The following is a 72,089-nucleotide window of genomic DNA, read 5'->3' as shown; positions in this document are numbered from 1 at the left end:
TATATGAGAGACTAAGAATTGCAAATGAAACTTCTGAGAGATTCCTTTTATAGTCCTACTTGGGTGGGGTATCATCTCATTTTAGAATGTATTCTTAGGAGAAATTCCACTTGAACTCTTTAAAAAATATTATTTTTTCAATTACTTATACCAAAGATGGCCATTTATTCTGAATACATTATGGATGCATGTCTTGATCAATGTTACCTCTTTCAACATTCTCACCCATCCCTCCCCTCCCTACCTCTTGTCCTATCTGAGTGGAGGCAAGTTATGGTGGAGTCTACCACCATGGAATCAATGTAGGGGACCCCAAAGGGAGTCATGGGAAGGAAGGGCATTCATATTTAGAATGTAAATCAGAAAATCAAATGTATAGAACAAAGAGCTATTTTTAACCTTCCAAATAATTTTCCAAAATCTTCTTGATATCGGCTGGTGATTTGAACAGCAAAGCAAAATTTATTAGCCAACAGTGATTTCCAAGTTCAGCCAGGTTCAAACTCCACATACTTTTCTCTTTAACAGAGAAATTCTATTTTATGAATTCCTGATTGTCTTCATGTTGTGTAGTGGGGGCCTCCAGTGACTCATTGGCAGAGACAAGGAATATTTTACTGTGGCCTTCAGTAGGAACTGTTGGTACTTTACAAAGAGTAATATTGCCTTTTGGTCCCATTGTTGGCCAACATCTGCTCTTTCTTGGTAATGGCCATTCTAATTGGAGTGAGATGGAATTTCACTGTTGTTTTGATTTGCATTTCTTTTATGGCCAGATATGTTGAACATTTTTTCACGTGTCTATTGGCCATTCTTAATTCTTCTTCGGCAAAGTCTCTCTTTAAATCTTTAGTTCATTTACTAATTGGTTTGTTGTTTCTTTGAGGGACTTTTTTGGGGGAGGTGGTGGTGGTTTATGAGGCCCTTGCCCAATACATAGTAAAAATCTCCCATTGTGTGGGATTTCTATTTATCTTGCTGGCTATGTCTTTGCCATACAGAAACTCTTCAGTTTGATGCAATCCCATTTATCCAGTCTTTCTTTGATTTGTTGTGATTATAGATCTTTACTTAGGAAGTTTTGACCCATGCCTAGGAGCCCTAGTGTTTCCCCTACCCTTTCCTGTAATATTTTCTTGGTATCTGTATAGAAAGTTCTGTCAGGACCATTTGTTGAAGAGGCTGTCCTTCCATTCTGTGTTTTTGGCTCACTTATCAAGTATTAGGTGGCTATAGGTCTGTGGGTTCATATCTGGGTCTTCTATTCTATTCAATTGGTCCTTAGGCCTATTCTTATGCCAGTATCAAGCTGGTTTTATTACTATGGCTTTGTGATAGAGTTTAAAGTTTGGTATTGATGCAACACTGTTCTTCCTGCTAAAGATTGTTTTTGCTATTCGGGTCTTTTATTATTCCACATGAATTGAAGAATGTTGGAATTTTGATGGATATTGCATTGAATTTGTAGATAGCTTTGGACAGGATTGCCATTTTCACAATGCTGGAAAATATGTTTTGTATAGTAATTCCAGACCTTTATGAACACCAATGAGACACTTACATAAAATGATCCTTCAGTTTAGTCTTTAACAATCTAGTGTCTGTTAAGTAAGTTTGGGAAACATCTACAAGCAACTAAGTCTTACGATTTGAAAGTGTATGGTATCTATTGGTAAGTTATCTATTGGGATTAGCATGATAGTCATATCTTACCCTTTCTGTTTTCTCTGTATTTTATTTTGATAATTTACCAAATATTAAGCCAACAACAACAAAACAGATAGAAAAAAAGAATTAAATCAATGCTTCTAATCCCTAATTTTTAAAGTCCATTTGGAGTTTCAAGTTATTATTAAAGATACTTATTTCATAGTATACTTCTATCATCAATATGTAATCTCTCAGGATGAATACTCGGGTGAGGGTCTTGGCTCTTTTTTGATCTTTCTAGATTATATTTACCATATACAATAGTATATCTTACATTTCTTCTTTACCTGTAGTATGGCCTGGAAAAACCTGACTATATATGTGCATCTTTTCTTTTTCTTTTTTTGTTGGCTTTAGTTTGTGTTATTATGCAGTTGTAGGAAGAGATTAGTTATATTTCCATGTCAGATTATGAGTACAATATATCTTGATCTATGCCAACCCTTCTATCGTTTTCTGCATTATTTCCTCTCCTATCCCTGCCCTCAAGTTGCATAGTTCAGTCTTTACAATGTACATTGATTATAATGACTGCACTTGTGTCTTTTCCTATGGATATGAAAAGAGAAAGAAGGGAGTGTGGAAGCTAATTCTACTCAATGTTGGCATACAGGATTTATCATGTGGCGCCCCCCCCAACAAATATTTCAACAACTATTTATTCTGGAATTCTGTTAGTGGCTGAGTCTATATAGTTAATTGCATTCTGCTCCCTCCAGGTGCTTACATTGGAGTAGAATCCATTCTGCTTTGTATATGGAACATAGGGTTAGAAAATTATTCACTTCTATACACATTTACACAAACAATGAAATAATCCTTGTTTAAATGTTATTTTTTTAGAACTTTCAATTGGAAGGACTTTTTCCATTCAACATTCCTATATGTAGAGATCTTAGTTTTATGAGGAATGAGAATGTTTCTTATGCAGATTTTCTTTATAAAGTTGGACTCACTGATGAAGTGGCAAGTTTGGGGGGAATTAGTTAGTGGTGAGAAGATATACACAACATCTCTGGAAGTGGCCAAAATCAATATGAACAAGATGTTCACTGTCACAGCTTTTAAATTTTGGATCTATAAAAGTACTGTGGTTATGTCTAAGACCAAAAGCAATGATTTTTTTTATTTCATTATAATATTGTGGATTTGGCCATTGGCAGCAGAACTTATCATACCATTGTTTTGGCAAGATAAAATCAAGTCTGGTTCTACTTCACTCTGCTATTGGCTCGTCTATGGATCTGGTGTAGATTAACAGAATTGGTGAGAGGTCTAGGGCCAATGAGTCTTATTTACAGCTGTGCTTTGCTTATTAGCTAGACACAAATCACTTTCACACAAACGTAAAGAAGACTCCCCTTCACCAATGGATGCCTCATAGATGGGCAACCATAGTTAATCTATGAAGGCATCAGAAGTTATAGGGAGGAAGTGGTGTGAGAATGTTTGGCTTTTCCAACTACCTCTTCCAAAGTGATGTCAATGCACTTTATGCAGTGACTGTATAATTTCCAAAGAAGTAAACCTTGAAAATATGGTAGAACAATTCTGCCCAAATCCTCATTCAACCTATCTAGTTGCCACATAGCAATGTTTTGCTTAAAACAGCTTCATCGAGATACAATCTGCATATAACACAAGTCACTCATTAAAAGTGCACAGTCTAAATCTTAGTTTGATCATAGAGTTGTACAACCAATATCACACTCAATTTTCAAATATTTTTGTCATCTAAAAAGGAAACTTTATAATCATAGTAAATCATTCCTTATTTTCTTTCCTCTCACCTATTTTCTTCCCTCTCCTCTTTATTTCCACCTGTGGACCCAGGTAATTGATTACCTATTTTCAGGCTCTTTATAGCTGTCCATTGAAGTGAACTTTTATCAGTGGAAGTGAACCAGTCTTGCCCCAGGAGCTCTTTACTTAGTTTGTTATGAAGTATCTGGTCTTCACACTGCCAAAATAGGTTGAATCATCATCAGGATATGATATTAACTTGTGTTTGATTCTTCTGGCCTGGATATACTGTAAACTGAACCCTTTTATTTGGAAGAGGGAAGGAACTTCTTCTCAGGAAGTAGACTGCTAGATCCTACTTCCCCAAACATCACCCAAAGTTGTAGTTATGCCCTCAGGCAGGTTAATTTATTTTTTTTTTTTGGGTCCGTTCATGGGCCCTGAACTCTGGGCCTGGGCACTGTTCCTCAGCTCTTCAGCTCAAGGCTAGTGCTCTACCACTTGAGCCACAGTGCCACTTCCGGCTTTTTCCTTTTTGCTTATGTGGTGCTGAGGAATCGAACCCAGGGCCTCAAGCATGCAAGGCAAGCGCTCTACCACTGAGCCACCTTCCCAAGGCAGGTTAATTTTTTAAACTTCGAAATTTTTGCAACGTTCTAGGTAGAGGAAGTGACATTCCTTTGTCCTAACCAGCTTCTTGCCAAATTACCTCATAAAATGCACAATAAAGTTGCCTTGAAAAGATGAACATGTTTATTGGTTTTTTTGTGTTGGTGGAATAATTACTGAAGGTCTGAATTTTTCCCCTAGGAAAGATCGAAAATGAAAAGATGATGCTCTGATGGCAACACTGAATTGAGATGGGGAGAACTAATGATACAGATATTAGAAATCCACACAAAAAATGTCAGGCACTGGTTGGCTCTGCAGATGAGGGTGTAGGAGATTCTTGAGATGTGGATGTTCTTCTTGAATGCAATTATGGTTGGGAGCCTCTTGGGAGAGGAAATGTCTTGAGGATAAATCACAGCAACGGAACGTCACCCATTGACTTAGTATGCACAGGTCTGTATAGGGTTTATATAGAGGATGAGGGCTCCTTTTAGCCATGCTTAACTAGAATGATCACAAACACACATGTATGTGTGTGCATGCACACATGTGTACACACAGAGTTTTCTACAGAAAACTCATATCCTTTCCACTAAAGATAAAGACCCCTGGCTCAGTACAAATTACTTCGTTAGCATTCCTTTGGAAGTGATTATTCATTTTTACCATCTGCCAAAACCCAGCAATCATATCTATATCTGTCCTTTTGAGATTAGGCTGTATCTAAGGATAACTAACCTCTTTTATGTCTCCCAGCTTGGGGCCTGGTCTACTTCCAGAGAGGATTTTTTTTTTTAAAGAATTGCATTTGTCCCATGAAAGTTCCCTCATTAATAGGTGTTTCCATTACCCAAATCTCAGTACAGCAGGTATGAAATGACTGCGGGAGACGCCTCGGCCACTGGGATATGGTATTCCAGAAGAAGCAGTGGCCATTAAGGTTTTGTTTTTTTCCCCCATGGGTTGGAGCGGGGACAGGATCTTGTAAAGGCTTTAGTCATATGAGGAAGGGAAGGGAAGGCTCTGAATATGAAAGAGTCATGGTCTTTCAAGCAAGCCTAACTTGTCTTTGGGGGCTATTCTCATGGGCAATTGTTTTTACATGGGTACCACTAGGCAATTTACTTCTTCAGAATGACCCTCAGCAGGAAGCCCTCAAGAGACAGGAAATCCCGGATAAAGATGAGAAGCAAGGGGATGCATCCTTTAAGGGTTCTCTCTAAGGACGGTGGGAAAGGTAAGGTCATGTTAGTAACAGGAGGTCTGGGCTTCTTTTACATCATGATCCTTTGTTAACCCAGTGAACATTAGTCCACTTCAAACAACACAGGCCTGCCACTTTACTCTTTGGCTCTTCTCTTCACCTCCTGCAATCTTCTTGGGCACGTTTTCTAGGAAGACTGAGTAGAGTGAAGTGGAGAATCCATCTTGCGTCAGTCAGTTCTTGATAGAGTCCTCTCCATATCTCAGGGGCAAGCTTTTATAGAGCAATGGACCCACTCTTAACTGTTCTTCTCCTTTGAGCAGAGAAGGCCTGGAAGACACTCCAGGTTCTGGAAAGTAATTTCAGACAGTTTCTGATCTGTACAAAGCGCCAGCGTTTGCTGTCTTTGGAAGTGGAGCCCAGTGCTGACAGGGTGCCACGCAGCTCAGCTCAGCCAGGTCCAAAGGAGATCCTTAAGATGGAGGATATCTGGAAACCAAAAACCCAGCTCATGGCAATCTCATGACATACATATGGGATGCTTTGGAACTGATTTTCCAAATAGATGAGCCCCTCTCCTTATCTGACCCAAACAGCTCTTCCTCTCCTCAGAATATGACATTAGGGTGTAGAAATCTCTGCCTCTGCACAATTGACATTTTCAATGTTGTGTTGTGTGTGAAGTATTCATGTTTCTGTATGCACCAGCCTGGAGATTTACTTCATGGACCTGCATTTATTAAACACCTACAGCGTGCAGGGAAGCACATATATCATCACGGGGCCTGTCCTCAAGTAGATCAGAGGGACAAGCGGAATGCTGCAAGTTCTCCTTTCATCTTGGCCAATAGAAGGGATGGATCACCAGAGACAGCAATTATTGGGGGAAGAGTTCAGGAGAGGTGTTGTTTAAGACACAACACAGGAAACAAAGGCCTTGGTGATGGGAAATGGTGGGTTTGAGATGCTCACCTGGATTGTACATCTGGATTCATGTGGATGAGTGCTCATCCGGAGGCCCCTCACTTACAGTGATGGCTTCTGATAGTCCTCAGGCCCTCCCTGCTGCTGCGGGCCTGGGGGAGACTCAGGCCGCCTCCTCCGCTGCTCACCTTGAACTGTCACTTTTGATCTCTCCAGGGCTTTCCTGGACCATTCCCGTGACAAAAGAGGGTGGGAGGATCTTTTTAGAATGTAAGGATATTAAAGGACAGAGGGAGAGAGAGAGAGAGGGAGAGAGAGGAAGAGAGAGAGAGGGAGGGAGGTAGGGAGGGAGGGAGAGAGAGAGAGAGAGAGAGAGGACAACTACTGCAAGATTTTGAAATTTGACAGAAACAGACAACATTCTCCATCCCCATCATGAAACTTTGCTCTCTTTCTCAAGTCTTTGAATACCACAGATAAGCTTCAGTTTCTGGCCGGCGGGGAAGGGGCTCACACGGGCCTGTGGAGACTCAAAGTGACACCTATGCGGAGGCTGCCAGGGACCATGGTGTTTCCAGCCCAGACTCCCTTTCCCTCTAATTAGGCAGAGGCTAGCCCACTACTGGAGGATTTGGCTCCAGAAAACTTAGTTATAAATGTTAGCCTCACTCATCTCACTTGCTGGGCAACCAGATGCATGTGAATTTGTCTCTCTGAGGCTATGTTCCTTGATTTAAAAAGTTGGGATTAAATATGATTTATATAGTGTTGTATTTACATTAAATTCTAAATTATAATTGTACATGATATAAATTATAATGATAAAGTGTAATTATCATATATAATGAATATAACATATCACTATAATCTATATCATGTATGATTATATAATTTATACAATTATAATTTATAATGATAAATTATGATATTGTGATGTATATAATATTATGCATTATCTTTATATAATTTTAAGTCCTGTAGGCTTTTTGAGTCTCACAGTTGACCAGGAACTCAGTTGATGAAGTTCTGAGATTTATGACTTGTGACTCAGTCTGCTTCCAGATCAACAAAACCTACCACCAGGCTGGCACTCGGAGCTGGAACTATTGGAATAGTAGCTAACACTCATTGGGAATTAGTTATGCACAAGTCATTGTTTTAAGAGACTTCAGGGCTCCACAGCTTCTGTCAATGATTCCCAGAGCGATTTCACGTTCTGAAGATCCTCTGAAGCATAGCTCCATAAACTTCCGTGTACTTCATGAACAGAGAGGACCACACTGGTGAGCACAGGTGACAGAGTATTTTCTGTGCTCCCCCAGTATGACCTCTCATTGCATGCCTTCAGAGCTTTCAAATGCTCTATGCAGGCTTTTCTCCAGCCCCTGAACTGAGTAACGTAATTTAGTAGATGCATTGCAAATCTGATGAGCCAATTCAAAATGTGCTGATTTGATGGCACTAGTAAAGATTTCTCAATGGTCTTGGGCTAACGAGAATCTTTCTGGGACATTTCAGGAAGAATTTTATTGAGCTGTTAACATGTGTAAAAGCATGATAATTATGGGGGACGTATTTCCTATATGATATTGATAGAAAGGTTGAAAAATACAGTACTCTGTTTCCTTTTTATGGGAGAGAAACAGAAATCCAGCAATGGATGCTAATGGACTGCAGGTTAGACACTCTGGGGTATGACCCTGGCTCTGCTTCTGACTAAATACGACTTTAGTGTTGTCCTTTTCTCTCATGTAGGAGGTAGGCTTTGTTTCCTGAATCTCTTATTAGCTCTGAAATTCTGTAGTTTATTAAGATCAAAGAAAGTTGATTGCTAACTGATGTGTTTTATTGATGACACAGCTCAAAAATGGATTTGAGGTGCTTTAGAGGACTAAAATATACCTAAATCAAGAGTTAAGAATAATTTAAAAAATGGAAGAGATATTTTGGGTACCAAGTTTGGGTAATCATTGATGTGAGGACCATGCTTAGAATCATAAAATCCCCAGAATTCATAGCTAAAACTGACCTGAGGAGTTTGAGACCACTCACATGTGTTGTATAGCTTCTTAAGTCTCCCCTCTGGAACTTTCTGCTAGTTAAACCATGTGGTTTCCAAAGGAAAGAGCCTTGGACATAACTCTCTGAGCACGGGATTGGTGAGCACAGAGAATCCTGGCTGTTAGGACAGTCAGAGATTTGGCAGCTCAGCCTGGCGTGGAGCTCTGTGTGTCCTGACTTTCTAGCTGGGTCTTTTCCTCCTAGCACATCACCTCCACCTATGACAGTCACTCTACGTCTCCTCACTCAGGGGTTAAGACAAAGGTTTGTCTTAACCTGACATTTCCATAAGTATGATCTCACCTAATCCCCTAATGGAGAGGTAAGACAGTGCTCTTTTACTTCATGGTGTCAGGAGTCTCAGCCCACAGTCATTTGTCTGTTATTTCTGGGCCTGTATTAGGCTGTATATTATAACAACAGGGCATAGTGGTAGCCCAAAAAGGAAGTAGGAAGGAAATGATGGAGAGAGGATAAAGAGAGAGAAGATGATGAGAGGAGGAGGAAATGGAGGAGAAGGAGGAGGGAAGGGAAGGGAAGGAAAAAGAAGGAAAGGAAAGGAAAAGAAAGGAAAGGAAAGGAAGGAAAGGGTGAAATATGGTATCCAAAAGCATGCCTTAAAAATCCCACACTCTCTAGCTATGCCCTTCCAAGTTTCTATAATTGCTTGCTAGTCCAATCAACTCTCTTTCAATGGATTAATCCATTCATTGTTGAAGTCCGAGCCTCCCTAATCCCATCACCTCCCGAAGGCCCTCTGAACACAGCAGCAGTGGCCACCAAGCCTCCCACACCTGAAGCTTTGCAGAACATTTCAGATCCAAACCGTAACAACCCAGTTTGTTGACTGTAGAGCATGGAACACTTGGCTTGTGCTGTCATGGTGCCCAGGGATTCTGAGTTTCATGTATTCTACTGTTAATGTGCCAATGGCCAACTTACCAAGAGATGAGGTCACACAAGATAGCTCAATGAGTATGTAGCCCCAAGAGCTGCTAGAAAACTTCTGGAAGTAGAGTCTGGTGAATGCACCAGGATGTCATTCTTTTCCTGGACAGGAAGGCTTGGGTTAAACTCTGCTACCTCAGACATTTTATTTTTGAGCTCTGCTTCATGTGTGAAGATTCACCTTATGTGAATTGCATAGGTTGGGAGACGGAGACCGAGACTGATGATTTTGTCAGAGAACTGGAGTTTTGGAGCAGTCTGAGCCTCTCGGAGCCCAGCAGGGGCCTTTCATCAAGTTCAGCTGTGGGAAACGCTTCCATTGCTACTGGAAATGTCATCAATCAGTCAACGGGCATTTTCTGAGACAGTAATGTGAGAATCTAGTGAGGTCATTGGAGCAGCAGTGTTAGGGAAGGCAGCATGGTACAAAAGAAGCAAAGCGTGAACTTCAAGACATTCAGAAGTAGATTTGAAGATGGATGGTCTTATTTATGAGCTATGTCATTTTGGCCAAATTGCCTAAAATTCACTAAGCCTCTGTTCATCCAGCTGTAAAATTGGAAAATCAGCTACCTTACCAAGATTTTGGGAAAACACTACTAATTTCCTATCCCTTGTCCAACATTTAAATAATTCTAAAGTGATAAATCATTGATGGTTGTCAGTGAGTCACTCTTAGGTACTTGACATCGCACAAAGCAATAGTAGAGTCAGGGAAGAGAGAGTCATGACTCTTACCTTACAGAGGAAAGACAAGTTACCAAGGAAGGCCAGGTAAAGGGAAGGGAAATTATTGAAGGTTTCTGAATGAACGAAAATGGAAAATCTCTTCTATTACCATCTTTGTGTGTGTGTGTGCATTCACATGTGTATGTGTGTGTGTTTGTGTGATGATCCTAGGGCTTGAACTCAGGGCTTGGGTGTTGTCCTTGAGCTTTCTTTATTCAAGGATAACACTCTAACTCTTGTGCCACAGCTCCACTTCTGGCTTTTTTTGATAGTTAACTGGAAATAAAAGTCCCACAGACTTTCTTGCCCTGGCTGACTTTGAAGTGAGATACACAATCTCAGCCGCCTGAGTAGAAAGGATTAAAAGAATGGGCTACCAGCGCCTGGCTTTATACCTATCATTAACATTTTAGCGAATATTTTCTCAGACTTGATTCTTCAAACTCCAATTGTGTCAAAAATGTTGAAGTTTGGGGGTGGTAAGGTGGCTCAGTGGTAGCGCGCTTGCCTTGCATGCATGAAGCCGTGGGTTCGATTCCTCAGCACCACATAAGCAAAAAAGAAAAAAGCCGGAAGTGGCGCTGTGGCTCAAGTGGTAGAGCACTAGCCTTGAGCTGAAGAGCTGAGGGACAGGACCCAGGCCCAGAGTTCAGGCCCCATGACCAGACCTCAAAAAAAAAATGTTGAAGTTTAATAATAATGGAAGCTGAAAATTATCTTCAGAAGAGGTTTTAACAGTTAAAGAATTATGATATTAGAAAATATGCTTTTTTCCCCCTAACATTGGTTTTGCATTTTGGAGTTTACCAATTTTTATTATTATTATTATTTTTTGGGTCCGGTCGTGGGGCCTGAACTCTGGGCCTGGGTGCTGTCCCTCAGCTCTTCAGCACAAGGCTAGCGCTCTACCACTTGAGCCACAGCGCCACTTCCGGCTTTTTTCTCTTTGCTTATGTGGTGCTGAGGAATCGAACCCAGGGCCTCTGGCATGCAAGGCATGCGCTCTACACTGAGCCACCTTCCCAGCCTGAGTTTACCAATTTTTGAAACCTTTGCCAATCTTACAGGTGAAAAATGCTATTATACTCTGCTTTAATTAGACTAGATGGTTATTTATTTATGGTTTTTGTTCATTTACCTTTCATCTGGGAATAGCCTGTTCTTACATTTCATCTTTTCAAATCGATTTTTTTCTTAGTTATTGGTTGAAAATTATTTGTTATATTTGTTTTTTGTTTTTGTTTTTGTTTTTGCCAGTCATGGGGCCTGAGCTCTGGGCCTAGGCGCTGTCCCTCAGCTCTTCAGCTCAAGGCTAGCGCTCTACCACTTGAGCCACAGCACCACTTCTGGCTTTTTCTGCTTATGTGGTGCTGAGGAATCAAACCCAGGGCCTCATGCATGCAAGGCAAGCACTCTACCACTGAGCCACCTTCCCAGCCCTTGTTATATTTGTTATATATAATATTTGTCACATTTGTTTTATGACGCCATTCCGCCATTAGGCATTCAAATTAATATGTTTGACGCAGTACAGTGCGGCTATGTCCATAGTACAGTGGAACTGTGCACATCTCAATGTACATAGGTACCCCTCAGAGGCATGGAGAATTTTTACAGTGGCTCAGAGAACAGGGTTGGGAATCCACATTTCTAACAATATCAAAAATTTCCAGTGTCAATGGTCCCTACACCATACTTTGGGTTCATTAATTTTTGTCAGTATTCCACCAGGCTGAAGAGCAATGTATCATAGGTTTCTCTTTTAAATAAAAGCACTAAGAAAATGATCAATGAATGTGATCTGGGGGAAATCAGGAACTAACAGTTGTAGAGATAGCCAAAGTCATAGTGTTTCTTGAAAACCGATGTGATGCTGTGATGGTAGGATAATGACTTGGGTTGTGAGTTCACATTTCATCTCTGCTTACTTCTAAGCCCTTGCAGAGAAAAAATATGATAGTAATATTGCTCTGATTGTTATCTGGGGTTATTTTTATTTTGTTTATATTTTGGTGCTTGGGATTAAAAGCAGGGCCTTTTGTATACTAGGTAATTATCATTGAGCCCACAGAGTGGTTTTTGGAGATCAAAAGAAGGTGATTGATATGTTCTATAAGCTCTAACAAATGAAACTCATGATCATTGCTCCTCTCCCTGAAAAGCCTTTGGTTCTGAATAGTATAAAATATGGGGTTGTGTACCTGGCCAATGCACACATGGAAGGAAAAGTGGTTAGCAAACTTTTGTATCACTCCTCAAAGTCTTACTTACGCAAGCTACCTGCCTCAGAATTTAGTTCATTCATCTTGAACTTGAGTTTTACAGTAAGAAACAAATTAAAAAATTATCTTCTTAGGATATCTTAACATTTATCCCTGGCAAGTGTTCCATGTTGAATCCTGCATGACTCTGAAGCTAGACCATCATGGCCCAGTTATCTGGATAACACACACACGCGTACATACATGTACACACATATACATATACTCACATGCTTCTGGAGCCAAACTACGATTATTCAATGAGCATGGTGATTCTAACACAAGTAGAATTTAAAATGTGAATTATTTTCCCATTGGCTGGCTGTGGCAGACAAAGGCAAACCTTTTACAACATGTCTTTCTACTTCATCCAAAAACACACAACCAGACAATGTCTCCCAATCTCCTTTGCAGTTGGGCAATTAAGTTCTACCCACTGCACTATGGGTGAACGTTATATGCCTCTTTCTGCACTGAGGTTTAAAAAGCATGTTTTCCTTTGCCCCACTTTTATCATCTGTCCCTGGCTGAATGCAGAGGACTTCCTAGTGCTGCAGAGAACTAAACACATAAAAGGGCCACATTTCTTTCCTCCTTACCAATGTCTACCATTTATTTGAATTTCAGTAGGTGTGTTAATATCCGTGAGAATTGTGTTTATTGCATGTTTGGAGCTCATTCCCTATGGTAGTTAAGAGTTCCCTTAAACTAATGCATTTTCTAATTTGTATAGATCATTAGGACTCTGATGGGTAGCATACATATTTTAGTCTCTGAGTAATCTACTAAATGCTAATATGGGACAGCTGAGTAAAAGAGCAAAGGTAAGAGGGCTTGATGAGGACATGGTTTGTAAGTCTTAGTTTCAGAAACAGAGCATTTGACTTATGGAAAACTTCTAGTTAATTTTCTGCTGACAATTATTACGAAACTTAGAAATCAGTGAGAAATAGTTAAAAATGGTTCATGTGGTTTCTCTCTACCCGATCTCTCTCTAATTCCTCTCTTTCTGCTCAGGCCTGGAACAAGATGGCTATTCTTTGGAGAGTAAAAACTGAGTGAAAGTCATGTAATGTTTCTATTTGATGTTTTTGGCAGGGCTGATGAAAATTCTAGACTGAAATGACATTGTATGAAGTCTGGACCAATTGCTGTGTTAAAGTAGAGTGGATTTCCTCTCTTTGCGCTGTCTGGATCAATTCTTGGAGGAGTTACAGAATTTGGTCTCTCAGTTGAAGCCACATATTGTATTGATAACATACGAGAGTGTAGTCTGATTTGACGCATCAGGCTTTCCCAAGTTACTGCTAATGGGAGCATTAGGAGGGCTTTTGAAAAATAAATAGGACTTGCTGAATTTTGTTAAGAAAGGTTCCAGATTCCATTGAGCAAAAGTGAAATGTTTAATACCACACTGTAAAAGTAAAATAAAATAAAAATCAAAAACCTTCTTGGAATTCTGAGTCCCACCTGTTAAATTATTTGTCCTTCTAATAGAAGCAGGAATGAAAGGCGTATGTTCAACATCATTTTGGACCCATTTTGGGTGGCGGGAAACCAAGGTAAACACATTTTTCCTGATGTAATTGTTGATATTAGTTCAGCTCATGTGATGCAGGCGGAGCTGTGTGAACCATTTCATTTGGACCTGTCCACAGCTGGAGTTGGATATAATAGCGGGAAAGCCCAAAGCCAGTGAAACTCAGCAGTCAGGGGGCCTAGTGTATTTTAAGGAGCTCTGAAAAGGTATCCTTCAGTTCCCTGGCCTTCATTCTTGTTTCTTCCTATTTCTATTCAGGAGCATTCATCTCATTTGCTTACTTGCATGATCATTTCTCATTTTTCCTGTGTAAGAGCATTACCAGTCTCTTTTCTACTTTTATATAGATACACACTATGGTTGTTTGTACATGCTACATTTTTTCCCCTTTAACTTTTCTCTTGTCTAGCTTTCTTTTTTCCTCTGGGCTTCCTTCGAATATGCTAATGAAGTAGTATGTTTTCTTTTCCAGTTATCTCTCTGCTTGCATACTTCTATACACATATACTCATATATATTTTTGCTTTTCCCATGCCAATTTAAAACCCTTTCTTTGTGTGTATAGTTTAACAATAGTTCTCAGGGTAGCGTATGGGTTTTGTTCTCATGTTTAGTCTCCTTGAACACATTGAGCCCATAATATGGTTTGTTCTTTTATTTGTTTAATTCCACATTTTTGGACAATTTTGTGCCCTGGCTACAAATAGAAACTAGATACAATCCTTGATGTCTGAGAGTTAGTGCACTTAGCGCAATGAGAAAGGGCTCATGGGAGAGGCCAGCCTGCAGGACTCAGAGCCTGCTGACTGCCACAAAGCCCATTATTGCTTCAATGGAAGCACACGCTGTAAGTCCCAGCCTCAGGCTGATTATGGGCAGGGATATGGCATGACCAGGAAGAGTGGGATCAGGGGAATGACACTCCCCTTTCAGAGGTGGGACCATAGTGGGGGCACTGCCAATGGCCCCTTGACAACTGTGGTAGGGAATGAGGTCAGATGGAAAATGGTTGTCGTGTATGGCATAGCTTTGAGAGAAATGCCTACATTTGCACAGTATTCATCGTTCACAAATCATTTTCCAGAACCCCATGAGATCTTCGCAGTGAACCTGTGGATGCAGACATCTTTATTATCATTTGAGCTTTGGGTGATCACAACTTTTTCTGAAGTTAAGGCTTCTAATGCTCCAAGATATCAGAGGTAGCCATCATTGGGAAGACCTAGGACTTAAATCCTGGTCTGTCCCCAACATCGAATCCTCCAGCTGTGACTTGCCAGTGACACAGAACGCTCAGAGAAGGAAACAGTTCTTAAGGCCCTGATTTGATGCAGAGAGCCTACCGAGATCTCAGCCTTAACTGCTGTTCATACCGACAGTCGTTATTCAGGAGATGATACTACGCACTGAAGCTCCAGAGGTCTTTAGACACTACCTTGTGTTCCAACACAGTGCTAGAAATCCTACCATCCACAAAGACATCTGTTAATCTGCATCAGTCTTCTGGTATGTCTGTAAGAGAGAAAAACCAGTACAATTGAAGCCACAGGTTCATGTCTTAGCAGGACTGGTTGGGTTGTGAATTAATCTTCTCTGAGGCCATAGGGAAAAGCCTACAATGTGCTTCAGGAGAACAGAACTGTTGGCCATATTGGAGAGGATTCAGGAGGCATTCTCGGGCTCCTGGGCTTTGAGGTGTATGATTCTGCATAACTTTTTCTTGAAACAACCCTTAGATTATCATCTTTACATTTCTGGGTCTACTCTGGAAGGAAGCACAACAGGACAAGTACTTTACTCTCTAGTGAGGGAGTATGAGTGTTAGCTGGGCTAAAGGCAGCTATAAGAGAACAGGATAGAACAGGGCTGTGTGGTTACTTTGCAGAGCTAGAGATGCAACAGGCAGTAGATGCCCTCCTGTGACAAGGGACCCACCATCTTCAACCCACGGTGGACTCTATGGTACTCATTGGCTGTTTTTCCATTACTCACATGAACAAATGAAACAATCCTTGTTTCCAAAGTTCAGACACATGGTTCCTGTCTGATCCTTAACATGACGCAGGTGGGCCTTCATTGGAAACACGTCTGTCTCTCAGTTTTGTTCTCATGAAAACAAACAACAGTGCAAGGTGGTCTGAAGTCCCCGTGAGCTTCCTGTGTGTTCTGCAGCTTCAAGCACACTCTCCCACCGTGGAGAGGGCTTGGACATTCACCTTGGGGTTCACATCTTAGAGTTGCTCTGGACAGGGACAGTGCTTGGTCTGGGCCTCCCCCTATGCTGACCAGTGGGGTGTAAGAGCCCCTCCACACAGGAGGTGAAGTCTCCTGGTCTTTGCTCAGGAGATCCTCTTCCCAAGGCAGGCTCTGAATTATTCACCTCTCTTCATAGTTCAACTCCTACTCTAAGGCAGAGTGCAGCATAATTCGTGGGAGACAATGGAGGAAATTCAGGATCTGGAGCCAGACTCCAGACCTGGAAGAAAGCTAGAAGCTGTGTAACTTTATACAAGTTGTTAAACCACTGTGTGCTATACCATTTTCTAGTCAAATGAAGGCAAGACTCCTAGGGCTCTTTTGAAGATGCAATAATATAATATATGCACAAGATTTAATGTCTGCTATTAAGCAAATACATAATGAGACCTTTTTATTAGTAAGGTTATCAAGATTATTTTCTGTAGGCATCATAATTTTAGATTCACAATTTTAGGTTCACAGCAAAATTGCAAGGAAAGTCCAGAGAATTTTCACATGCCCCCTGCCTTCACAGAATAAACTATGATCAATACCTGACCAGAGGAGTAGATTTACTGCAACTGACAAATCAACATCGAAACATCAACCTACACAAGTCTGCAGTTTGCAGCAAAGCCCATTCTTTTTTATTTTTTATTTTATTTTTATTGTGAACATACTGTACAGAGGGGTTACAATTACATGGGCAAGATAACGAGTACATTTCCTATCAAGCATTGTAGCCTCCTCCTTTGTTTACCCTTCACATCCCTTCCCAGCCTCCCCCCACCCCCCACCCAATCCTCCTCACCCCCAAAAAGGTTGTAAAGTTCGTTTTCAACACGACAACTTGTACTTCTCATTGCTGCAACGGGTCCACCTATATCCTTATTTAAACGACTTGTTTTTCCCATTCCCCTCCACAAATTATACCGACATCAAGTACAGTGAAAGCAGGGGTTATACTGTGGGGGAGGGACATACAAAGAAACAAAGAAATAATCTTGTAAATGCGTTAGAAACAAATGCATAAAAGAAAAAAAACATTTAAATACATATCTTAGGGTTCATTTTCCTAACATCACCTTATCTGACCTTTTCTGCTTGACTCATACATATACTAGATATTGCAAATAAGGGAAACCATGGGACCTATGTTTCTTTGGGCTTGGCTTACTTCACTTAATATAATTTTTTCCAAGTCTTTCCATTTCCTAACAAATGGGGCAATGTCATTCTTTCTGATGGAGGCATAGAATTCCATTGTGTATATATACCACATTTTCTTGATCCATTCATCTACTGAGGGACATCTGGGTTGGTTCCATATCTTAGCTATGGTAAATAATGCTGCAATAAACATAGTTGTGCTGGTAGCTTTAGTGTGGTCTTGTTTGTAAACATTTGGGTAAATGCTCAAAAGTGGGATTGCTGGGTGCAAAGCCCATTCTTGATGTTGTTTATTTCTTTGGGTTTGGACAAATGTATCCAGCACTGTTGTATAGACAGAGCATTTTCACATCCCTAAAACTCCTTTTTTTTAGGATATAGGATATGCAAATTCATATCTTGGCATCCATTGATCTTTCTTCTGTCCTTGCCATTTTGTCCTTTCCACATGGTCATATAATTGGACTTATGCAGTATGAACTTTCTAGATTGCCTTCCTTCACTTCATTACATGCTTGTAAATTTTCTCCATGCCTTTCATGGCTTAATAGCTAACTTCTTTTCAATACTGTATCATATTTCATTATCTGTATATACTGCTGTTCACCAATATGTGGACATATTGGTTGCTTCAGTGTTTTGGCAATTAGGGATAAAGCTGTTGCTGTGTGTGTGTGTGTGTGTGTGTGTGTGTGTGTGTGTGTGTGTGTGTGTGTGTGTGTTGTGTAGAAAAGTTTGTTTTCCATTATATGAAACCTACAGTATGTGACACTTGCTTATATAATCTCAGAGTGCACAATGTATGGCAACATTGAAACCCCTTTCCAGGGTTGAGTGCCCAGTTGATAACTGGTGGATCTCTAAGACTCCCAGCTGTTGGCCTGTCATTCTTTTCACACATCTGGCCAGTAGAGCTCATTCCTTTGTATCTCCTTGTGCTCTTTATGCCAATGAAAAGCCCGGGCATAGTTTTTATTGAGGTCGTTCATACTTTTCATCATAGCACTAAGTTTCATTTTTTTTAAAGTACATCATTAAATGATGGCCGCATACTATAATAATAATAGAGGATTTACATAAGCTCCCCTAAGGCATACATAAAAGCTATATGCATTTAAAACACTGTAAAAATGGTCCAAGATACAAAGTTGGCAATGCTGATTGAAGTGAATTTAAATTCCATCAAAACACAAAATAGGCTTAGGGTGTGCTTAATGTATAATGAAGTTGATGTATTGACTTTGAGAGCCCGCAGGTCTACTGAACATGAAGTAGTGTTTTCAAACATTCATTTTGACCTATTTGTTTTAGAGGATATAGTTGGAGATGAGGCTATATTTAAAAAACATGAATTATTATCAAGAGTATATAAACATTTGATGCATGATAGAGGTACTCAGTAATGGTGATCATTTAGAATGGCATGTCTTCTTGTTCAAGGCAGTGTTGAGTCATGTTATATGATGGAATGATTAGAAAACACGATCTGTAACCATGGAATGCTCCCACTCTAGCCCTCTCTAAGTATGTGAAGTGTATTGGATGATATCTGGCAATATCCACCTATCATTAGAGTTATATCTAAGAAGGGAGAATGGGGATTGGGGACTAGTAGAAGTCATAAGCAATGATGTGTCCATCTTGACAAAGAAAATATTTTTGTGTTGCCTAGTGAGCTACAGTGGACCGAAGATGTCCATTTATTTGGATCCCCCCATAATACTGTACTGTACAGATTATAAAACAGGCCTAGAGAGTGAAATTAATACACCAAATCTTTCCTCACTATCTTAGTATGTAAGCAAGCATATGTACTGAGTATTTGTCCTGAACCATCCCTTTCCCAAAGTCCTTCCTAATGCAATATATCCTGCAGCGCTGCGTGCAGGCCAAAGTAACTTGAGAGCAGGTGGCAGTCTTCCAAGAAGTTGCTGGTTCCCCTAAGTCTCATGTTCCTTGCTTGTGTGAATATTAAGGCAGATCGAGTCGGGGGATTGCTACACTGGGTTTATCACTCACATAGTAACTTGCATGGGAAAATCTCTCCCCTGCCCTGATTAATTAAGAACCAACCCTTTGGAATTCTGTGTATTGGAGTATATTTCTGGTAGTCTCGTGAAGTTAAAGGGACAGAAACTCATTTTGTGGTTACTAACTGGAAACTGTAGAGGAGTCTAAGCGGTCAGTTGCAGCTGCATTTGTGGAAAGACAGGTTGTTTTTAATTTGTGCCACATGACACATCTTACCACAGCACCCCCTCCCCATTTGATGATATCTGTAGGTATGGCAACCTAGAATTTCCCAAATGATTCCCAGGCTGTGGAACACATGATTGAGTACCACTCTGGAGGATGACTGGGAGAGTAGATCCCTCATCAGTCAGCTGAGAACATGTGGACAGTAGATTGAGGTGAAAAGGGAAGGCCTAATTCATGGCTGATTCCAGAGCAATTGATGCTCTCCCGGAAGTAAGCAGGAAATCAAGGTTTACTCCTGACATCCTCGTGGCCCTGACAGAGAGGGATGCTTCTGAATTCAGAGGCCAGGGAGAGCTAGATCTGGACTCTAGAAGCACCCATTTTTATTAGCCCTTTCACAGATGAGAGTCCAGGAGGCACCCGAGGTTACCCAGTTGTTTGAGGTCCCAAGGTCGCAGATCCTGCCGCTGCTTCTCCAGCTCACAGAGTCCATCCCAGCCTTGCAGTGGCAAGTTTACATGATTGCAAAGTACAGAACAATACTCAAGTGTAATGTCACACTGAGCTGACTAGAAAAGGCCTTGATAAGTAGGCAGTCAAAGGAAATGGACAGACTAGAGATGCATTTGGTGTTAGTATATATAAAATGCCCACTCAATGAATATTGAAAGGTCAACTCAATGCTTTAAAATGTCTTTTTGTGTGGCATTGGTTATGGGGCTTGAATTCAAAGCCTGGGTGCTGTCCCTGAGCTTTCTTGTTCAAGGCTAGCGCTCTACCACCCGAGGTTCAGCTCCACTTTCATTCCTTTGGTAGTTAATTGGAGATGAGTCTTATGGATGTTCCCTCTCAGGCTGGCTTTAAACTACAATCTCCAGATCAAAGCCTCCTGGGTAACTAGGATTACAGGCATGAGCCACTACCACCTGGTTGTTTTGTTGTTCTTGTTGTTGTTGTTTTTGTCAGTCATGAGGCTTGAACTCTGGGCCTGGGTGGTGTTCTTGAGCTCTTCAGCTCAAGGCAAACATTCTAGCACTTGAGCCACAGCACCACTTCTGGTTTTCAAGTGGCTAATTGGAGATAAGAGTCTCATGGACTTTCCTGACTGGGCTGGCTTTGAACTGTGACTTTCAGATCCTCAGATCTCTGAGAAGCTAGGATTACAAGTGATGCCTGACCTACCACCTGGTTTTAAAATGTCTTTTAAAAAAAGTATAGGTTGCCAAGTACTCATGGAACATGCTTGCAATTTCAGCCACTGAGGAAGGAGATTTGGGGAGGATTATAGTTCGAGGCCAGCCCACAAAAAGTTCCTGAGATCTAATCTCAATCAAGTACTTGGTGTGGTGGTATGCACCTGTCATTTCAGCTATGGTGGGAAGCATAAATAGGAAGACTGCAGTCCTGACCTGCCCAGGAAAACAATGAGACTGTACTTCCAATATATTTGGACAAAAAAGCCTGTGGGTGTGGCTCAAGTGGTAAAGCACCATCTGCCTAGCAAAAGCCCTGGGTTCAAAACTCTAATACTGGTCCCCTTCAAAAAGCTGGTTGAATATATGCAATGCTAGCCACTTTTCACTATTGTTTACTTTTTATATAGTTTTTTTGTATTATTATATTTTATTTTGTTGTAAAGATGCTATATTGTAAAGATAAATCTAAGACTATGTTTGCAATAAATTATTAGAAATGTAGATTAAGGGAATCTGGATCAGGTATGAAATGATTTCTGATAAAAGCAGGGCTCATTGGAATGGGTTCAGATAGAAGGCTCTGGAAGATAGGCATATAAAATAAAATTCAAGTCTTTAATGACATCTACTATGTCTGAAAAATTGTGCAAGGTTTTAGAGGTGCTGTGCAGAAAAGCAGAGACCACAATTTTATAAAGAATATGCATATCTGTCATGTAAAAATCAGTGGTTATGGCAAATGGTGACAATGGAGATAAGGATGATTTGGTTAGATTTGGGTGCTGGTTTGAAGAGGTCATGAGGAGACAAAGGTAGTTTTCAAACAGGGGAGTGGCAAGACCAGAGATACGTTGAATCTGAACAGGTAGGGAAGAACCTGATGTGCAGGGCGAATGTGAAGGAAAGTCTCAGAATCATAAACCATGGATATTAATTGCATGTGAGGAAGAAAGAAAATTGTCTCCAAAGGAAGACTTAGGGGATATGGGTGTGATGATAATATGGTCACTCATGTGACCCAGGGGAGAACCTTAAAGACTGAGTGTTGGCTGGTTGGCTGAATCTCCAGATCAGAGAGTCTACTCACTGTATAGAGGTAAGTTCCCACTGAGTGTGGGAACTGGAGGGAGAGTGGGGTAAAAGCAAATAAGTGAGGTCTGGACTTTGAGTAATTCGTCCTATGGTTAGAGAGTGGCACACGGGGTCTGGTTATTCTCTGTATCTCCAACCTCAGAGAGTATGACACCATACCGAAGTGACTGAGGATGAGGATGGGGCAGCTCAGGTTTCTTATAGGGAACTATATCATTACACTGTGTAGCCAGTGGCTAGCTTTCCTCCATGCAGACAGATTATCTATACCTCGCAATATAAATGACCCTACTGGTCATTCTCAGCCTTTGCTTTTTCTTTTCCCCAGTTCTTTCTTAAATTCACATTTGACTCTTGATTTACTGTTAGAAATTTCCTGTGTAGTTTGGAGCTGAGAGCTAGGGGGTCAGGTTTTGTGGGGATTGAAACACAAACAAACCATTCACTACTTACTACAATATTCTCAATTTCATTTAGGGGTCAGAGCATGTCCTGTGAAACTACCAAGAATACCCCCTCCTTCTATTTTTACATAGAACCCAAAGGAAAGCATATTTGAAGAACATGAAATGCCTCCTGGAATTACTGAATCCTATTGTTGACCAAGAACATTAATGTCCTCAAACTTAAGAATTATATTTAAAAGTAAACATTTAAAAAGATAAGTAAGGTTAACTTTGGGAAAGAAGTTATGGAATAGGAGTACAGAATAGCAAAACAGAGTCCAGATCAAGTACAAAGCCATCAACAAAATAAGGTCCTTCATCAGTGAGCATTCCAATTCAACTAATGCTGGTCAAACGCCTCTGTGGATGGAACACGGAAAGCATGGCCAGGATGTAGGAAAGCATTCTAATAACTTGAACATGATTCCTGCACTCAGGAAATGAGAATATGCACCAAGGGGTGAGCTTCTGTAAAAAAAGTAATAACCACCACCATGACATTGATTGACCACAATAGCTCGAGTCTATATTGCAAAGTAAAATGAAATGTTGATGAGTTGGGAAAAACAGTAGAAAGAGGCAATGCAGTTGATTCTGCCTAGAGGATCAGTTTTCTCAGAAGTGATATTTGAATGACCCCTTGAGGGTAATAATTGGGAGCACAGGGCTGATGGTGGTGATGGTGATGAGTATGAAGAAGAGGAAAGTTAGCATCTAATGAGTGTTTATGATTTACCTGACTGTGTAATATGTGCTGAACGTGTTCTTAGTTCCTAGCATTATAGGAGTTAAGGCAGAAGAAGGAGACTTCAGTTGATGAGAGGGCATGAGAAGGAGCACGTGGTGTGTCTGTGCACGTGGAAAAGGGCCCTTTGGGTGTGTTCAAGGTTGAGTATGCATGGGGGTGGGGTTTAGGTGGCGTAATTCCTTAGAAAGCCAACATCAAAGTTCAGCAAAATAAAACACGAGGGATCGGGTCCTCGAAAGGGTTGGGGTAAGAGTCAAGGGGAAAGGGTTAGGCGAATGGAGAGAAGAAAAACGGAGAAGTGCAGAAGCAAAACTAAAGAGAATGCGGGGAGGGGTGAGCAGGGGAAGGATGGGTGAGAATGGTAAAAAGGGGTAAAAAAGTTCAAAATACATTGTATTCATAGACTGCTTTGTTAAAGGGCAACTCCTTTGTACAAGTACTTAAAGATAATTTTTAGAAGATTAGAAGAGGGATAGAGCTCTCTAACTACAGCATGAATTAAGGCTCACTGGGTATTTGTGGAAAGCTGACTCTGTTTAATTTAACCAGGACAGAAATTGAGATGTGTGCATCTGCTTTCCAAAACCCTAGAAAAATACTTTCTCCCATTGTCTAACCTTACATTTACAGTTTATGATGGAGAGAAGTAGCCCAGCGTTTGGGTGACTCCAGGAAAGATGGATTTGGTGAGGGGCGGGTATAACCATCACAAGCAAAGGATGGTTGGTTGGTTCTTCATGGGCAAAGGAAGTACCAGATAAAACTTTCTTGGCGGGGCTGGGAAGGTGGCTCAGCGGTAGAGCGCTTGCCTTGCATGCTCGAGGCCCTGGGTTCGATTCCTCAGCACCACATAAGAAAAAAGCCAGAAGTGGCTCTGTAGCTCAAGTGGTAGAGCCTTGAGCTGAAGAGCTGAGGGACAGCGCCCAGGCCCAGAGTTCAGGCCCCACGACCGGACCCAAAAAAAAAACAAAAAAAAACTTTCTTGGATGTGATATTCTTTTCCACTTTAATTCACATGCTACCTAAGGCTTCTGGGATTCATTTATTTTTTTCCCTGGGAATTCCACATAGGCTTGAAATAGCCTATAAGCAACAACAACATTTTGCTAACAAGGACATTTTTAAAAATTATTTTTAAGATTGATTCGAAAGTCTATTAGGCAGTGAGAGGGGGAAAAGCCTATTTGTGCTGAAGGTATCTTTGTGAGAAAAAATTTGGAGAATTCTAATAGCTTTGAAAGAGATAGAAAAAAAAAACCAAGAGAAAAATAATGATCCCAGAAAGTGATATTACATTTTTAAATCAAGCTGAAATGTCTAAGAGATACTGGTTGTGGTCTTTTTCTTTAAAGTATGCAGTCATTTGGGGAATGGGGAGGGAATGTATGTGTGTGGCAAGAAGGTTCAATCTTCTTGATAAAGCTCACTAACTACTTTATTCCCGTTGGGCTGAGTCCAGGGGAGATTAGAAAGGAACAGAAAGGTTTGTCTGTAAAACAATTAGCGACTTACGAGGAATATTATGTTCTGGTTTTTACTTTTTTGGGGGAAACTCAAGCAAAATGATGAAATAACAATGACAAACAAGTCAAACCTTGAAAAATTCGTATTTCCATCTGTGCTTGATTTTAGAGACAGCATAAGTAGATATTTGAGACTTTAGGCCATGGTATAAAGAGTATTTGATCCAACATGCTGAACTCAAGGTATTTTCTTGACATCCTTAAACTTTCTGGAAACAGAAGAACATTAAGTTACCGAGACCAGACCAGTTCCCCAAGTGTTCAGATATACATGATGTTGGATGTGTCACAAAAAGTTGTCTCAAAAGATTCTAGATATTTCTTGGCAAGCTGTTAGTATAAGAATCAATTAAAAAAAATCAATGTTCAACTGTTCCCTCTCATATTCACATTTTTTAATCGATTTATTTATTTATGTATTTATTTTTTGTGCCTGTATTGGGGCTTTAACTTAGAGCCTGGGCATTATTCCTTAGCTTTTTCATTCAAGTCTGGGGCTCTAGCACTTGATCTACAGCTCTGGCATTTTGGTGGTTACTTGGAGATAAGAGTCGCACAGACTTTCCTGCCTGGGCTGGCTTTGAACTGTGATCCTCCGATGGCAGCCTCCTGAGTAACTACTGGTGTGGGCCACTGGCTCCTGACTTTCAAAGTATTCTCCTTTAAACAACAGAATATGCCAGAAGGACAAAAGGAAACCCTTATCAACATGAGAAAACAGTATCTTCCCCTTGCTGAACACTTGGACAACTTAGGTAAATATAGGAGATTTAGTTAAATGTAATAGAAATATTTTATCATGTGTCAGGGGTCATCCATTTTGGATGTTTTGAGTTTCCTTATATTTCCTTGAAAGCCCAGAAGTTTTCCCCCTCTGGAACCCTTGACACGTCCCACAATACAGCAAATAACAAGAGAATACTCTGCATAGTAGAAATTCCCCTCCCCTCCCCAGTCTAACTCAGTGTTGTGTCTAAAGTCCATATCCATTGCTACATTAAATAGTTTGAAGATCCATGCTGTTGATATGTCAGTCAAGATAGCATGCTGAAGGTTGTTATTGCCAATTACTGTATATTTTCTCAAATCAGTGGCCCCTCCATTTTTGTGGGAACAGCTCTTCCTAACAGCAAAATTGTGGTTCTGATGGAAGATGACAAACAGCTCTCGATTCCTAGGACTCTCCTGATTGCGTCAGGCATGAACATATAACTCAAACCAGGGCAAATTTTTTTGTCTGCTTATTTTTTAAACAGTAGTTGCCACTCTTATGAGTTTGCAGCTCTCTGGAAATACTGCCCCTAGCACATGGGGGAATCTTGTCTAAGAGGACAATCTATAGAAGCATATAGAATGTGGGTTAGTTGTTTATGAAGCTCTCATTCTATCTCCATCTTTATAATGTTTACCAACCTATTGATGTAGTTTGACTAGGATCTGTGTTATTTGAAACCAGAGTCTTGAGACTAGAAGCCGGTGAATGATAATTCTGGAAGTCACCCTGTGAATGTTCTACATAGAGAAAGGGCACCAGCCGGAAGGTGGTCCACGGAGAGAGAGTCTGGTTTTCTTCCCATCAGCAATTTGCAGAAGCACAGAGAGGAAGTAGTTGGGAAGATGGTCACCCCTCTCTGAAACCAGACTGGTGGATCCTGCCTGTCTCTACCCTCCATTCTTCCAACTCTAATTCAGTTGTGGCACTTTCTACTTCCTGATGCTAGATATATGAATTATTCATCTGTTATTAGAGTGAACTTTTCCCCTCTTTTGTTTCTTTAATTTGTCTGTAGTTCCTTTTGTTGGTTTCTATCACTAAGATGTAAACAAGGTTCTCAAAAATCCCATCCTAAATTCTATCTTCATATGAGTTAATGTCACATAACTTTTATTGTACTTGTTATGTGCTAGACACAGTAATATGTATAAGGAGCCCTTATTTCGTTCCTGCGACAATTTTATGAAGTCAGTACTGGTATGCCAACGATTTTATAGATGGAAAAGCAGAGGTCACAAAGGATCAAGCGATGGTACAGGGATTATTTGAGTCCCAAGCAATCAGATGCTTAATTTGATAGTTACACTGAACAAAATGCTATGTGGTCGTTAGATAGCTCTAAAAGTATGGAGCCTGCTCCTCACCAAAGCCTCCTTCTGACCTCATTATTCTGCTGCATTCCCCATGACCTTCTTTAATCTAGTATGAACTGGATTTTTTTGGGCCATTTTGAACTTCTAACCACGGAACATTGACTAAAGAGTAAGAACAAGACGACCCTGGGAAGCCTCTGGGCATGTAGGACAGACAGACAAGCACCGGATACAAAGCAACATGCAGAGATGTGCATGTGACCTGACAGGAAGAAGACGGGAAGCCTCAGGAACAATTTTGAATGTTCGGAGAGAGCTGCTGAAGTCTCTGTCACTCAGAACTGTTTGCATGGAAATAGCTTCAATGAAAGATACTATTTTGAAAACGAATGTTACAACTTTGGGGGTGGGGAGGGAGGAGTTGGGGAGGGAAGGGATGGTAGGGGAAAAACAAAGGAGGGGGGAACAATGCTAAATAGCAAACGGACTCATTACCTTACTCATGTAACTGTAACCCCTCTGTACAGTATCTTTACAATAAAAAATACATTAAAAAATGAACACCTAAGTCACCACATCCAAATTAAATCTTATTTTGATATAAAATAAGAAATAGAACATTTGAGAATGTTTTCTTACTCTCAGTAGCAAACCAGGGGGCTGTGAGTTCGACCACTAAGAGTTCAAATCCATATAGATACTTACCTGGATGAAGTATTTTATGGCAAAATTATAACAAATTTTGAAATAAGACATGAACTTGATATAGTCGAAGACAATGGGTAATGAAACTATGCTCGAAATAGTTCCAGAACTCCAAGGACAAAGAAAAAGGATGATAAAAGATTGGGGAATACCTTTGGGAAATGAACCCCGGAGAATAAAGTATGCAGAATATGAATTCTGAAAAAGAGAAATCAGTGAAGATGTAGCCAATGAAAACATCAGTAAAATAAGGAAACTGCCTGGTGGAGAGAAATGATAAGAAAATAGAAAAAAAAATGATACCTCTGCTTGTATCTTCAAGATTTCCAACACCATTTGTTGAAGAATGTTGTTTTGCTTGTTTTGTTTTCCAGTGTCAGAACATGTAACAGGGCCCACAAAAAACACCAAAAATTCAAATAATTAAATATGCTTAATGGACAAATGAATTTTTTGGGGGGGTCCAGTCGTGGAGCCTGAATTCTGGGCCTGGGCGCTATCACTCAGCTCTTCAGCTCAAGGCTAGCGCTCTACCACTTGAGCCACAGTGCCACTTCCGGCTTTTTTCTTTTTGCTTATGTGGTGCTGAGGAATTGAACCCAGCGCCTCATGCATGCAAGGCAAGCGCTCTACCACTGAGCCACCTTCCCAGCCCTGGACAAATGAATTTGACAGGCAGTTTTCAAAAGAAGTAAAAGTGGACAATAAATGCCCAAAGAAATATTCAACATTCTTATAAATGAAATATAAATCAAAATGATATTGATATTCCATATATCCTTATCAGAATAACTGTCATCAAGAAAATAGACAAGAAATTCTGGTGAGGATGCATGTGAAAAAGGAACCCTTATTCACTGTTGATAGGAACTTAAGTTAAAGTCTGTGGAAATCAATATGGAGATTCCTCAAAACACTAAAAATGGAACTATTATATATCCCTGCTAAATCACTCCTGGCCTGGTGTCTAAAAGAATGTAAGTCAGCATACTTAGAGATACCTGCTCATTCATGTTTATTGTAGCACGATTCACAATAGTTAAAATACTGAATAACCCCAGGTATGCATCAAACAATGAATAAAGAAAATGTGGTATATACTCCCAATAGAATATTATTCAGCCCTAAAGAAGAATAAAATTATGTTTCTCAAAGGAAAATGAATAGAAATAGAGATCATTGTGTTAAGGGACATAAGCTAGACAAAAAGAAAAATATCACATATCTTCTGTCAAATGTGGACACTAGACTTTAAAATGAATAACAAGAGGATTGACCATACCTTGTTGGGGCTGGATACAGTGGAAGTGGGGAGGGTAGAAGGAGAGATGAAAGAGTGTGGTGAATGTGATAAAAATACATAACATTCATGTGCGAAAACCTAGCCGAATCTGTTAAAATTGTTTAAAAAAGCTGGGCACTGGATCTCAAGAGGCTGAGATCTGAGGATCATGGTTCAAAACCAGCCCCAGCAGGAAAGTGAGACTCTTATCTCCAATAAACCACTCAGAAGTGAGACTCTTATCTCCAATAAACCACTCAGAAAACCAGTAGTGGTGCTGTGGTTCAAGTGGTAGAGCACTAACCTTGAGCTGAAGAACAGGAAGCACCCAGGCCCAGAGTTCAAGCCCCACGACCAACAACAACAACAAAAAATTGTTTAAAAGAAAAGAGTAAGGGGCTGGGAAGGTAGCTCAGGGGTAGAGTGCTTGCCTTGCATGCCTGAGGCCCTGGGTTCGATTCCCCAGCACCACATAAGCAAAAAGAAAAAAGCTGGAAGTGGCACTATGGCTCAAGTGGTAGAGCCCTAGCCTTGAGCTGAAGAGCTGAGGGACAGCACCCAGGCCCAGAGTTCAGACTCCATGACCGGACCCAAAAATAAAAAATAAACAAATAAAAGAAAAGAGTAAGAAAAAGTAACAGAGAGGGTCAATTTGACTAGAGCACATTATAATCTTCTATGGAAATATTGCAACTAAACCTCTTTGTACAATAATAAAAAACCCAGATTGTACTCTGTAAGGAAAAGGAGACATACTTTGAAAACAAGTTGATAATAGCAAGGATAACTTTAATAGATTCATATTACAAGAGAAATATCACTCAGATTGGTTTAAATTAACTAGAATGTTAATAAGACATCCAGTGAAAGCAAAACAAGAGGATTCCAAATAAAGCAATGGGCAGCAAAATGAGAGGGGAACATAAACAAGAAGAAACTAAGTAGCTGACACCAGTAGCCAAAAAAGTAGAAATTAAGGCAAAAACAGCCCCCAAAGAAAATTCTGCATTGATGAAGACTTGGTTCAGATAATGAAGATAGGAAGAAATAAACCTATAGGTTGTAGATAACATCTTCATAAGTATGGTTCAAACTTGGAACTCCAAGGAGAAATCATCAACAAAAGTGTACTAGATTAGAACATGTTACTATCTCTTTGTTAAAATTTAAATAGACAGCCATGGAAGGAAAAGGAAAACATGACTAAGGTCCAAGAGGCACGGGGTAAATAACAAGTTGAACTTCTTAATTAGTGTTACACTCCATGTGCTTACAGATGTGGTACCTTCTTTTTAAGTGACCTTGGAGCAGTTGTAAATATTGACTTTATTCCTCTTCTAAACCACAAAGAACATCTCAACCAGAAACAACCCCTGGGACCAAACAAAAAAAATGTACTGACCACTGCATCTGCTACAAAAACTCTAATAAAAAATACCTAATAAAGCATCGAGTCTTTAGCTGAGCTCTGGGTGGGCTCCGATGCTCCTCTCTGTCCAGGAGATCATGGCCTTGACTCTGAGAAAAGGCATTTTGTACTCTGCTGTTAGAATTTTCATCACAAGAAGAACAATCTGAAATCACATATCCTAATAGGGGAGCAAGGAAATTTACTGCAGGCAACTTTCGTTAGTTATATGAGACAGAAAGAAACACACCAAATGTTTTAAAAAATATGTACAACTATGGCTTTAGAAAGAATCTTATACCATTGTTCTACCCAGGTCTTGTTTGACAGAAGAAAGAGTGGACACACAGAGAGGAAAAGGTTTGCTCCTGAGTAATGCAGAGAGTAGTATCAGAGTTTCTCTGGTTCTGGAAGCTTCTACTTGAGGGTGTATCCTAGAGCAAGAACCAGAACATACATTGTACATCAGGAGCATGTGATTAGTGTCAGGTTTGGGTGACCTTGTTGTGTTCATTTGCCTTGCAGAGCTAAGGCTGGCTGCTCCCAGCAGAGCAGGTCTCATTCCTCTGGTGAGCCGAGCAAGAACAATGTGGTTGTCATTACCAGAACCACAGGCTCTCCACTTTCCACCTCTACCAGGTTACCTGCGCAACAACCTCTGACATCATTAAATGCTGAAATCTCTAAACTGTAAACATGTGTTAGGGTCTGTTTTCTGGCACGCTCTCATGACCTCTTTTTGTCGAGGCTCATTTTGTTGCTATTTCTCCCCAGGATCTCTGACCAGTCTCCCCCTTTGCTTGGTTCCATCACCTGGGATTGGTCACAGCCCCGGCCTCCTCTCTTTGGCTGGTATGATGGAGATCTCTCTGTGTGAGAGACAATCACATTAGGTAGGCAGTTACTTTCCCACATCACCAGGCCAAATTATGTTTTCATAACTGTTGTTCAAGTAGACTTTAGTTGAGTACCACACTGTATGTACAGAGCAGAGAAAGCAAAGATGTAAAAGTTGCATCTGCTTTTCAAGGCCCTGATCAACTGTTTTGAGGTGTGTGTCTGTGTGGGGGGGGTGACCTTGTTTTCAGTCATGAAATTATTAGCTGAGAATTTTTACAAAATCCAGTCCCTGTTGTGATCAGAAAAATCCTCATTCAGTTACTTACCCTATTTTCCCCGTAACAACCATTTCTTCCTTCCATGTCAGGAGACTCGGGGCACCTATGTTGTAGATAAGCATCCACTGTTTTCCTATTCCTGGTGAAAGGCAACAGGTGAAACTCACAGATCTCCACTGAGTCAGCTCTTTGTGCGGAGCATGGTGTGATACCTGTACAGCCTCTCTGGGGTGGAGGTGCAGGGATATCTTCTAAAAGTAAGTCTGTCTTACTTTTGGTAACTTTCAGATGAGACTTCCTGCTGTGGAATAATTAAAAGCCAGGGAAAACAGGATGAAAAGGGAGCTTAGAAATCACCTCTAGCCTCTGTGTTTCAGTTGCCTTTGGTGCATCACAAATCAGTGCAAAACACAATGGCTAAACAACTATGCTTCACTGGCTCATGATCCTGTGATTTGGATGGGGTTTGGTGACATGGTCTCTTTCTGCCCCCTGGTAGTTTTGGCTGAGAGCCTTGATTCTCTTCCAGATGGGCTGTCCTCCACATGGCCTTCCTCTCCATGTGGTTCCTCATTAGTCAGCTGTGTAACTCAAGTATCTTTCCTTGGATGGTAGATTCCAAGCAACAGCTGTACAGCCACTGCATTTGATTGGTTGCCGCCAGTCACCATAGGTCAGCCTCACCTGTAGGGAAAAGGAAATAGATTCCATTGTAGATGTGGAAGAGGAAAGGAATGATGCCATCTTTACAGATAATCCATCCTCCTGTGTGTTTTCCAAAGAGCTTCAACTCCATACTCTCAATATAGTGATGCCAGAAATTGGGAGCATAGTTCTGGACTCTCCTTAGAATCAACAGATAAGAATTTTCCTTGTCCTACTTTTGATGAAAGAATTGAAGGTTCTGCTCAGATTTATTTGGACAGAGAGAGGAGCAGAGGCAATGTGATATTTAGATGTTAGGTATTAGAGTAACAAGAGAGGTATATATAGTTGTGAGCTCTTCCAGATCACAACTCAGTTCTAACCAGGTAAGCCAAGTTCATGTTTCCATTTCGACTTCTTGTAAGTCTCTCAGGACTGCTTTTTATTTTACTTTTTTACAATTGTTAAGTGATTATTACTAAGCCACTTCATGAAGACGAGTTTTGATCTGGCCATATAAAGGGTACCAAAAAGTGAAGAACAAAGGAATTCCAGTCCCATCTCTAGAAGCAATGTGATCACAGTTCCCTAATGGGCAAGAGTGGTAGAGTGGTAGCAAGGTAAAGGAAGCCATGCTAGCACACTGGAGCTATTTGTTCATAGACAGGGAATGCTGTGACCACTGAGGTCAGTCAATACAGCCCTGGGGACATCCTCAGGGATGAGCTGCATCCCTGGTCAGGTTTGGTAGAAGGCTGATGGAGCTGCTTTAAGAATGATACTTGTGATGGACATTGTGTTTTGCTTGCTTTTGTAAGCTCTGGTCTAGGAAAGTAAAAGCATCTGAAGATTGGTCTTATTTTGAACTAAGAAGGTAAGGTTGGTACTGGTGGTACCTCCAAGTTTGGGGCTCCCTGTGTAGCCAGTCTAAAAGTGAGGCTCCTTTTTATGCCTTGTGGTAGTCTTTGTGGATAATAGTAACGCATGGAGGTGCACAAAACAGTTCTTTGAGACTAAGGGGGAAGTCAGTTCAAGCCCTCTAATATCTGTTATGCATGCAATTGTTTCTAAGACCAGGAAGTCAATAGCTAGACTCACTAGCTATTGATGTCATGATGGAAATGTGACTCCGGTGGTACAGCACCTCCTTTACAAGCTTGAGGTCCTGAGTTCAAACCCTAGTACTTTTTTTTAAAAGTCAATAGCTACAATTAGAAATGCAAGACCTTGAAAAATCGTTCAACTTAGAGCTTCAGAGAAATGGCAGTGATGAATCCAATACCTAATTTATTATTTATCACTTTAGTCGCTCCATTGTTTGAACACATGAGCCTCTGCTATGAGGAGGAAATAACCATGAAGCTCAAAGGTGGCAGGCTTATGGCAAAAGATTCTTCTAATGCTGCTGCTATTGAGAAGCTGGAGAGAGCTGAGGGCCAATGGGGTAAACCAAGCAATGATGACTAAGATGACCTTCCCGTGGGGGCTCTGCTATTTGGACTAGCTTCCTGGGGCTGCTGTGACAAATCACCAGCAATGTAGTGGTTTAGAACAACACCAATATATTCTATTACAGTTCTGGAGGTCAGCCAAGTCTAAAATGGGCTGGCAGGGCTGTTTTCTTTTGGAGACCCTGGAGGAAGATCCATTTCTCTGGCTTTTCCAGCTTCCAGAGTCTGCCTGCATTCATGGTTGCTCGGTCTCTGTCACCCCAGCATCATTAGTGGTATATCTTCTCTGTGAGTTGGAATCTCCTGACCTCTCTTGAAGGATCCTGGTGACTTTCTTGGGCCTACCTAGGAAAATCAGGACCGTCTTTCCATCTTTGGTTGCTTAGCTTCATCATGCCTGAAAAATCCTTTTTACTACTTAAGTCACAGATATTGCGGATTAGAATGTGGACATTGGGGGGAAGGTGATGTTATTCTATCATACCACTGATAAGGAAAACAGTTGTATTCATTGCAAATATCCATTTAGTCTCTTTGCTAGACCACACATATCTTTAGTAGAAGCAATCGTGCCAATAGGGTGATGATCATTAACTCCACATTTTAATCTTAATTTGCCAGATTGTGCTAGTCATTTCCCAATATGAAATGAGTCAAGTTATCAGCAGCTGCCCAAGAAAGCTGAGATCCAGAGTACAAACTGCAATAACACCAAAGAGAAACAAAACAATCACATCTTAATTCTATGACTTTTATAAAAATATAATAAGGGGATAAATAAATGTCACTGGAGTGCAAATATCAACATTGAAAATAAGCCCCCAAAACAAAGGAGGAGGTAACAATGCTTGATAGGAACTGTACTCATTACCTTACTCATGTAACTGTAACTCCTCTGTGCAGTATTTTTACAATAAAAATATATTTACAAAAAGAAAAGAAGCCCCAAAACAAAACAAGGAAGAACTTGTTCTCAACTAAAAACAGACTCTTCATAATACATGAAAACCTCCTGTCTGATGCTTTACATTAGACAAAAGGTGGCTGACCCAGTGAGGACCATTCTACTTTCTCTGTTTGAAGCTGATTGGGCCAAGCTGTGAGTGCAAATGACAGAGCTGTGAATATACATCCCCTATATCAAAGAAAATAGAAAGCTGCTGCTTCACAACTCATTTCAATGAAACTCATCTGCAAAGGGTGCAAGAGTCCTCTAGGATCCATGGAGCAAATGAAATGAAATAATGTAAAAAAAGAAATTAAAGGTAGTAAAAATGGGGTAGCTGTGACGCTAGAAGCAAATGCATTGGCAATTTAAAGACTATTATTGTAATGGTTGATACTTGATTTTTTGGTTAGTATTGTTACAATTGTTACTGTTTTTTGCCAGGGCTTTTGTACAAATGTAATAGTTGAAGAATTCTTTCCCTAAGATTATTTTTCTCCAACTCCTGTTGCTTTTTTTTTTTTTTTGTCAATCATGGGGCTTGAACTTTGGGCCTGGCACTGTCCCTGAGCTCTTCAGCTCAAGGTGAATGCTCTACCACTTGAGCCATAGCACCCCTTCCAGTTTTCTGGTGGCTTATTGGAGATACGAGTCTCATACACTGTCCTGCCTGGGCTGGCTTTATAATGTGATCCTCAGATCTCAACCTCCTAAGTAGCTTTGATTACAGGTGTGGGCCACTGGCACCTGGCTTCATGTTGCTTTTAATGTGAGGTTTGACAAGAAAAAAAAGATATATAATACTAAAATGAGTAGTCTCTTGAACTTTAAAGATACAGCTAATTCTCTTTATGGTAATGAACAGAAGTTGAGCAACACCTGATTGTTGTATTTTTCTTGGAAAAAAGTACCTATCAATAGAGGAGCACTTGCTCCATATTGAATGGGGGAGCATCTGGAAATTTAGGAAGATTTACAAATATTTTGGTGTAAGTAACATTGGAGCCAGTTAGATGAAAAGAAATAAGTAGACATTACTTGAGAAAGAAAAGATGGGAAGGCCAGGCACAGTGGCTCAATGGATGCAATCTTAGCTACTCAGGTGATCATAGTTGTGGCTGGCTGGCAAAAAGTTCATGAGATACTACCCACTGCCCCTCAAACAATAGAAAGATGGGTATAATGGTTCATGCCTGTCATCCCAGCTAAGTAGGAAGCATAAAGAAGATTGTGGTCCAGGCTAGCCAGGGGGAAAAGGGAAAACAGCTGAAAAATAACTAAAGTATAAAAGGCTGGGGAAAGGGCTCATATGTTAGAGGACCTGCCTGGCAAGCAAAAGACCCCCAGTTAAATATGAGAGAGAGGGGGGGAAGAGAGGATTCAGAAGAAGAAAACAAAAATGTCTGTTGCATTAGGTTCACAAAGTTCTTAGGAAGCATATTGCTTGTTTAACCAAATAGCCAGCGAAGAGTGAAGTTTGTTGGTTATAGTCTGTGGTTGCAAAGGGGGCATTAGAGATTTTTAGGAGTAGAAATTCTGTTTCTTTCACAGACATCCTGAATCAAGCTTCTGATTAAATCAGTCTTTCCTGATCCTTAACCTGGCTGGTTGGCACTCACCTGCTCGGTGATTGATTTAGAAATAGCCACCTTCAGCAAAAATGAAGTACCTGGAAATAGGCCCTGGTAGGGGATCTAGTCTCTTTCCATTTGTGCAAGATTATTTTCCTTTTAAGATTAGAATTCTTTATTCAGAGTGGGGGGCGAGGGGGGGGGGAAGGGAGGAATGGAGGGAAAGGGAAAGAGGAGAGAAGAGGGGAAGAGAAAGAATGAGATAGAGATAGAGAGAGGGACAGACAGACAGACTGCTTATGGCTTTCTCATTCTCCAGGGATTTATGGGGATAAGATTAGCAGGAAGGCCATTATTGTGGGAGCAGAGCAGATTGGGGAATAGGAACTGATGCTGGGCATGCAGCCCCCCTGGGCCTCTGAGGAAGGCAGGCACTGACACAGTCCCTTGTGTCTGCCTTAGTTTTGAAAAGAGGAGGTGAGAGGGCAAGAGGAGGTGAACTTTTGCTATGCAGAAAGACAAGTCAGACAATGTGAGTCGTAATTGAAATCATATCCCCAGCATTTTACTTTTCAAAAGCTGTTAGCCTGATCGAGGTTACATTTTCGTGTGACTACTATTATTACTGTCATGTTGACTGCTCTGGGCAGGGGCGGAAGGTTACATGTGGGCTGAGCAAGTTGGGTTTCACGGGAGGGGCTGGCAGACCCAGGCCTCAGTCTTGCACCCCTCCCCGCCCTCTTCAGGTACTGGCAGTTTCCAGAGCAGTGAGCTGGCTGTGTTTGGATCCTTTGAGCTTCCAGCTCCATCCAGCATGTGGTGTAGAACTTCACCTTCTTTCTCTTCTGTCCAGATCTTGGTATCATCAGCATCTCTCCCCATCCTAGAGAGATTGATCTGCTTATGTGATTTCTAAGCTGGCTCTTAAGTTCTTCCCTGCCAGAAAATGTGGGAAAGACTGGGAAAAAATGAGGGAAGAGGTGACACTGTTCAAAAAGAAATGTACACATTACCTGACTTATGTAACTGCAACTCCACTGTTCATCACCTTTATGTTAACTATTAAAAATAACAAAAACCTGAGCCAGGTGCTGGTGGCTCATGCCTGTAATTTTAGCTACTCAGGAAGCTGAGATCTGAGGATCTCGGTTCTCTAGCCCAGGCAGGAAAGTCAGTAAGACTTGTAGCTCCAATTAACTACTCAGAAAAAGCTGGAAGTGGCGCTGTGGTTCAAGTGATAGAGTGCTAGCCTTGGGCACAAAGAGGCTTAGGGATAGCACTCAGGTCCCAAGTTCAAGCCCCAGAACCTGCAAAATAAATTAAAACCACCCAAACAAACAACAACAACAACAAAACATACATACCACATGTTTTGCAGGGGAGCTTGACTAACTTAACTGGGCTTCTCAGTGTGTGTGTGTGTGTGTGTGTGTGTGTGTGTGTGTGTGTGTGTGTGTACCAGAACTAGGGCTTGAACTTGAGGCCTGGGTGATATCTTTTAGCTTTTTTACTCAAGGATGACTCTACCATTTGAGCCACAGTTCCCCTTCTGGCTTTTTGCTGGTTAACTAGAAGAGTTCCATGGATCTGGCTTACTTGCATGGTTTTCCTTATTTGTAGTTGCTAGAATGTGCCTATAAATCTATAAGTAAACACACTGGGTGGTAAGCAAGCGGTTACAGATGAATTAACTGAAGTATAATAGACTCTGTGGAGAGCTCAAATAGTATAAGTCTTTAGAAAGCTTAAGTCAGAGCTCAACAAAACAAATATCAGGCAACGGGTACTTGCAACACGGGAGAGGGGTAGAAGAATGGAGGGGAAAGGGAGTAGAATGCGGACAGGAATCTATTGTGTATACCACAGAACTGAGAAGAATAAGGGAAGGGGTAGGTTGAAGAGGGGTGAAATGTTGAAGGGATGCCACAGATCAAGATGCATTGTATCCTTAAACTGCTTTCTTAAATGGCAAAAAGCAATTCAATACATAACCTAAACCTTAAGAAAAGTGAGGGAAGAGGTTCGGGGGATGGGTTGTGAGAGGTGAGTGAGAGGGTTGAACGAGGTGACACTGATCGAGACACACTGTACTCATAAACTGCTCTGTTGACTGGTAACTCATTTGTACAACTACTTAAAGATAAGAGTACCACAAACTTTCCAGCCCAGACTGGCTTTGAACCTTGATCCTCAGCATTCAGCCTCTTGAAAAATGTAAGCATTGATTCAGAGCATTTTCCTATGAGGCTTAGAAGCACTTGTATGGATTTTATAACTTGCCAGTTCTGCAGTGCCATGAGAGCATTGGCGAGCAAGGCCTTAGACTCTACATTGTAGAAAGTTTGACGAGGCCTCTAAGTTGTGCGTGCATTATTTTTTAAGAAAGAAAATCCAAGGAGAGAAAGCTCAAAGGGGCCCTCTGTATCCGCTGAGTACCTGACCATTGGTTCTACACGGAAGAAAACCTATGAGAGGTGAGAAACATAATCCCGCTTCCAGCCCCAGGGGCGTGAGTGAGCGCCTGGCTTGAGAGGACAAGGCTCTTACACAGGCGGCCATCAATCACATGCCATACTTTATTGCTGCTGAAGTGCCAAGCCAGGGGCTCCAACTCCCAAGGCTCTGATGCCGGAGAGTGGCAGGCAGGGTGAGGGAGCAGGGAAACCTTGGTCAAAGCGTGTCTTCTGGGACTATTGGGGGGTTCACTCAAAGGATCCCACGTAACACACAATGCCCTTTCCTTTTCACCTGGCATCCCAGGGCACTGACTACATTCTCATTTCCTGGTTCCCCATATTTCTAGTATTTTCTTTAATGCAAACCAAAGGGGTTGATGTGGGCAGGATGCAACTGGGAATACATGTCTATACCCAAGCATCTGTCCAACTAATATTGTTCTGGGACCTACTATGTTTTAGGCAGAAACTTCCCATGGTCTTGTCTATGAAGAAGTGAGCACACACTGTGTCTACTCTCTAAGAACCCAGGTTAGCACACAGTAAACAATATGGCAGCTCTGACTGAGGAGAAATTGGTAACTTATGGAAAACCAAGGAGCTAAGGGATTCCGTTGTCATAGATAAAGCAACTCAGGCAGGAATAAAAAGGAAGTAGCCATAGTCAATTTGGCTTGTTTTGAATTGTCTTGCCCAATGCTTATTCACTCAAGAGGTTGCTGTATCTAGGGAACAGGTTTCTCCGGGCCTTATGATTTTAAGACATTTAGGAAAGCCACGCGTCTTTGGCTATTGTATGCGTGGCATGAGTGGGTAGGACGTGATGATTGGGTAACTATGAGGCTTCCTGGAGATTCTCTGGAAAGTAGCCACTTCAAATGTATTCTGAAACAAACCGGACCAAACATGAGGGTTTGAGCTCACTGAATTGCATTTTGGGGGAGGCACCGCTGCATTTAGCATCCCTAGAAGAAAAATCCTGTTTTGCCATTCTCCCTGAACACATCTGACTACAGTGACAGCGAATACAATTACTAGAAGTTCAAAATGTTTAATGGGGCCCGTGGCTTGTCAGGTAAAATGCCTGTCACGTTGTCTCTCTAATGTAACCTAACATTCCTGCGCAGAGTGAGAACTGTGAATGTTGTTTTTTTGGCTCCAATCTTGGCAGGTGTGTAACACGACTCCCAATAGCAGGACAGCAGATTACATTGAGCTATAAAATCATTTCTAAGGCTCTTGGCACCCAAACTGTTATTGCATGTCTGCAGGTGTTTAGTAATTGGATTAATGCAGAGCCCAAGGAATGTCTGCTCCCTGGCTCAGAGAAACATTGAGGAAAGACAAATTCATTTCAGAGAGAGACCTGGAATGCATGGTGACAGACCCGTGCTCACACATGAAGCCAAGATCTAAGCCCGCCCATTTCAAATGAACTGCTGTGAGCAGTCACCTTCTATAGATAGGTTTATCCAAAGCTAAATACAATAACAATGGCCGTGTGAGTCAGGCGGGAAGGTGCTTCAACACGGTTTGATCTGCTTCCAAAAGCAACTCAGACAACTTGAGCTTAAGCCTTCCTATCATGCAGCTCATGAGCCCTACAATCCTAGGTGTGTAATAATAACACTTCTTTCTAAAAGATCTTGGTAAACAGAAGAGGATGCTAAGCCTCCCAGTGGAAGCACAGAGACCACAGAGTATTTGGGATCACCGTGCTCTCACCGATTAATTCCCAACTTGATCGTAAAGACGCAGACGTAGCTGGGAGGCAGCCCTCCGAGAACCCACCTGGTAAGGTGGCAAGCAGTGTTCAAACCCACTACAGCAGTGTTGAAACCCACTACAGCAGTGTTGAAACCCACTACAGCAGTGATCAACCCCTCTACAGCAGTGGTCAGCAGGAAGAAATGGCTGCTTTCGGGGGTATTTTGTCATTCTGGCTAATTGAAACTTAGGCTCTCCTCTGAGTGTAAGAAGGCAAACTCCCAGAGGCCCCTGGTTGGAGCAGATAAAACCTAATGGTCTGGCCTTACATAACAAGCCTCTTGCTCAGCTTTACAGCTCAGAAGGGAGGTAGACCATTTGGAAAGAGTCCAAAGTAGAAGGAAGATAACAGCCAGAAGGCAAAAGAATGGGTATTGCTTAGTTTAAGTCCTACAGGGGTAACATGTAGTTCATAAATATTGTTACAGTGAATGGTGAGAACAGAATGGGGCTGGAGGAGGACAAGAAAGAAGTCACGGTTTGTAGAGTGTGAATTTGAAGCCGAGGGTTTGAGTAGAAGACAGAGGAAGGCTTGAGAGACTGGTGTGGGAAGGATGGAGCTTGGACCAAATGGTTATTTAGTCCATAGAATAGTTATTTGGTCCATAAAAACCAAGTGACAAGAACCCCAGAATGTGTTGGGACTATGAAATGGCCATGTCGTGTTTTCATTCTGAGTAATGTCATCCTGGAAACATGGCCAAGGGGCTGGTGCTTTTGAAGGAGATGACTGCAGAGGTGATGAGACCGTGAGCTCTCATGGAGTGTGAGTTCAGCTCTCCTGCTTGCATGGGAGCAGGGCCAGCCTATCTGGGACAGTGCTGTGTTATGTGGTGGACACAGGTCCACCTTTGGCTGGTTGATAGGCTTTTCTTGACATTTTGGCTGATTTCCCAACTTCCAGCCAGAGGGCAAGCATTAGACTTTCCGATTGGGTTATTTGAGGTTGAAGGTAGACCTGGGATGTAGCTATGGTCACATATCCTGAAGACCTTTGAAGGTCTGGAGATAAGAATTCTGGGGCCTGTGGGACACGTCAGTGAAGAAGGGGACTGAGAGGTAGTGGGTAAAAATGGAAAGGAAGACAGTAAATAACAAATGGACAATTAAGCAACTAATTAACAAACCAATAACTGAAATAGAAAGCGGATATCCAGGGATTGGGCAGCAGTCTGTTTAACACCAAAGCATCCAGAACCTTCTTTACTGTATCCATGAAGGTACAAGTGGGGTTGTGATAAAGGTCAGAGAAGGAAAATGGGCTATGGACTTGGGTGGATGAGGCCAAAGCCTAGAAAAAGGGATTCTATGTGGGTCACTGGAAAAAAGGGCATACAGTGGGTGAGTTGTGTAGTAAAATGGTATTTAATTGATTGTAGCGTAATAATTTTTCTATGATCTGTTAGAAATATTGTTTTTCCAGGGAGAAAGGAGTTAGGAAAATCAAGATAGTAAAAAGAAACCGCAAGCCTAATAAGAACAGGAAAGCTTAATTTTAAGTCTTCATTCAAAAGTTGAAAATGAAATTATGACATAGCTATTTTTGGAAAGTCCAGAATTACATAAACCTCTGAAGTTAAACCAAGAAGAGATCTTACAGACTGCAAGTTTGTCTTCCTTAGTTTACCTCTAAGGAAGCAGAGACCAGACCCAGACTTATTCCAAGTCACAGAACTAGCTGGACTCCAATCAAAGCTTCCCAGGGGTGCTGAAAGCATGCAGGAGAGGAATGTGAGGGGTGAAGATGGCTGAGTGTGTTCCCTAAATTTCAGGTGTGGATTCTGGGCTGTCAGTGCAGCAGAACTGAGACATGGTAGAACTTCGAAGAGGTAGGAGGGACTGTTGGGAGATTGGATGGATTGAGGCTTTGCTCTCAGGAGTGTTTACTGCTTTTTAAGGGACTTCTGGCCAGAGCAAAAGAAGACTCTAATTGAAACATGGCCTACCCTTCTGAATTTCTTGGTATCTGGTCCTGCTATGTGAATTTTGTCCCTCTTTTTCTTTTTTTTTTTTCTTTTTTTTTAAATTTAATTTAATTTTATTTGTGAACATACTGTACAGAGGAGTTACAGTTACATGGGCAGGATAATGCGTACATTTCTTACCAAGCATTGCAGCCTCCTCCTTTGTTTATCCTTCACATCCCTTCCCAGCCTCCCCCCTCCCCCCCTAATCCCAATCCTTCTCCTTCCCCCCCCCCCCCCCCCCCGCACCAACGTTGTAAAGCTCGTTTTGGACATGACAGCTTGTACTTCTCATTGTTGCAACAGGTCCACCTGTATCCTTAAACAACTGGTTTTTCCCCATCTCCTCCACAAGTTATACTGACATCAAATATAGTGAAAGCAGGGGTTATACTGTGGAGGAGTTGTCCCTCTTTTTCTGAACATGGACATCTCCTTTCTATTTTTCAGCCAGGTTATAATATAGATGGTGTGTGTGTGTGTGTGTGTGTGTGTGTGTGTGCGTGTGTGTGTGCGCGTGTGTGTGCGTGCTGTGTGTGTGTGTGTGTGCGTGTGTACATGTACACATGCAGGGGGAAGCACTGGTCCTATGCTCTTGGATCTCCAAAACTGTAAATTTAAAAAACTTCTTTTCTTTATGAATTAGCCAGGTTAAAACCTGAAATGTCAAAACCAAGAAAAAGAAAGCGAAGAAAGCCAAGTTATATTCCTGAATTAGATTGAGATGTTTCCTGATTAATAGTCTATAGGGTATTTTAATAAGTATGTTAAACTGGATCACAAGGCACATTAGTAACATCTACAGCATGTAAAAACAGCTGTTTAATTAAATTAGCCATACATTCTTCTTTATCATCCTGTTTGCTTCCCCTCCCCCACTTTTTTGTGTGCCAGTCCTGAACTCAGGGTACGGCCACTGTCTCTGAATTTTTTTGCTCAAAGCTAGTGTTCTACCACTTGAGCCACAGCTTCACTTCTGGATTTTTGGTGGCTAACTAGAACTTTGAGTCTTTCCTACATCAAATACTGTATTTGATGTTGGTATAATTTGGGAAGCGAAAGGGAAAAAAAAACAAGTTGTTTAAATAGGGATACAGGTGGACCCATTACAACAATGAGATGTACAAGACACTATGTTGAAAACCGAACTTTATAATTTAGTGGGGGGGGGGGAGGGAGATGTAGTTGTGGACGTAGGAGGGAAGGGATGGTAGGGGAAAAAACAAAGGAGGAGGCAATAATGCTTGATAAGAAATGTACTCATTACCTTGCTCATGTGATTGTAACCCCTCTGTACAGTATTTTCTTTTTTTTGGGGGGGGGGTCCAGTTGTGGGGCCTGAACTCTGGGCCTAGGCGCTGTCCCTCAGCTCTTCATCTCAAGGCTAGCACTCTACCACTTGAGCCACAGCACCACTTCCAGCTTTTATTTTCTGCTTATGTGGTGCTGAGGAATTGAATGCAGTGCCTCATGCACGCAAGGCAAGCGCTCTATCACTGAGCCACCTTCCCAGCCCCTGTACAGTATTTTCACAATAAAAAACTTATTTATAAAAGAAGAGTCTTTCCTGCCTGGGCTGTCTTCAAATCCAATTCTTAGATCTCGGATCTTAGCCTCTTCAGTAGCAGTGTGATCAGCTGGCGCCTGACTAAAGCTTTTTCTAAATTCAGAAATGTGACTCGAGCAAATTTTACCCAGCTCCTCTATTATGCCAATCATTGACATTTTCCTGTTCTCAGAAAAAAATACTCTAGAATACAGGTTTCTTGTTTCTTTCCTACCTTGGCAAGCAGGACATGTTAGGGGGTAAAATGCAGAAAACTGGCAAATGTCCATTTCAATCCACATTAAAAACTACAATCAATCTTGCTTTTCTTTTTCTCTAAAATAAAAATAAATGAAAGAAGGAAGCCTTGTCTAAATATAAAGTTGAATCTTGACATTCTCCAAAGGTTTCTTACCTCCTGGATCACAGATTAAAAAGGATCTTTTTTTTTTTCATATATATAATCCAGGCACCTGTAGCTCATGCCTATAATTCTAGCTACTCACAAAGTTGAGATCTAAGGGTTACAGTTCAAATATGGCCCTGGCAGGAAAGTCCATGAAACTCTTGCCTCCTATTAACGAGTAAAAAGTTAAATGTGGAACTCTGACTCAAGTGGTAGAACACCAGCCTTAAGCAAAAAAAAAATGTAAGGATAATGACCAGGCCTTGAATTCAATCCCCGGTACTGGCAAAGACACATATTACCCTCTCCCCTCCTCCCCTCCCCTCCAGCTCCACCAGACCTGGTTTTCCCAGAGAGAACTCTAGGACACAGAAATCAAAGTGAAGGATGGCTTCCTTCCCCTGGGACAATTCCCCCCCCCCCCCCCCCCCCCCCCCCCAGCTATCAGATAGAGGCAACATCTGAGCCCAGGGATCTGAGTCATCTGAGTCAGGAAGCAATGATCCAAGAGAAGTTGGAGGTGGAAGCTAGAGTCACATGCTCTCTTCTACTTACATTCTACCTAGTGAGGGGCTTGGCAAGGCTGCCTCACCTTCTTTCCATCGTCTCCAACTCTAAGGCTGAGGAAGGTACAAACTCAGGAGTGTTGGTGGTTGACCGATTGATTCATTCATTCACCACTCCAAAAGTCCCATATCCACAGCCAAGGCTGGGAGTACAGAGATAAATGATGTATACTTACAGCTTCTAAGAGGTCTCCAGTCAAAGGGCCCAAGAAGAAGCTGCCTCTTGCAAAATATCATAGGATTCCAACTGCAATTAGATTTAGGCTTCCTTAATCATTATTATGCATTGTATCCATCTTTCCTAGTGGATCAGAAATACCCATTCTTACAAGGTGACGGAAACAGGTAACTTGCCTAATGGAGAGTATGGGAATTAGGGTACGGTTCTATCTCAGTCAGCCCCAGGGTAGGGAGAATGAGACAAGAACACAAAAACCGAAAGAAGTGCTCACTGTCAGGGCCATGCAAGCCCAGGGTCTCCCTGGCTTTGGAGTTGACTGATATTTTGTGCAAATCTGAAGCCTTCTGATCCTCAGTTTCCCATCTGAAAATCGTAGCAGTGTTGAAAGTTAATTATATGATGTTTGTGATGGTATAATCTAAAAGTGATGTAAAAGCCACATTTTTTTTAAATCAATAGTAGCAAGGATAATTTCTGATGATCATTTTCATCAGGCATTGAATAGTCTTTGTGATGAATGTAACACATGATGTGGAAAAGTGAAGAGAGAAAGAGAAAGATTGGGTCCCGCAGTAATCAAACTCAGTGAGATTATAAAATGCTGGGTCAGACTTATATTTTAGGGCTCTCTCACATATCCCCCTTTAAACTCGAAAGTCTCATTTTTTTCCTTATTTGTGAAAAGGGAATAATATTCACCAAGTATTAGGGTTGTTATTAAGGATCATATGAGCTAATGCATGTTGAATTTTCATACACTGTAGTGTATGATATGCAGAGTCCTACATCAGTGGAATCTGTTATTGTCATATAAGGACATAATAAAACCACTGGTATCTCGTGAGATTCTTGGTTTCTTTCAATTTCTATAGTTGAGAGTAGATTACACAATTTTAGATTATAATGGTATTTTCCTTAGAGCTTTGGTTTGTAGGAAGACTTATGTTAAATAAAATCCCCTTCTTTTCAAAATCTCTCTAGAACTAAAACACTATGCTATAAATATTTGAAATTAATGATCAGGCATTTCCCTTAAAAAATAGCACTGGTAACTACTTAGTGGAATCAGGTTTGGTCTTTCTATTAATAAAGTGATTTCAGTATTTTTCTTACATATTTTTTAAGTTGGTAACTCAATATTTATTTTAGAAAGCCTCAGGGCAGGACTGGGGATGGTTGTGGTGAGCAGGTAGTCAGTAAAAACAGCTCAGAATAAAATTAGAAAGGATTAAGTAACTTGCTCAAGTTTACAAGATAATAATAGAAGTAGGGTTACAAACCCAGACCTGAAACACTGCAGTACCTGAGCAGAGAAAAGCACTTGTAGAAAGGGACCCTATTGGAAGAAGTTTCCCACAGTTCCTTGCTAATTAGACAGCTTGTCAGTAGAGCAACCCAAGGGCTGCCACCAGGACTCAGAAGCCAGTCAGTTATCTTCGGTGTCTGGGATGCTAAAGACACCAGCTGAGCAATCCAGTCACTTCAGAATTGAAATATGTAACAAAAAATCCTGAAAAACAGGAATTACAAATTCTTTTTTGCTTATAGTTACGTTTTAAAAACTTACCCCAAACATGATCAGAGAAGAATATATGGCAGTCATGTGTGGATGTTCACACCAATGTTACATAATTATAGAACAGATGGAAAAGAACCAGGGTTCTACAGGAAATGCAAACTACTGCCTACATCTACACTCAGTAGGATACTGGGCGGCCACTGTCTGGATTTTATAAGAATAGATACAGATAGGCAAAGGTTATCCTAGGAAGGACAAAGGTGGACTATTGGAGTAGTTTTATTTCTAGAAGTGGGATTCTAGTTGATTTAAATTTTCATTTTAGCATGTCTCCATTTTCTTTAGCCTTTTATTTAAAGAGCATATATTCCATTCACAATGAGAACAAATTGACACTAAATGTTATTCACTAAAATGTAAAATCCCTCCGCCTACAAGTTCTGTGGCTTTTGTACTTTCTAAGTCACACAGGGACTCAGATTATACAGCTACTTAAGAGATTCAGGCTCCAAGGTCCTCTTTGACTGGCCAGGGAAGGCCACTGGGCTGGATACAATTCAGCGTCACCTTGCCAGGTCTAGCATTGCTTCTCCTGTCCAAGGCCAAGTGCCCAATCAGATCTCTTGTGCCAGGGTCATGTCTCTGAATTGTTCTCCACTCTGTTGACTGCCTCCTGGAAGGGGGCCCTTGTCTACACTGGTGGGTCCTCATGCTAGGGAGTACGGCATGTGTCTACAAGTGGACCTTATCCAGGTGGGTAAGTTACCACATGCTCAGGTTTCTTCTCCAATGGGGCACATCCTTCTGAAGGCATGTAGAGCTTCAGTCATGCATGAGTGACTGTCAGCCCAGAATGAGCTGTGCACACTGTCCTGCAGAGTTGAGGACTTAGCTAATAGGTTCTGAGTAGTGGCAGTCTACGAGCTCAAAGGGTTTGAAAGGGCAGCTGTACGTCCTCCTTTATTAATGCTGTCATTTGCTAAAATGGCTGTCACTACTATCTAGTTTGCTTCTTTCCTGCTTGCTACTGTCCCTGGTAGATATCTGCCTCCAGGAGTTGTGGCTGGTGCATGGGACAAGAGTGTGTCCGATCTAAGAGCTGAGAAAGTTAAATACCCTGAACTGGGGGGGCCAGGTGGCTTTCTCAGTCCTGTGGCCTAGGAGGACAATGTCCTGAAGGACCAAAGTCCCCACTCAGCTTCTTTTCCTCTGAGAGTGTGAGCTGAGCTGAGAAGAGTGCGTTGGTAGCTCAGGGCAGCGTTCAAAGCTCTGCCGTGCACGTGTTCCCTCCAGCTCGTTGCTTTCCTCGCTGCTCCCTCTTTGAAATGAAAAATAAAGCCACCTGTCAAAGCTGGTGATATGTTCAGACCTGTAACCCACACAGATTCAGGAAGACTTCAAAGTGGAAACTCCTTGGGTCTGATTACATTTCTTCACAGATGGTGAATTTATGCCCTCCACCCCCCAACCCCACCTCCACCCTGATTTCTCTACTTTAAACCGAGAGTAGAATTCACAGTAGTGTTCCTTGTAGTGCAATGGAGGGAAATGCCGTGTTCTCTAAAACATTGGGAGACTGAGTTTCAACAGAGATGAGCTGAAACAGCTTCTTTTATATATACCAAGCCTGAAAAACATTTGCCTATTGGAAGACAAAACAGCCCCTTACAGGATGTCTTAAAATGCATAGGACTTCAACTTAATAATGGACATACTTATATTAAATAATACCGAAGGTGTTGTGAGCAGTAATTGTAAAGCATTTTGCATGAGGAACGTTGTTGGGGATAAAGTAAGTGCTCTGTGTGTGTGTGTGTGTGTGTGTGTGTGTGAGAGAGAGAGAGAGAGAGAGAGAGAGAGAGAGAGAGAGAGAGAAGAGAGACAGAGAGATAGATGTATTGTTTTCCTTTGGGTATAGCTGAGGCTGGCAGAAGGGAGGTGAATCTTTGTGGCAACTATTCATTAATAACTCGCTATCAGCTTTGTCAAGGGTGAACTTATCAGCTCACAAACATTCAAAGTCTATACGATCTGGCTCCGAGTTAGCAAAAGGAGAAAGCCACAAGAGTCATGTGATCATTTTATTCTGGAAAAGACTTGCACGCTTCCTTCTCACACAAGACCCACCTAAGTGTTGCCTCCTCTGATGCCTCTGAACTTTTGTGATAAGTGTGTTCTGAGTTATGGAAGTTGGTCCTGAGATCACACTGACTTTAAAGAGTAGTGTTTGTTGACTGACCCCATGAGGTTCTCTTTGCTTCTTCTCTAAGAAAAAGTCTGTGTGGCCTCTCTGTTGTGTATACCTGCCAAGTTCTGGTTTGTTGTTTACAGACACAGATAAAATATGCCATGACTTGGAAAAGTGGGGTTATCTGGGACCATTTCTTCCCAGAAGGAATGGTGCCATTTATGTAAGTAGAGCACATCTGTCCTGCAGAGCACGTCCACCTGCTGGTAAGGGAGGGTCCGTTCTTTCTTGTTTCAAGAGACTTCTCTTGTTTTCCAGGTTGGCAACAGATAGTAGGTCCTGCAGGAATGCCCTTTCCCAAGGTTCAGGGATATATCTTTGTTTCCCCCTTTCTGGGCTGTGGGTTTAGGTGTGATCAAATCTCCATCACCTCTCAGGGCACGTGGCTTCCACGTCGGGGATTCAAGACCCCTCTTGCCTCTTGGCTCATGACTTGCTCCTTCCGGACTCTTCCTCTGGCTCAGAAAGGGATGATATTGAATCACTCTTGACATCCAGTTGGTGACTGGTTAGGAAGTATCCCCAGACCATGGATTTCCAAGTAAGGAACTCTGGGAGAATGTTTCACTTCAGCATCCCAGGATAGCCTGAAGATCCCCACTCTTACTTCCCCCTTCTCTTTCCTTGTGGTACTTTCTCTATAGCCAGAGAGAGAGAGAGAGAGAGAGAGAGAGAGAGAAAGAGAGAGAGAGAGAGAGAGAGAGAGAGAGAGAGAGAGAGAGAGAGAGAGAGAGAGAGAGAGTCAGTTACCTCTGGATCTTCTGGATCTTCAGCCAAAAAGAAAGCATTCAACAGACATCCCCTGACTATCAACTGTTCATAAATGTGGGGAGACACAATAACTGTGGTCCTCCGGGAGCTCATGGTTTTGTTGTGTTCATAACAGAGGCCGCTGCTCTAGTGGCATGTGTGAGGTGTGGGGCTGGAGTGTTGTGTTCTCTGCAGATGGCTTTGTGCTGCTCTGGTGTGGCTTCCTGTTTAGTGGGTAGAGCAATGGTCAGGTCCATGGCAGCAGTGACACAAAGACACACATTGGAGGCAGATCCTCTTCCTTGGGGGCTGACGGGGCATTAACCATGGCCTTCCCTCAGAATTGCAGACAGTGCAGAGAGGCCTGATTCTGTACAGAAGCTGATAATTAGTTTTGAGCTTCAGCAGGTTGCAGCCTTCCTTCTGCAGCCATTCAGCAGCTCCAAATACCTTAACCTTAGGATGCCTATAGATTTTGTTTAAAGACAACAAAATGACAAGGGCTGGCCAGGATGTAGAGAAAGAGGAATTCATTTACTAATTTTTTTTTTACTAATATAATCATTATGGAGAACAATATGGTGGTTTTTCAAGAAATTATAAATAGATACTATATGTTTTGATAATAGTTCAAAACTCCTACCATTGGCTACTTATCTAAAGGAAGTACAACTGATATAACATAAAGTACACTCTCCTGTTTATTGAAGCCTTTTCAATAATAGCCATGATAGACAAACAGATAAAAAATATACTATATGTATACAATGGAATACTAGTCAGCCATCAAAAGGACAAAAGTCTTATCTGCTTCAACATAGATAGAACTACAGATCCCACGAGAAGCAAATTCAATCAGGCACCAAAAGAAAAATGCCATAGCTGATGAGCTGGAGGTCTCATATTGCTAATTACTTAAGATGCTGCTGACATTTTTCACACTTGTTAAGGGAGCATTCCCATAGTTGATAAACATACTATCCATTGAATCTCAGTTATGAGCCAGACAGTAGAAGTCTTGCCTGTATTGTTTGGATGAGATATCTTTGCAAAGTCAATATTGTCATCCTGCTCCTTGGAGACCAGAAAACTCTGATGGTTGCTGCAGGAGTCTGAGTGTTAATTACTTGTGTGTTACTGTCGAGACGGTTGGGTACTGACGACTCTTCTGCTGTGAGCTGTGGGCCTGGAAAGGAAGGCAGGGTATTGGAGAGGACCGAGTTCCCCGGACTTGCAGGGTTGCTTGCTTCCCCCCCCCCCCCCCGCCCCACCCAAGACAGGGCTAAGCCTCAGTCAAAGCTAGCTTCAAATGGAGTGATGACAAAGAGAGGGCCCCTTGGACTTGTTATTCATCATGCGACTCAGGTCCCCAATATGGATTTAGCACAGCTGTGTGTTTTTTTCAATAATCTAGGCCAGATTAAAGAGAAGCACGTTTGAAATGTGTGCTTTCCTTAACAATGTGTTATCACTAGCACCTCAGGCACAAGTGGGCTCCTAAAATTCTGTTGGGAAGCAGGGTGAATGTTCAGTGGTGAACAGCATTCACAAGATTTTTCTTTTCCCAAGTCTTACAAAAAATAAGCTTCAGTAGCTTATGTGTCCATCAAATAAATGAACATTAATTAACTTACACAATTCAGTTTGTTTCATTTTGAAAGTAGTTCCATGCTATTTTGCTTTAAAAATCTTAAAGAGATTTCCTGAAGAGATCATTACCACCAAGTTGGTACTGACTTGTGCAGGCAATAAAACAAATAAAGTCATTAAAAATAATTTGAACAAAAGGAGTAACTTGATACCATGCCTTCTACATTTGGTTAAAATGACATTTTTAAAGTTCTCTTTCATCTTCCTAAACAGATCTCTAGAAGAAAAAAATGTGATTAATAAATTATCCTCCATAAATCTTATGATAACTATTATAGTCTTTGGAGAATTATGAATCCACATCTGGAAAAAGTATTTTATATGCTACTGCCTGTAAAACAGCATGCCATGCATTTAACAAGTGCACGTTAGTAAGTAAAAATACGGTATGCCTTTGTGTTCATCCCTTTCCTTCTCCAAAAGAAGTGTAAGCCTAGTTTATTTCATAATAAAGAGTGCTAATAAAGTTTATATGACGCTGATTTTCCTCCCTTACTTTGGTGCTAATGCAGTTTCACTAGGTTGTTTGGAATGAGTTTTCTATCACAATTCAAGGAAACCTCCATTATATATAAAGCATTGGGCTACTGCCCTTTAGAAGCTCTGAATGGGCAGAAAACAACTGATTCAAAGGAGAGGCAGACAGATCACAGGCAGAGGAGCCACACTTCCCACTTGTGTGTGTGTGTGTGTGTGTGGTGTGTGTGCGCGCGCAAGCATGTGTGCACGCATGCACGCATGCTCTTGAACTTGATTCCTTTTATACGATTTTCAATGCATGGGTCTCAAGAGCTTGTGACTCCAAATGCAAGTCTGGCTCATTTGTGGATTTAGAAATTTGATTAACCTTACACATTTGCTAAATACAATGAGCAACGTACTTTGAGAGCCAACAATATCCCTTGGAAATAGAAAATGTTTTCTCGTTTCCAAGCAGCTGTTTGCAATAAGAAGTAGCCGATGAGTGAAAGGGAAGAACGCCATTAAGAGAAGGTAACCCCTCCAGGGTTTTATGGAGCTCCGTGCATGTGAGCACCATCAGTGATAAATATCATAATAGCGGTTGCACTGGGCCTGGTTTTATTTTCATGTGGATCCTTGAATACACTTTTTAACTCAAGTCACAGAACACATTTAATGACCGTGGAAAAGCATGTGCTCAATGTACACAAAAGCAAATCCAGGAAAAAAAGAAAAGACATGTATGTGTCTCATTTCTAGAAGAATAACTTACCAGAACCCATAACAATAACACCTGTAAACCAAAGTTTCTTTTGTTTGGACTTTGGAAAAGCAGCAGGCTAGACTCTCCTAAGTAGCTACCAGGCCTTCAGTCTCCAGAGAGTTTTAATGCACTTATCTTTCTTGGGCCTTGTTTCCAAACATTTAGAATCACCAGATTAAGAGCTTGATGCTGCTAGAATAGTGAAAACATTAAAATTCCTGGAGTCTGGCTCCATTACTTCACAGAGGAGTCTGAAGAGTCAAGAAAAGAAATTGCCCCAAAGCTAGTAGCAAGCAAAGTCAGGACTGGGTCCCATGTTTCTGTGTCTTCCAATGTGTATCCACTCAAGTTGGCTCAAAGCATTCCTACTTAACATAGGAGCTTGGAATTCGTTCCCTTACAGATAATCAAAATCATCTCATAGAATCCCATCCTGTTTAGTGATGTAGTACCTGGTAGCATGATTCAAAGCATTATTAAATCATCAGTTGATCAGAACTGGATAGGTAAATCAGAGTAATACTGGTGCACTTGGAGCATGTAGAGGAGCAGTACTATTCTGATGCTTGCTCCTACCAATAACTAGATGTGCAAGATGCTGTGATTCCCCAAACAGCCCTTTTCTTTATATATTTGTTCTAAAATAAGACCAGAAAGGTGGTTGCAAAGCCAACTTCTAGATAAAATGACATATTAAAGAAAACTTGTTTCTAAATCGATACCAAGACCTCAGTGATAAGATGATCTGATATTTGCTCCGATTTCTATCCAATGCCCATGTCTGTGACTGTATCAGTTAGGCATTCCTGTAGAAAACAACTCATCTCAAAAATTATAAGCTTAAAGCAGCAGCTCTTTAGCTTCTGATCTGTAGGCTGGTGATGCGTCTCATGCAAGCTTTATGATTCTGCTTCTGGGGTGTCAGGGGCTGTCAGCAGCTAAAGGTAGGAAGACACCTGGACACATGGTATGTTTTCCTGCACAGGCTACTCTGGGCAGCTCACATGATGGTTGCATGTTGAAAGAGGCAGAGTAGAGGGGATCCAGGTCCCTTGAGATCTAGCGTGGACATACTATTATGTTCACACTATTGTAATTCCAAGTCTCAAGGCCAAGTGAATGCAGGGGAAGGGAAACATCACTTTTGCCCATTGGTGGGAGAAATTGAAAAGCCACAGTGACAAGGGCATCTAGCCAAATGGAGAATATTACCCATTTTTCAATTTACCTAAGTCTTATTATTGAGAACATTATGTGCTCCATAAATCAGTGGTGGTAGGACCTTTGGATTTCATGAACAATAAAAACAAAACAAAACAAAATAGTGTGGAAAATACAAGTATTCAAAGACTGACAATTTTTTAATTTAAGTAAGAACATTTCAAAATCAGATACTGGTCGTCTTTAATTTCTCTTTTTCTTCCTGGAAAAAAAGATGCTATACTCTGAAAAACATTTTAAAAATATAAGGAGAATATAATCAGAAACTAAAGGAATATTAGGCTTATATTGACATAGTCTAGATCTAATTTATTGTTTTCATTTTTTCTTTCATCTCTGTGGGTCAAAGGGGGGGGGTCACAAGGAGGGGCTCTCTGCTCTGTGGGTAGAAGCTAAGGGCCAGTGGTTATCCCTAAAAAAATATTTGTGTTAATGGTAGGGTGAAGACAGCTACTCCTGCGTGGCTTGTACACACTGTTGGTGTGAATCTGAGATCCAGACATGTCTGACCTACCAAAACCTGCACTGAAACAGCAGAATATTATCTTGACGCTCATCAAGCCCTGCATTTAATTTGTTACAGTATCAAATGCTGCGTGGGTCTTTCAGTTTAGTGGTGTGAGGTTGGGGTTTGGCACTCCTTCTCTGCTCTGTCCTACACAGCTGGCAGAAGGCATGATACTTCAGTGAGCCCGGTTCTTACCTAGATGCTGAATGCTGCAACTGAGAATCCTCTATGAAACTGTTCACTTGGCAAAACATGGGTTTTCCCATCTGTGAAATGAGGTAGTAGTTAACACTTCTCTTTCTGTACTTTTGTAAGTATTCATTTTTTTAAAAAAAAGTATGTGCAAAGTTCTTCACACCACCCCAGGATCATAGGACACTCACTGTATGACAGTTGACTAAGGGACCATTGGCTTGGTTTTGAAAATCAAAAATGTCTTATCTATTCTATTTTTTTCACACCAGTTCTCCCACCACTGGGTTGAGTAGAATGTGCTCAAAATCTGGTTTAATGTTACAATGATTGGATTATACTAATAAAATCATAACAATAAAAGAAGTATCAAATTATAGCAATATTTTCTTAAAAATGCAAGCCAGTACTTATAATTGGATACTTTTCTAAGATATTCAACAAGCATTACTCTCTGCATAATTTAATCTTTACTCCCTGTTTAGCATGTACCTACTGTGGACTCAGTAGTTCTCTTAGGCTTATCAAATACCCTGAGAAAACGTTCAGGAATTTAGTTGGCAGTTTTTTCTTGTTATTAGCTTTTGTAATTGCTACCCAATTGCTATCCCTGTCAAAAAGCAATAGAACAACATACACCTGATTTATGGAAGCCACTATGGAGTGGTAGAGGTAGGAAATCTGATTTTTTGTACATTCTCTCCAACTAGTGATCATGTAGCTATAGCTTTCTTATTTCTTAATGTGCATTGAATGGTCTCCGAGCAGCTATTGGCTAAACGAAGATTATACATTGAATTGCTTCTTGGATGCATATTGGAGTTATAAAGATCTCAATCATACTAGAACCAAGCAGGATTTAAAACTAAGGCAAAGTGATTTTTCAATAAGTCTATTTACATCACACTCTGTCACCAACTCTTTGCCACTGCTCTTATGATCCAGTTAGCTTTCCATTTCTAATTCAGAGCCATTTCCATGAGAGAGGGACAGAGAGAAAAAGAGCATGCACAACCAAACAACAAATGGTCCCACTGAATCATGGGACATAATCTTTACTGGTGACATAACACAGTGTCTTTCCCCATATTGACTCATGGGATTAGTTTTCTAACCTCCGTAGTTCCCTTTTCTCCCAACGTTATGAAGAACGGCAATGGAAGAGTTAACTCTTTTTATGTAGCTGCGATACTGTTTCCTTAGCATTCCCAAAGAGAGACTTTCTGCCAAAAAATTAATCTCAAACTTTTCTGTAGCCAAAAATATCACCTCTGCAGCTTTCTTCATGTCAATGGTGTCAATGTGTTCTCTTCCCTCTATACTTGCCTCTGTACATACGTATATATCGAAAACCTTCTGGGCAAATGTGTGCATTCATACGTGTGCCATTTCATTCTCTTTTCATCCTTACAATCTGGTGTTTAAGACTCTCATTCCAAGCTATTGCTAGGGTTGTTTCTGTGTCAATTATTCATTTGGGGATAAATAAGATCATACCAATAAATAAAACTGAGAAAAACAAAAGGAAGAAAGATGTGCAGATTAAAAAATAATGTGAGCGACACATTATGAAACTGTTTGCAAGTCTATGGTTGGGAATGTCCTGGTCTTTCTCTCTCTGTCTCTTTCTTTCTCTAATGGATTGGGGAAAGCCAATGGATTATAGTGGTCATATATGTCTGACCTTTCATTTGGATTGTTAAGCTTTGTTTGGCTAGTAAAACTTGGCATCATTTTATTATTTTACTTTACTCAGAATGACGAATACCTCTGTGATGAGGCGGCATGCTAATCCCTTACTATACAGAAAGCCAACCTTAAATACTGTCTTCTTCAAAATGGAACTGACCTCCATGGAACAGAAAGAAAGTGGTAAGAAAACAAAACGCCTCCCTGAAACAGAACCCAGAAGCTAAAACAAGCCATTCCCTTGAGGATTGGAAATGTTTCCCTTTGAATTAACTTGGACTTGTGTTTTTTTTTTTTTTTACCACTATGAGTTTAGCAGTGGAAATTCGATGAGGATGCCCATAGTTTCATTTGCAGATGGTTCAAAAGTCCTGGGTGCCTTCCCAAGCAACTGCCCATGTTTCTGAGCAGCAATGCTCTTATAAAGTAGGTGCATTTCCTCCAATGATTGCTTATGTATACTTTCATCATACACTTGCATCTCCTGAAGTTAAATAGAACTCTGATTAAACACATGTACACATGCATGCGCTTGCATTCATAAGTGAACAAGTAAACACATACGCATCCATTTATACATATAGATGTGTACATGTAGAAATATATGTGATATAGATAGTTGCACATAAATTTGTTGAACAAATCTGTCTCATGTGGTTATGGAGTCCAGTCTTAAAGTGAGCCAAGGCTAGAGACGGAGGAGAGCTGAGGGCACAGTCCTCTATGCTCCAGAGATCCAAGAGGTAAAGATGGTACAGATGAAGGTCAAAGGAAGGCTGCTGGAAAATTTCTTCTTGTTGGAAAAGACACATACTGTGCCCCCTTGAGCAGTCGTAGATGAGAAGTCAGCTCTTGAAAATGTTTTTTTTGAGACATTGACATCTAATACCCTGCATGAGGGAGTATAGGCTAAAGTTTGAAGAAAGCATTGTTTTGGGTAGGAGAGTCTGACAGCATTATGTGAGGTTCAGAAACCCAAATGCCACCAACTGAAGTGCTGAAGTCCTGGGTCCCCTGCCTTAAGATACTCTAAAGAATTCCCAAGCTCTGATCACAGTTTTTCCATCGCTTCTAAAGGTAACTATGTCTTACCTTTCAAGGCCTGGTAGCTGATTTTTTAAGATGTTCACAGAATTACATGTACATCTTCATGGAGTAATAGAGCCAATCCCCGTATCATCTAGATTCTAAAACATCATATCCCTAGTATTCTAAATTATATCTTTCCATATCTCCACCTGCCCATAACTTCTTTGCCTCCATGAGTTATATTAGCTATCACCAAAGTAAATATAATCAATGTAATTTGAAATACATTTGCTAAACCCATAATTCTGAACATTAGTGGAACATGAAAGGTACATTGACTGTTCTGGCTGTCTTAATATTTTCCCTCTCAGCTAGATTCATTGTGTGAAGACAAAAGATCTTTTCCTGTGAACTCCCTAGGGGCCCTTTGCTGTAAGCACAGGAGTGACACTCCCCCCACTGGGGCACTGACAAACCCTCTTGTCTCTCTGAGGCACTCTCAGTGCTCAGATGAAGGGAGAGTATTCTGACAAGAGAATACATGTTCAGTGGAGCCCCCAAAGATCTCTCAGAATCTTCACATGTTAAGGAAAATTGTCCCTCAGTAAGGAAAGATGTGGGGTAGCCAGCCTATGTCTAGGCTAGGCTTTGTATAGACACAGTTGAAATGACTAAAATGGAGACTTTCATAACTGTTTAAGATAATGGCTGGTTTGCAGTGGTTAAAAGTTCAGTAGCTAAGCTCCTGGTTGTATTCTAGAAGCTAGCAGGCATCTCTATACTAGAGTTGGTGTGTGTGTGTGTGTGTGTGTGTGTGTGTGTGTGTGTGTGTGTGTGTTTAGAGAAAGACAGAAGGGGGAGAGAGAGGAGCAAGTGTGTAGGCATGTGTGTGTGCATGTGTGTGTGTGAGAGAGAGAGAGACAGAGAGAGAGGCAGAAAGAGAGAGAGAGAGACAGAGAGAGACACAGAGAGAGATCAGAAGCAGTTTTAAGGTCACATAAGTGCACTGTAGCCCACTGTCCAGCCTGCAGTATTTTACCAGGTGATGAAACTTCTAGGCTCCACGGAAAATATAATCTGAGACTTCTTCTATAAATTCTAAGTGTTTGTTTCATTGTGGCTTGCTGGCACTAGGATTTGGTCTGTCAAGGGTATAATAAAAATGAACATAATGCTTTGAAATGCCAAGAAAAACAAATGCTAAACAGGAGCCCGAGCAGGCTACAATATGCAAACAAGCCAAGGGAACGTTCGTTCCTCCAGCAGCAGGCTGGGCTGAGGAGCAGGGGGCCATGTAGGAAAGAGGGAGGCCTTTGGAGCTAAGTACGCATGTGATCACAACTCGAGTGGGGAGGACACTTGCCCGACAGTCAGAGGGACACGTGGTGCATTTATCCACCTGCAGTTTTGCTAAGATTAATGGGCACCGATGACCAGTTCTATTTGAAAGTTTCCAAAGGGAATCGGATTCTGATGCCAAGATGCCTCAAAACAGATGGGCAAGCCTTTTCCATGGAGAAAGAGCACAAGGTGAAATGCCACATGTCAGGAGAAGATATTTCAAACTTAATTCACAACAGACAGGGACCATGAGAAGAACAAACCGGCCTGCAGACATTGCTGGTATGGATGTCAGAAGAGCCCCAAGCTCTGCTCTTTGCAAGATTGCCCCTTTCACTGCACTCTCCTGTTTCCAGAGTTCACCTGTTGAGAAAAGCTAGCATTTATTGCTGGAAAATGACACTGAATAATATGTTTTCATCCTCTGTGCGTGCGCGTGCATGCGCGTGCACACACACACACACACACACATCCTGTTTTCATGAATTCAGTGTGAGACCAATATGTCATCACTTTTCCTCAGTGTTCCACAAAGGAGAATGCATTCAGCGTTCTATTGGAATAGAACATGTTTTTATTCTATTTGGTGTCAATGGCTTCCATTTTAAGCTCGTGTTTTTGTTAGACACATCGGATTTTCCAGACTGGACTGCACATATTCAAATCCACTAGATGATAGGCCAGATGATTGGACTAGAGAATAGCCACTTACTCTCAGATTCATGTCAAAACTAACATGGAACATGCAGCTTTCCCAAGATGGTGAATGCTGGTTGTGACTACAGGCTCCGTTTCTTTTAAATCCTAAGTTCGTGTCCTCCAGGACTTGGAAAGGATTTTAAGTATCTCTGAATCCACGAATGCATAGAATATCATCCTCCAAGCTCCAAGCTGTCCTGTGGTCTGGAGTTGGAAGAAAACAGTGGTATTCACTTATACTGAGAAGAACTTGCATAGGAAGTGCCTTACTTGGAAATCTAACCAGATGTTGAATAGAAATTTTTGCTAGGATATGTCTCTAATTTGCAAAATACAAAGTAGGAACAAGACATTTTCATATTTATACATTCTAATAGTTATAGATCAATGTGTTAAGTATAACAAATAAAAACATAGACCTTTTTTCTTCATGGCTCTGTACAAATTTTTCATAATTACTCATTAATTGGCATCATCAAATGTCATCCAGTAAGAAGAATGTGGGTCTTCTTAGCTTTGGAAAATATGGATTTTAATTGAATCCTTTTATTAATTGGCCATGTGATTTTTCTGTATCTGCATTGCTTAGTTATAATAAAACAGAAACAACAATAGTGAGTGAATAGCCATTGCTATAATGACTAAATGATATAAATATTAAAAATGCATTCAACTCTATACCAGGTACATAGAGCCATTTGATAAATGGTTGTTGAATTAAGAATGAATTGAAGCATGACTTTGAATTCATGTGTGAGTTCCATTGGTGATATGGACGCACAAGGAGCAAACAGTAGTTCTGAAAGCTGCATTTCAGACTTTGGAATGTAGATACAGTGTGGGTGGATAGTGTATCTGGTGTCTTGTCTGTCTCTTTCTTGACCCTGAGTGGTACAAACACTCTGCATGATAGGGTACGAAGATGAGGGACTGCCAAGGATAACATTGAGGCAGAGAGGGGGGGGGGTGGGGGAAGGGAGGGAGGAGGGGAGGGAAGGAGGGGGGAGGGAGGGAGGGAGGGAGGGAGGGAGGGAGGGAGGGAGGGAGGGGGAGAGGAGGCAATGCCACTGTCAGAACATAGATGCTGGGCATTATTTTAGACACATGAGTGAGACTGAGATTGGAGTGGCAAGTGACGGGTCTGGAGTTGGAAGGTAAGAAGGGGTAATAGCTGGAATTCTGTGCATGGGATGCTGGGTAAATGTTCCAGGAGTGTGTTAGATAGCTGAAGACAGAATCCATGATCTCTCTTGATACAATGTCAATAAGCCTCACTTTAAGATAGTTGTCCACAAGCCATGTGTATGCCTTTGTAATTATTAGAGGATTTATACAGACCAAAATTCCTATAGAAACTCTAGAACAGTATGGATTCCTCAGAGTTGAAGAGTTGAGGGAAAGCTTTCTGGACAAGGGTAAATTTGAACTTGACTCCAAAAGAGGCATGAGATAGGAGTAAAGGCAGTTGCCTAGAAGACCTTGTATTCTGGCTTTCTGTGATCCAGGCTGGCCCTGGCTTTTTTCACAACCATGACAGCCTTGAGTTGCCTTTCCCTTAGATAGAAATCTCCCCTGCCCAGGTAGCTGCTTACCTTTCCTGGCCACCCTGTGTCCTCTGCATTTGGGATTCTCAGAAGCCCATCTATCATTGAAGCCTCTCTCATCCATCAGCACTACAGAGAAGCTGCTAAATACATTTGGGATTCCAGAGATCTGCTTCATCACCAATCCCTGTACTCCAGGTTTTGTTGTTGTTGTTGTTTGTTTGTTTTTTTCAGTCATGGGGCTTAAACTCAAGGTCTGGGTGCTATTCCGCTCAAGGCTAGCACTCTACCACTTTAAACCATAGTTCCACTTCCAGTTTTCTGGTGGTTAATTAGAGATAAGAATCTCACAGACTTTCCTGCCTGAGCTGGCTTTGAATCATGATCCTCAGATCTCAGCCTCCTGAGTAGCTAGGATTATAGGCATGAGCCACTGGTGCCTGGTCTTCCAGTTCCTTTATAGCAGGCAATACCCACATCCTTTCCTACATCCCAAATCATCTTCATCTTTCAGTAGACTTTATCATCTAGTTAGCCTGCCCAATGGTAAACCTTGTCTGATCAACCACTTCCCTTCCCAATGGCAGATTCTTATTTTCTACTCACAAAGTCCAGAGGCTTTCACTGAACACTGAGGGTTTATGCAGGCCTGCACTGAGTTATGTCGTGAGCTTAGAAGTACACAGACATCAGTTATAGGTCTATAATTTGTGTCTGTAGTAGTGTACTAATGGGAAAGTGTTCTGGAAACATATAGCCAAAAGAGAGGAGTGGCTTGCAGGGAGGTTTAGTGACTGGCATGAATCACACACCTATCATTGGCAAACCCAGGGCAATCCACCAAGTCTTTGGACTCATGTTTCAGTGCTTCTTCGTGGCCATGTTTCTCTATGACCATCGGCATCACAACACAAGCCTAACTAGGGGCTGTATCCTGATGTTGTGCTTATATTCCAGATAATGTGAAGGTTGGGAGACTTCAATGCTATACAAAGCTAGGGACAGGATAAATGCGAAGCTCAGGTACATAACCCTAGGCAGCCATGATGAAGAGCAGAAATTTGTGCCTTGTCTGCACTCATGGATACAAGCCAGTGTTTGGTGTCCACATATGAGGTAACAAATACCCAGTGGTTCTGCTGATAGTGTATTCTGGGTCTCCAACCCCTGCTCTCAGATCGTCTTTTTTCCTGGCACCTTGTTAAGGCACCATTTCATCCAAAACTAACCATTTTTCTCCTTCCCCACAATACTTTTTGTCAAAATTCCTTCAGAAAAAAAAAAAAGACAAGAAGCTCTTTGGCTCTTCATTGTGCCCTTAGGATTACACCACCTGAACGATTGCTGACCTTTGTATTTGCTTTAGGGCCTGATCCAAGATGATTTTTAATCTCTGTGCTGCTGGAATGTAGTTACTCATATGTCAGCTCCATCCCGCTGTGTGTTCCATCAACACCCCTAGCCCAGTTATCTGCAGGGACCTTGAACCCAGATGGGGAGCCTCAGATGGAAGCCAGGGCATTGCTTTCAGTTGGGACCATGAAAAATGCATATAAGATACAAAAATGTGAATTATGTGTGAAACAAACAAAGCACCAGGCACCATGGAATTCATGTCAACAAAAGCTCACTGCGAGCTGTGGCTTGCTTCTGAGGGGGACTCGGACGCTGGTGCCTGAGAAACAGTAGCAGGGAAGGACCATTTGCACAAAAGTTGTAGAAACAAAAGGGATGACCTGTATATATAATATTGAGGTTTTCAAGTTCCTAAGCTCTCTCCTTTCCCATAGTCCCTTCTCCAGCATTTGCTATGCAGCTGGGCAGGTTGCTGATTCTTGAGCCAGTCTGAGCCATAAGAAGGAAGTAACTGACAGCTGTGACATTGTGACATACTCAAGAGAAGAGGAAAGATTGCCTAAAGGGTGGGTCTGCCTTTGAGTTTCTTGTTCACAATAAACTGACTCCATTTCTGGGTTGCTTAGATGAATGAATAAATGGCAAGGGTCCTAGGATAACTCATGCACTGAAATGTCCTTAAGTGATATGTTGTCATATTGCAATCACACAGCCTAATTATAATATTTTATAATACACAACTATATGCCAATAACCAATTTATATGTTTTATGTAACTTAGTATACATACATATTTAGTATGAATAACATTATAAATCAATGCCATAATTAGGCTTGGAGTGTAATGTATTCTATTTAATAGAAATATTCAATACAAAATATAAATTTTCAGTTCTATAATAAAACATCATGTCTGTAGTATCCAGTATTATCATAATTGCTTCAACTATAATATTGGAGCTCAATTAGGGCAATCATTCCAATGAAAATATTAGATCTGGTAATCTATCCAGAATTTTGGTGTCAACCAAAAATAACAATGTTTTTGTACTGGTTTCTAAGCTTGCTATAGAAATCCAAAACTATCATTCCCTCAATGAGGGATATTTCTAGATGAAGCATAATAATACAGATATTTTTAAAGCAAATTATTTTCAGTTATTTAAAACAATTATCCTGCTCTTGTCCAGATTACTGCTGGAGCTACCAGCACTTTAATGCCATAAGCCACTTCATGAAGCATAATAAATAATAATCTCCCATTTTGTTTTAGAGGAGGTATACACACAGCTTTACACTGGCTTGCAGCCACCCCTACTACCCTAGAACTGCCTTCTTCAGGTACTCTATAAGAAAAGAGCTCATATTGTCCCACTGGCATGACTTTTGTATAAGTGCATTTTCCTTTACAAGGCTCCTGAGATTTTGCAGCCTATGGGCCACAGCCTCAACTCCAGTCCGCAACCACCACACTCATTTGCTAATGTGAACCATGTAGCTCTTCACTCTTACTTCTTCAAAAGACTCCCAGGGAGTCTTTTCCCATGGAAAGTGAGCTGGAAGGCAGCAATCTGCCAGCCTTAGAGAACTGGAGTATCCTAAAGCAGAATTCACCACTATGAAGAGCCCATAGTTAATACAATTCCATTTCACTTAATTCAGTGTGTATTTAGTGAGTGTTAACTGTCTACCAGGTTCTATCCTCATGGAGTGTCCCAGAAGGATATTTCCACTCTCATTTCCACACCAAAGCTGCTAGGTTATACCATGATGTCATCAGCTTACAGAGTAATTGAATGAGATACCTGCAGAAGACTTAACATTTTGTTGTAGTGAGTTTCATGATGTGATTTCTTTCTTCCTTCTTTCCTGCATTCCTTGCATCCTGTCTTCCTTCTTTCCTTTCTTCCTACCTCTCCAACCATTCATTATTCTACTCAACTATCTCTCCAATATTCTGTAAGTTTATGTCACAGTTGTTTATTATTTTCTTCATTAGAAGCCTCTTGGATTCTGCAAGTCTAATTCTGCACTTCCTTGTGGATCCTTCAAGAGTTTGGCCAATATGTTATCCCACAAACCTTTAAGAGTACTTCACAACTGCCAAATAATTTGGTAAGCCTCTAAGTCATGAAGAAAGGTTGGGCCACCCAAACTAGTTACTCAGGCAGCATACCTGGTCTCTAATAGTGTACAAGTTTCTAGGGATGCCAGAGGACTTAATGCATAATTTTGTCACTGGGTAATCTGTACAGTGGACAGAAATCAACATGGGGTGACCTTAGTGTCTAGATCAAGGGTGAGTTACCCCACACAGCTGTCTCCCCAGTGTGGCTCTGAGGAAAGCCATGTAGTACAATGACCAAGGAGAATACTTGTTAGCATATGTACAGCTCTCTCTGGAAGACAAACAAGGAAAAGAGAGTCTTGAGGCTCCCTGCCACATCCATCCCACACTTGCTCATCCTTCACCCATAGGACAATTCCCCCACTTGGAAGGCAGATGCTATGGAGAGGAGGACAGGAAGTCCATGACACCCTGAGCAGGAAATGGTAACCTAGATACACAAAACCCACATCCCTTCCATCTCTGTTGTTTTGTATAGAAAAAAAATTTGGAATACCAGGATTGGCTTTTAGCTTAATACTTTTGATAAGAAAGTAGACACTCTTGCTCATGGTTTCAGGAAGTATAATTTCTAGGACCCAGATTTAAGAACCTTATGCTTGCATTAGTCTTGTGATTAACCTAGGATCCAGGAATGGCCAATGTGGTATTTTTTTCCTGTCCATTTTACCATCTCTGGGTCTCTGACATCACTGCTGATTTCCCATACCACATTGTTATCTTATGATTAACCAAAAAGCTAGCTCTGCTTTTGCAATTACAAAGAAGAAAACTATAGCTTCTTTTATGAGATTTATGAGATACACATTCACTGTTAAATTATGGTGCACATAATCATAGGTTCCAAGAAGTTGATCTTTGCGTATTTCAACCATCTTGAGGTGATATGAGCACCTGACCAAACTAGTGGGTCACGGTATTGGGGTGGAAGGTGGGTAGGAAGGGCTGTCCCTATCTTAGTTTTACAGCTGAGTGGTCTCCTGACCCTCTTTCCTCTGTTCTGACACTGACTTCAATGAATGGTCAAAGATACCAATTCCTCCTGGAGGAGATTAGTGAATTATTGAAATGGATTCCTTCAGAAGGACTTTTTTTTAGAATACCTGCTGATAATAGCAACCACTTAGGAGTGATAGTCATGGACGAAATGGAAACACAATCACAACAGCCATTTCCTTGTGTTGCTCTTCACATCTGCTTTCTCAGGGTGCAGAGGACAGGAATGGGACCATTTTTCAGGTAAGGAGGCTAAATTTTAGTATGGCAACAGAACATAGCATTACCTAGCTGGTAGGTGTAGCAGAGTTAGACTCGAGCTGTAGTCTGAGACACTCATCCAGTGCACATTTACTGAGCAAATACAGTGCAAGATGAATGTGCAAGCCTCAAGACAGAGCTGTCATCATGAGGATCTTGTTCGTCTCTTCGCACTCCCCTGAACTACCTGGCTTAGAGTGACTTGAACTTCAGGGATAGGATATGTTTTCTCTTGGTTGAAGTGGTCTTGAACATGCTTTCTGGAGATCTCGGCACAAGACGCTTCTTCCTTGGCACTCAATGGGACACTTTAGGAAGAGCCCACACACCAGTTTCTGGTCACCATGCAGATTTCAAGAGGGGCACCAACTCCTTGGCTGCTTGCATGGGCTTCCTTTCATCTGGCTGTCCTCAGATGTGAAGGACACAGAACAGCAAAGGCCTGCTTAGAGGGGGTAGAGGGAGGAAGTGGGGAGTGGGAATTCAAAGCAAAGGCCTTCCTCAGCTCTGCTCTGCAGCAGCTCATCAGCTCCCTTCACCAGCGTGGGAGCCCCTGTGCGCCTGCTCTCGCCTGGCTCCAGCCTCTCAGCATCTGTTAGCAATGAGTGAAAAGGAGGGTGGGGGTGGGACTGGAGGTGGGGGCAGGAGGAAGGTCTACTTAAACAAAATGTGTTTTCTCACACACATAAAACCACAGGCCTCCTTGAGGTTAGCACCCCATCAAGCCCCCCCCTCATTCTGGAGTTTGTAATCAGGAGCATGTGATTGGAAGCTGCCTTCACTATCCTCATTTCTTACACAGAAAGGGGCTTGGTGAGGCCTTTCCCAGCATTGATACCCAGTGGGGAGAGGTTTTTTCTTCTAGATCTGAGACTCTCTAAGTCCTCTTCCAAAGCCCATGGTGCTGATGGAGGTACAGTGTCTCCAGCTCACTCAGAAGGCTGTGTCCTCTCTACTTCTCTAGGCTCCCAATAGCATAAAGCAGACATTCTCAAAAGGATTCCACAAGTTGATGTCTGCTTCTTTACTGTGCCATTTATGAGCTCTAGGATCTGATATCTGATATGTTTCCCAGTGATCCCATCAAACGGAGCCATATTTACATCAGAGTTATAATCTCCAAGGGAATAAGAGTTAAGAAGAACATAGAGAATGCCCTTTCAAGCAAACTTCAGTCACTGGGATATTCCTGGAATATTAGATTCGTGAAGATGGTATTACAAATAGAAAGGGGAAAAATAAAGCTCTAATTTTTCTCTTGAACAAGTAATTCTTCCCATGGAATCATTGGCAGGTGACAAAGAGCTGGAGGTTATTCTAAAAATCACGACATAGAAAAGGAGTATCAAGTATTGTTTCCTGTTCGTCTTCCTCTTGAAGACATCCATGTAGTACAAGTGGTCAGCAGCTTCACTGGCCCAACCACTAGGGCAAATCAAGAAATATATTATCACCTTGGACTCCCCTTGCTCTGATGGTCTAGTTCTTAGAGTCTAGGCAGTAGTTGTATAGTTAGTATCTCCTATAGCCTTTGGGGTAGTGGTATGTGGTTGGGACAGGAAGAAAGAAGGTCAAAAGGACAAGATGAATAGTGTAGGATTAGAGAAGGGACTGAATAGTTTGTACAACTTTCACAATTATTTTAGGTATAAGAGAATAAATCCATCAGAAGGGAGATGACATGTAATCAGGATAAGGCAGAACACAGGAAATTATCTTTGGGATAGGATAGTGAATGAATATATCTTACAATGCATCCCTATACTTCGCTCCCTCCTCCCCTCACCCCAGGGACAGTCAGTCAATCCTGGCTGTGTCCACCTATAGCTAAGGGTCATTTTTCGTTGTTGCATATGTTAAATATTTGTTCCATATCCTTATTATGAACTCTCCAAGCTTGGCCATTGCTCACCCACTGTGCAACCCTAGAAATTAGCCTGTTAGTTCTCAAGTTCCCTGCATAACTATAAAGTGAGGACGCCATTGCTCAGACCTTTGGCAGGTCTGAAAGCCTTGTTCACAAATGTCTCGGCATCCATAAAGGTTTAGATCGATAATTAACAAGAAAGAGAAGGCATAAACATTTCAAATATATATCAACCCCTCAATCTATAACAGCCAATAAGTCTCAAAAGTGAGTGGCCACAATTTCCCTCTGTGACAGGCAGCCTATGGCCTTTCAAAAGTAATTCTTCAATAGGCATAAATTACCACATGGAGAACCCTTCCTCATATGCCATAGCTGTGGATTTATTAAGTGAAAATGAAACTTTTAAATAAATATCTGGAACCAAAAAATGTACTTCCCATCAAATTGGGCCACAAGGCAAGAGCCTTTTTTTTTTTTTAAACATACTATGGAGCGTGGAGTCTGAGAACAGGAACCTGGGCATGTGTTCTCAGAGGTGGGCTTGCCTGAATCATTCTCTGCCAGGCCAGCTCCACCCTCAACTCCTCCCACACCTGGATTAGTTGATCTTATTGTCTTTTTGTGAAATAAGATTTCTCTGTTGCTTATACTAATTGCAAACTTGTGATTCTGCCACCTCAGCCTCCCAAGTAGCTGGTATGGCAGGTATGCACTGCTAATCCTGAATTGTACTAATTCATTTTTTGAACATCGAACCAGTCTTGCATACTTGAGATACATCCCATTAGGTCACTCGGTATATAATTTTTAAGAGTAGTAATTAGGTTTTGTTGGTAGGTTTGAGAATTTCTGTGTCTGTGTTTATGAGAACTATTATTCTGTAATTTTCTTTCATTGTGACGTACTTTTCTGATTTTGACATTGTCCCAAGCCATCTTGGCCCATGGGCTGGATTACAAAATGGCTCTTCTACATTGCTCCACTGTAAGAAATTGTAGAGAACTGGTGTGATTTCTTTTTAGCCTTAAAAATTATCACCATTAAGTAGTTGTACAAAGGAGTTGTCATTCACCAAAGCAGTTTATGAATAAATTGCATCTTGATCACTGTCACCCTTTTCAACGTTATCACCCATCCCTCAACTCCCACCTTCCCTTACTTAATTTTAGGTTGTGTATTTAATTTTGTTGACTTTTACCAAAGCACTACAATGCCTCTTGATCTGTGTCATCACTTCAAAATCTTCACCTGCCCTCAACACACCCCTTCCCTTACGTCTCAATTCTGAGGTATATACAATGAATTTTTGTTTGCACTATCCCTGCTTCCCTCATTCATTCTTCTATCCCTCTCTCCTTGGCCTCACCCCACTGTCTTATGAGCATCCATTTCCTGGTACTTATTTTGTTAGGCTTTGACTCAATTTTCTTTAATTACACTATTTATGCTCTCCATAGAGTCTATTATACTTCAGTTAATTCACTTGAAACCCTTTGCCAACCAGTGTGTTTACTTATAGATTTATAGGTACATTCTAACTGTGCAACCTAGGTTTCTCTGAATCTGGCTTACTTCACGTAATATAATTTCTCCAAGTCTTTCCATTTCCTTACCAATGGTAATATATCATTCTTTCTGATGAATGAGTAGAATTTTGTTGTATATATACTATATTTTCTTGATTCATTCATCCATCGAGGAGGATCTAATTCCATATCTTAGCTATGGTAAATAATGCTGCAGCCAACATGGTTGTGGTGGTAGCTTTAGTGTGACCTTGTTTATTTTCTGTTGGATAAACACCTAGGAGTGGGAGAACTGGTAAAATTTCTGCCTTAAATATTTCACCAATGAACTCATTTGGCTCAGATGTGTTCTTTTTTGATCTTAGAAGTATCTGATTCAATTTTAAAAATATATATTGACTTTGCAAATTGTCTATTTTTGTACATTTGACTTTTGGCATCTGTTTTTCAAGAAATTGGTTGGTTTCTTTCAGATCATCCAATGTGATCAAAGACTTTTGTGATGTTCCACTAGCTAGCCAGCTAGATAATAGATAGATGGATAGTTAGCTAGCTAGATAATTTAGTCCTCAATCTTGTAGTAAGCTTTTGTCTTTGGACAAAACAATTCAGGTATTTCTCGTTTTTTTCCTCCTTTCCTGGCATAAGCTAGAGTTAGGCATATCCCTTCCATGAATTTGGTTAGACTTTTGTTAATAAGTGGCCCCCATGCTCAGGATTTGTAAGGAAGAACCAATTGTTTTGGCATATTTAAAAAAATGACTTTTTACCCTTACTCATCTAGAAACACAAAGAGATGTACCCTGTGACATTTACTTTTGAGAAATCGGTCATGCTGTCGGACATGAAACTTAAGCGAAAGATCTTAGGACTGGGTTCCTTTGGAATTTTCAACTCTTAGAATTGTCTTTAGTGAGTCTCTAGAAACTTGTTAATTATAGTTGGGGTTTTCCTGCCCAAACTGTTTTTCTCAGAAGTCTTTGTTCTGTTGAGCTGTAATCCTACCTCCTTTTTTTTCCTCCTACCTCATCTCTTTTACACATCCAATGACAGTTGTTCTTTTCTTTTTTTTAATTTATTTTTATTGTAAAGGTGATATACAGGAGGAGTGCAGTTATATAGGTCAGGTAATGAGTATATTTCTTTATGAACAGTGTCACCTCTTCCCTCATTCTCTCCCAGTTTTTCCTCTCCCAAATCCTCACCTCACAAAGTTGTATAGTTCCTGTTTAACATAGTGTCTAGTGAGTATCACTGCTGAATTAGTTTACCCTTTGTCCCACTGTTTCTGTGCTTCCCCTCACCTTCCCCCAAATAGATAAACTTACCTACAAGACAAAGGTATAGAAATCAAAAATAGCAACAAAAGGGGAAAACAAAAACAAAACAAATCACAAAAGTATTATATATAAGCATATATGTAAGTATATATATAAGCACATATATAAGTATAAATATTTATAATATTTATATGATATATAACATATATAATATTATATTATATATAGTATTATATATATTTATATATAAATATATTATATAAATATATATAAAATATATAAATATACAATATAAATATATAATATATTATATAAGTATATATATTTATATACATAAATATATATAAGCATATATATATATTATATATATAAAACCTCTTATTTCTATTTTGTGGAGCTCATTACAACAAATATCATTTTATGTGATCATATGCAAATAGCTACTGAGCCTATGTGATCCTCTCCTAAGAATATCCTCCTTTGGTCTCATTGTGTGAATGTTTATAGCCTTTTTTTGGGGGGGGGGCGGTTGTGGTGCTTGAACTCTGGGCTTGGATGCTGTTCCTGAACTCTTCAGCTCAAGGCGAGTGCTCTACCACTTGAGCCACAGTGCCACTTCCTGTTTTCTAGTGGTTTATTGGAGATAAGAGTCTCATGGACTTTCCTGCCCAGGCTGTCTTTGAACTGCGATCCTCAGATCTCAGCCTCCTGAGCAGCTAGGATTTCAGGCGTGAGCCACTGGTGCCCAGCTAAATTTATATTCCATTTGTCCTCTGTAACAATTTGACCTTTTTGTTGTTGTTGTTGTGGGGCCTGAACTCTTGGCCTGGGTGCTGGTGCTGTCCCTCAGCTCTTCAGCTCAAGGCTAGCGCTCTATCATTTGAGCCACAGCACCATTTCCGGCTTTTTCTGTTTATGTGGTACTGAGGAATTGAACCCAGGGCCTCATGTATGCAAGGCAAGCACTCTACCACTGAGCCACCTTCCCAGCCCTTACAGTCTTATTTAATTTTTTGTGTCCAAGTGTAAATCTTTGTCTTTTACCATCCATTGTGTTTACTTGTAGATTTCTAAGCATCTTCTATTTATTATGAGTGAGAGAAACCATGCAACCTATGTTTCTTTGGGTATGGCTTATTTTGCTTCATATAGTTTTTTCTCCAAGTCTTTCCATTTCCTAACGAATGGGGCAATATCATTCTTTCTGATGGAAGCATTGAATTCCTTTGTGTGTATATTCCACATTTTCTTGATCCATTAGTCCATCTTGGCTCTGGGGAACAATGCTGCAATGAACATGGTTGCCTCTTAAACCAATGGTGGTGGCAGAGTTGTGTATACTTGCACAGAAAACAGAAGCTAGATCTTTATATATCACTGTGCACCAGAATCAATTCCAAATGGATCAAAGAGACCTCAGTATAACCAGATACCATGAACATATTACAAGAAGGGATAGGAGAAAAACTAGGCCCTTAGGCATGGGTCAAAACTTCCTAAGATTCAGAATCATAGCAAATCAAAGAAAGACTGGATAAATGGGATTACATCAAGTTGAAGAGTTCCTGCATAGCAAAGATAGTATCCCATCTAATTAATTTCATCTAAAAAGAACTTTTAAAGTTAATTATTTATATATATGGTATGTGGATATGTGTGTGAAATGTGTGTGTGCATTTGTGCACTGGTCCTAGGGCCTGATCTGAGGGCATGGGTGCTATCCCTGAGTTTCTTTGTTCAAGGTTAGCACTCTATGTCTTAGATATAGCTCCACTTCAGGGATTTTGGTGGTTAGTTGGAGATAAGATTCTTACAGATGGAGCTGGGAAGGTGGCTCAGTGGTAGAGCTTTAGCCTTGCATGTATGAGGCCCTGGGTTTGATTCCTCAGCACCACATAAGCAAAAAGAAAAAAGCCGGAAGTGGCCCTGTGGCTCAAGTGGTAGAGTGCTAGCCTTGAGCTGAAGAGCTGAGGGACATCACCCAGGCCCAGAGATTCAGGCCCCATGACTGGACCCCTCCCCTCCCATAAAAAGATTTTAAAGACTTTCTTGCGCAGGCTGGTTTTGAACTACAAACCTCAGGTCTCAGTCTCTTGAGTGGCTAGGATTACAGGCATGAGTCACCAGTGCCTGGCAAGAAGAACTCATTTAATGTTACTGTTTTGGGCTGTCTTCTTTACCATGAGATTTATTCATACATTTTAAATTATTTATTTATTTATTTTTATTTTTATTTTTTTGGGGGGGGGGTCTGGTCGTGGGGCCTGAACTCTGGGTCTGCGTGCTGTCCCTCAGCAGTCCAGCTCAAGGCTAGCGCTCTACCACATGAGCCACAGCACCACTTCCGGCTTTTTTTTTTTTTCTGCTTATGTGGTGCTGAGGAAACGAACCCAGGGCCTCAAGCATGCAAGGCAAGCGCTCTACCGCTGACCCACCTTCCCAGCCCTACATTTAAAATTTTAAGTATTAGTTTCAGATTGATTTGAAAGTGTATTTTACTCACCTGTCCCTTTCTTATTCCATGAAGTCAGTTAATGCACCTCTTACTCCTCTGGAACCTGTAGGCCAGCCCTGAGTCTTGTAATCATGTGTTGGCATCCTCTGCCTGCAGTA

Source organism: Dipodomys spectabilis, unplaced genomic scaffold (genome assembly GCF_019054845.1).
Source record: "Dipodomys spectabilis isolate Male_0828 unplaced genomic scaffold, ASM1905484v1 ptg000066l, whole genome shotgun sequence".
Taxonomy (NCBI): domain Eukaryota; kingdom Metazoa; phylum Chordata; class Mammalia; order Rodentia; family Heteromyidae; genus Dipodomys; species Dipodomys spectabilis.
This window is presented reverse-complemented; position numbering follows the sequence as displayed.